We start from the raw sequence: 70,024 nt of genomic DNA, 5'->3' as shown, positions 1-70,024 counted from the left end.
AAAAATCTCAGATATCGCCAACATGTGACATCTAAGATGCTAAATGCAACTTATTTATGTCGACATGCAACTTATTTATGTTAAATATGCTGACATGCAACTCATTTATGTTAAATATGCTGACATGGAACTTATCTATGTCAATATGCAACTTTGTTATGTTCACGTGCAACTTATTTATGTTAACATGCGAGGTAAATGTATTGACATTCAGTTTAGTTATGTTCACATGCTACTTATTTATGTCAACATGCAACTCAATTATGTTCACATGCGAGATAAATATGTTGACATGCAACCCATAAGTTGCATGTCAACATAAATATGTTGCATGTCAACGTATTTATCTTCCATGTTACCATAATTTAGTTGCATGTCGACATAAATAAGTTGCATGTCGACATAAAGAAATTGCATGTTAACATAAATAAGTTGTATGTCAATATATTTGTATCGCATGTTAACATAAATGAGTTGCATGTCGACATAAATAAGTATAGCATCTAGCATCTTGAATGTTACATGTTGACGAGATTTTAGATTTTGTGAGATTTTATAAAAAATTATTAGATAGCAATATTTTTGCATGTCAACACGGATATGTTGCATGTTGACATAACTATCTTGCATGTCAACATATTTATCTTGCATGTCGACATATTTGATAGAAAAATAACTTGCACATTAGGGGCAGAGATAAGCCACCATACTCCGGTAATTCATTTAAAAATTATGATTTTCATAACTGAAGGATGAGATCCCTTCCCATATGATAATACACATGAGCAGCACTTTATGTGCAATTTGGGGTTGAACTGTTTGCATGTGATTTTTCAGTTAATCAATAATCTTAACATTTCATGTCATAGAAAGTATAATGGTCTATATAATTATTACAAACAAAATTAAAAATCAAATTATGCCCCCTCCACGTGGCGGTTTTCGGCTTTAGATTTGCTTATGTGTGCCTACATGTACATCATCGTGTGCACAGATTTAGAGAAGGGATGGGAGTGAGGGGTCAAGACCCTCCCCCCTCTCCATGAAAATTCATTTATATCAATGGTAAAATTACCAAAAAATACACCTCTGACCCCAATGCTACAGACATGTAAACGCTCTAACCCATTGCGCTTCAATGTTAGATAACATTATTTTGGTGGTAAATATTATATTTATACTTTATTGTTTATTTCAATATGAAGTATACATCACAACATGCAGGTGTCCTTCACCACCATAAAGCTGTTATTTACCTAATAAAATAGTGCAAGGGGTTTTGAAGAATAGGTCATAAAAATACATGCATGTTACAAATAACTGATCTTTGTCTGAAGTTACGTACAATACACAGGTCTGCAGGTCTCATTAGCGGGTACTAGGTTTACCCAGCTCTTCGATTAGATGGGTTTCACGTGGTGTATACATACATGTATGTGTTTTCCATATGCAGAAAAGGATTAGTTAACATGCATAAACATTTCTTTTGTGAAGATCAGCTAAAGGAATTCATTTTTGTGCTTTAATTGGATTATCATTATGATGTTGACCAATATAGGTTAGCATAATACATGTAGTAGCACAATATTATGAGACGCCAGCATACATAAGTATTACTTTCACTTCTTTCTAAATAAGTGATCTCCCTTTGACAGCATACTGTATCATTATCTTTTAATATTTAAATAAGCTTATCATCGTTATCTATCCTATCGCATTTATAAAGTTTCTGTCATTTTAATTTGCAAAAGTTATTTTTTTCATTTTTCAGTCTTACACAATTGATTTGACCCCATATTGACCCTGTATAAACAATTTCGTATTAAATTTGTGTATTACATATATAAGTAAGTGTAGAGACTTATCATTTTTATATGAGTTATAATAGGAAGGAATGAGTATTTCTTTTTTAATGTATTATAATGAATCAAATACAATGTAGGCCATGACCTTATGGGACTGTTCTGACCCCATGAAACAGGAAAATACAAAATATCTTCTAATGTCATTATGATGCATCAAATGGTGTAAAGTACATGACCTCAAGGTGTTGTCTTTAACCACCCTCCCCTTTTATGAAATAGGAAATGATGATACACTGTATATTTGTTAACTTCTGAGATCCTCATTCCTTAATCATATAATTTATTCTTGCTGTTTGTGTCATTGCGCATCAAATTGTAAATAGGATATATGACCCTTGGAGAATCCCTGACATTCTAGAACTAGAAATAATAAAGTATTTAACTTATTCATAATGTAGTATTTGATCCATGTGGGTAATTCCTAGCCTAATGATGACACTGTTTTGTTTAGGAGACTCTATAATGCCCCAAGTAGGCGAATACACATGCACATACCATTTTGTTTATAAATCTTAACTAGATGCTGTCATTAGACAGTAATACCCACACCAAGTGTTGCCCCTAAATAACACTGTACCAGTACCAGTACCAGTTTAATTAAAAATGAAGGCCACATGCAAGCTCCGGTAATTCATTTAAAAACTATAATTTGCATAACTGAAGGATGAGATCCCTTCCCATATGATTATGCACATGAGCAGCACTTTATGTACAATTTGGAGTTGAACTGTTTTCATGTGAATTTTAAGTTAATCAATAATCTTAACATTTCTTGTCATAGAAAGTATAATGGTTTATATAATTATTACACACAAAATTAAATTATGCCCCCTCTCCGCGGCGGTTGCCGGTGTAATGAAGAATAATGGCCCCTGTAGAATAATGACAGGGGGTCATTTTTCAAAGTATAATAACGACCCCCTTGCTGAAGAATACTTGTATTTTTCTGAAGAAAATAGACCCAGGGGTCATTTTTCTTCATGTTAAACGTGAAGAAAAATGACCCCCGTAAAAATGACCCCCGCTGTAAACAAGAATGAAAATTGGTTTCCTAGTATCCCGAAAAGGTATCTGACTTTGAAATTACTGGATTTTCACTCTGTTCAGTTGATTTTGAAGTTATAAACACCGAACTTGTAAAGAAATTTAATTGTTTACAGTTACATTTCTTCTCTTGTCGGCGGGAAATAACGCTGCACTTGTGTAGAAATCCCCCGAACTATACTTGATTCTTTACCGTTAATATTTCTTAACGATATATTATATAGCTATATATTATTTAAAGACGATATTTCATTTACAAAATGTATGCACAGCTTGCTTAGCTTTATATATCGCGATTTTACAATTGCATCGGCAACAAATTGCCAGGTCTGCATGGTGTGTATAGAAATCTGTGCAGGTGTGCAAATGTTGCAAAGCCATTCCGTAATTAAAAAAGAAAGTAAATGAAAAACAAATGTATATACATTGAGGAATTTTAAAATAGTCTTATCAGTCTTATCAGAGGGACATTCCACCATAAAAATCCCTTCCCCCAGCACGAATATATATATATATATATATATATATATATATATATATATATATATATATATATATATATATATATATATATATATATATATATATATATATATATATATATATATATATCATTCTTTGTTTGACATTTCATTGACAATCCATTCACCAATGAATATTGCTTATATTATCACAACAATTATTCTTTCAAGATTGTTGTTTATTAATTATCACACTATATTTTACGTTAGTTTTGTTTTCATCTACGAATATGTACATGTAATATGTAATAAATATAAACATCAATATTCTCAACAGTTGTTGTAATGTTGTATTTATGATCTTGAATATCCTTTTTTAGAGCACCTGACGATAGTAAATCTTAAGTAGATAATAAACACTGATCGAGTATAATAAGTGATTATTTCTAAAAGTGTTGATAAGGGGTAAAGGGCTCATTTGAAGGTTTATATCCCCCTTGATTTTAATCACACGAACTAAGAAACACATGCGTTAAGTAGAGGAAGTTTTTAAAAAATATTTATAACATTAGGGTCGGAGGGCTTCTATCATATCTAAAAGTGCCCATTTAGCTCACTAGAACTTTGTCATTTTTTAACTCTTCACAACGATATTGTGGTTAATGGTGGGCCGTTATCTTTATCTTTTATTTATAGTGTACATCAAACAAATTACAGGACAGTGCAGGAGACCTATAGAGCTATTTCCAGGTCCCAAATTTGGGCTGTACGGACACCATCAGGTAATTCTGAGGGATTTATATCTCCCTTGATATTGATCACACGATCTTTACTGCCTCCGAAGTTGTCAATGCTCCCACAAACTATTGATGTATTAATCATCTTGATGTTAATTAAAGTATGCCGATAATAAAGTTAAATATATTTTCTGTTTGAGTACTCTCAGTACTTTGACGATTTTGCTTATTGAATGGCTGCTGTAAGTGGCTGCTAACTTCACCATGGTTATAATGCCTCACAATGGAGTAAACTTAATTTTCATAATTTTGGTTTCATCATTAATTCTTGGTGATGCACTTGTATACCCAGTAGTTTGTAGTATGGGAAAATCGTCAATAAAAGTATAGTTCATAAACAATATCAAGTCTACTCTTTAATCGCCAATAAACAGAATTTTTTTTTATCGTGTCTTGTATCTCAAAATACTTTTAATGTAATGTCACTCGTTATAATGAGATGTATACATTTAAATGTAACTCGTTAAGATGACAACCATACCCCTATCAACGTCAGTATCTTGTTATAACGGAAGGATTTTTTTCTAAGATATACCCCTTCTTTCACTTCAAGTTTATTTGAACATGATTTATAATTTTTGTTACTTTCTGTAAACTGCAGTAAAAATTACAATATTGTAAAGACTATTTCACAAATAATAAACAATTATACTGAAAAACTTTAATCTCTAAGGGGGTCAATATTCTAAAGGGGTCACTTTTCTTCATGTAGAGTTCAAAAGGTTCAATTTTCTTCGTAGAATAATGACCGGGGGCGGGGGGGGGGGGGGTCATTATTTTACGTAGAAAAATTACTCCCGATCATTATTCTACGGGGGTCATTATTCTACGTTACACCGGCTTTAGATTTGCTTCGGTGTGCCTTATACATGTACATAATCTTGTGCACGGATTTAAAACAAGGGTGGGAGTGAGGGGTCCAGACCCCCCCCCCCCCCCCCCTCAATGAAAACTCATTTATATTAATAGTAATACTAGTAGTAAAATCACCAAATATACACCTCAGACTCCAATGTCCTTACAGACATGTACTAGTAATTGCTCTAACCCATTGCGCTTCAATGTAAGGTAACATTACTTTTGGGGGAAATATTATATTTATACTTTATTGTTTATTTCAATAGGAAGTATACATAACAATAAGCAGGCATCCTGCATCACCTTAAAACTGTTATTACATAATAAAATAGTGTAATGGGTTTTGAAGAATAGGTCATAAAAATACATGCATGTTATAAATAACTGATCTTTGCCTGAAGTTACGTACGCAACACAGGTCAACAGGTCTATTTATATTCTATATGTCTATTTATTATATACAGGGTACTATTTTTACCCAGCTCTTCGATTTGATGGGTTTCATTTCACGTAGTGTATACATACTTAAATGTGTTTTTCATATGCAGAAAAGGATTAGTTAACATGCATAAACGTTTCTTTTGTGATGATCAGCTAAAGGGATTTATATTGTGCTCTAATTGGATTATCATTATGATGTTGACCAATATAGGTAAGCATAATACACGTATAGTAGCACAATATTATGAGACACCGGTATGTACATATTAAGTATTACTTTCATTTTCTAAAGTGATCTGCCTTTGCTAGCATACCGTATCATCATTTTTTAATATTTAAATAAGCTTATCATCATTACCTATCCTATTGCATTTGTAAAGTTTCTGTCATTTTAATTGCAAAAGTTAATTTTTCATTTGTCAGACTTACACTATTGAGTTGACCCCATATTGACACTTTAACCATTTCGTATTAAATTTGTGTATTACATACACATGTATAAGTATGTGTAGAGACTTATCATTTTATATGAGTTATAATAGGAAGGAAGGGGTCTTTCTTTCTTAGTGTATTATAATGCATCAAATACAATGTAGGCCATGACCCTATGGGATTGTTCTGACCCCATGAAACAGGAAAATACAAAATATCTTCTAATGTCATTATGATGCATCAAATGGTGTAAAGTACATGACCTCAAGGATATCCTAAAACATATTCTAAGAGATTATTTGTCTACTGTTGAAAATGCAGGAGGAGTTCGAAGAGGAAGTTTTTTGTGAAAAAAAATGTCATTTTTTTTACCAATTATTTGACCCCCCAGAATTATAACAGAATTTTTGAAACCTTTTTACAAAACAACATGACACCCCAAATCACACTCCAAGAGTTCAGTTTGCTGGTTTATAAGATGTAAGAGCAGTTTGAGAAAGTAAAACGTGACAGACGGACGGACGGAACAGGGTAACAACAATATACCCGAACTTTCTTTTTTTTTTTTAGTAAAGTGCATTCATAGGAAAATGAACGTCGCAGATATCTAATACAAACATAAGGGGAAATATACACTGAATGTAAATATGAAAGGATGGAAAAATCCTTGGGTTTATTATTCATAATCAGTATCTATACATCCATATAGAAACTGGACATGCACACCTTCTTATTAGAAATCTTTTTTATGTGTCCTTTTTCTCAAAGTTTTTCTTCAGATGCACAGATTTTCTTTAGATATTCCAACCATGATCTTTTGTAAGTACATGTAGTTACCTTTATATGAACTGATGATTTAAGTGATTATGACAAATGTTTAAAAAGTTTAAATTGTAATATGTATTGAAGCATTTTGAAATGGTTTTGATACTAAACTGTTGAAACAATACAGCGACTTAAAAGAAGCAAAATAAGTTACATTGAATACAGTATGTGGACGAATTTCTAAACTAAAAAGAATTTAAAGAGGATAACCTCTACGAAACTGTCCAGATAGCTCTGTATTAAACTTCATGAAACTGCTTTGATCAGAGTTATGACCATTGTAACTCAGGTGATCTTTGCGATCTATGGGTGTACTGATCTGTATCAAAGCCATCATCATTGCAGAAACAGTCCTGTGCATTTACAGCAATTACAAGGATGGGTAAAATGGTGTACTACCCAGAGACACAAATGAATTATAATGAATTTCATACCATCCAAATGTATTTAGCCATGGGCCACATCGTTTACCTAAGCAACAATGGCCATAAAAAATCAGCTTTATGGATTCATACAATATATCTGGACAATAAAGTAGAATAGATCCTGTATAAAAAAGATCTTCAAAGTTTTCTTCAGATATTCTTGAGCCCCTCATTGTAACAGGATGACGTTATAGTCATATCACATATTGTCATCTAAAATCTAAAAACAATCTCTCTCTCTCTCTCTCTCTCTCTCTCTCTCTCTCTCTCTCTCTCTCTCTCTCTCTCTCTCTCTACCACTGAATAGAATAAACAACATTTAGCATCTTTATAAGGTGTCGGATCTAATATATATAGATACTAAGCCAGTAAACCGAATATATAAAGCACTGAAATGGCTAATAAATCCAGATGTTTTCTCCGACGGATGACCAATGACACTAAGTATTGGGTGTTCATGCATATCTTCCTTGTGGATTTTTGGAAACAGATAAAATTGACCCGGTCTACAGTTGGTTGGGCGTCAGTGACGAGAGCTGAAAACTCTTCGGTTGGATCAGAGTCCAGTTTCTTGTAAAATGATCGTCTGTCAGTTGTCTGTTGGCTTCACGCTTGTTTGTCTAGGACAGCTACTGTGGATCCTTTGTCCGCTTTTTATTAACTATGTCGTCCCTGTTTTTCAACCTTTGTAAAGCAAATTTTTCCTCTTTTGTAAGATTGCCAGTGATGTTGTTTGGTAAGGAACTTTTCAATGTTTGCTTCAACAGCATCAATGTAAGACTCAAATGCTCCACATTTGCCTGGTGCCGGTCCCAAGTAATTTTGTGTCTGTACAACTTATGTCCTCTAAGTTGTGCACGGCCGACGGAGGTTCATCTGCATGATGTTTGCTGGATTCTTTTCGCAGGAAGTGTTCCTGTAATCACAGCCTTCGGAAAAACGCTCTTGTGGTCTCTCTTACAATTTTGTCATCAACCTCATGCGGTGTTGGGCAGAGATTGAAACCTGAAGATGATGACAGTGACGCCTTAACGACTGTGATAGGAACCTTAGATGCATTGAGAACTTGGAATGTTTAGTATCGGTCAAAGGGGGATTCAAAAATTAAAACCAAAAAAGAAGTGTAAGGGAAAACAATTTACTTAATACAAAAAAAAAGTGAAAGGTAGTTTAATTTCTTTTACTATACCAATGTAGATTATTCTATTCTACCAAACAAAATACACGTGTATCTAAAATCAATCGCTATATATATGATCTTTCATTTTTTTTCTCCTTTTAATTAAAACAAAGAATACATATAATTTAACTCATACGCTTAAAAATAATATAGCAACAATAGAATGATTTGTATTAAATTAAATGATTCAAATAAAAAATACATTTTCCCGTTTCTGCAAGATATGGAACTAGTATTTTATAACTATATCTACTCCATTAATTTAACAGACTAGGATTCCTTTGATCTTGAATTTAAATTTTTGTGGAAATTAACAAATCTGTAATATAGTTTTTTTTTTATAATTTAAAGGTTGGTTTTACATGTATAGAAGCCACAATCATATTAGTTTTTACTTGGCGTTAAATAAACAAATTCTAATTGGATGACATAATTAGGATGCGCGAGTTGACAATTAAATAATTAACAGTTTTGTGTGGTTAAAACAATTTTGACAGGTCGTTTTTAGTTTTTGAATAAGACCCACTATGTCATTGGTCAGTTGTAAAATTTGGGGATGGGCATATTATTAGGTGACCAGCTATAAAAAGATACCATTTTACCATTTAGTACTACTGGTTTTCGCGTCTTTAATACACACGCGCCTGTGTTTAACGTTTTTTAATAGGTAATAAACTTTTTTTTATTTTTTTATTTTAATTTTTATATTTCCAGTGTATGTTGTTCGAGAAACGCAATTGCATTGCTGTTTGGTGTCAGATTTGACATTTTGGTAAAAGTAAAATAATTTAACTTTTGTAATTATTTGATTTTAATTTTTTAAAATCCAATTCAGCAATCAATTGCACAAGTATAGTATAACATGTACGGATACCTAACGGCGACAACCAAGTACATGTCTTTATTTTATTTTCACATGTATATACACTTCCTTTCATATCTGTGTCTGAGTTTCTTCGGGGGCTCCTGGGAGGAGATAATGCTGGACATCGGGGAAGACTGCAATATAACTGTATATGTTATATGAAGTCTTCACCCATTGCACGTCCTAACTCCCAGCCAGGTATTACAAAGAAAGGAGACTAACATGTTAGGGCCCCGGGGAGCTAACTTTTCATTGTATGATTTTTATTTTTTGAGCTTGTAAATTGTTTCAAGAGTCTGTAAGTCTAGATAAATGACAGAAATTTACTCGGTTATTAGGTCAGGTAAGTTTCCCGGCCTGGGTGGGTTACCACATGTGTTCAAAGCGTACAACCAAAGACAGATCACAATGCATCGATGTGCTTGATGTATAGAATATCCCCCTTAGAAACTGTTTGTAATAACTACATGTAATATAATATCTAGAGAGTGTACTACCCTGGAAAGACCCAACCTCGGGTGTCTGTGTGTTGCATACAGGCTGGTAGACGACTCTGTTAGGACATCTAGAGAAATGTGTACAACCCAAGACAGATCACATTTCTTAGATGACATGATGTATAGCTAGCGTAGGAATTCATGTGAGAATTATATAGATTTTCTCCGGTCTATATATTCATTTTTATTAAGAAAACAGGCCACGCCAACATAATTACTTGTTCGTCGGACCCCGTGCGCTCATATTTAAATAAAACTATATGAATAATTCATTATTAATTTCCCGCATCCCGGCAATTCTGTCATGTATTCTGTTCCTTTTCCGCTCTATTCTTGCATTTTTAATAGTTTTAATTTATAAATCAGAGAGAAGAAATTTTTAATACCAAAAATAACGTACCCTTTTTCACTGTCTGACGAACAAGAAACTATGTTGGTGTGGCCTGACAGGAGAATCTTCACACGGTTTTTTTCAAGAATGAAAGTGTACTAATAATTTTTATTTTTGTTATTTTTCAGGCATTGGTACAACACAGACAGGGTTTTCGTTAGATTTTTCTTCAAATAGTATATCTTAGTAGTATAAACGCATTTTAAAACAAACCGTTTCTTTCTCTCTTATTGCTACTTTTGTTTCCCCCCCTTATTTCCCAAATTAAAGATATAATTCAAAGCTTTTATAAAGTAGAAATATTTACCAGGCAATCCTCATTTTACTTGCTAAAACCTCAAGCAGTCAATAAAATAACTTGTAAACCTTTAGTTTCATAACATTTTTTTTTTCATTTTCTATTTTTCCCTCTTTTTTCCTCATATATTATTTTTTAATTGCATTGAATAACTGTTTGGTATAATATTTCATTACTTAGAGATTTTTAATAGTTCTAGAGATTTTTCATTTTTTAAAAATCAGTAACTTGTTTACATAGTTGTTTACTTGTAGCTGGTCAAGTTCAGTAGAAGCCATTCATAATAGTCGCTGCAATTTTTGTTTTGTTTTTCTCTTTTCATTATTTTTATAATCTCTTAATTTATATTAGCGTTTTTCTTATTCTTACTGAAATACATTAAATTAGTCAGTAAAACCAATAGTCGCTTTATAGTTTTACATAATTATTTTCTTACTAAATAAATTATTTCAATAGTTTTTTTCTGTTTTGCAAAGCATATTTTCTTAAATTTATTTGGATAATTTATTGTTTAAAACATGTAAACTATTTAAAAAGCCTCTTTTTTATTTTTGCTGTTACTTTCATCTGTTTGAATTATAACAAAATATATTTATTATTATATTCTCTATAATATATTCTTATATATTTTTTTGTCTTTTTGTTAATTAAACAAAAATATAAACCAGAACCACAATAAAATAATCAGTAAAACCAATTTTTGTTTCAAAACTATCATTATTTTCATAGTTTGTTTTATTCATTGTTTTCTTTTGTATAACAATTTAATTCTAAAATAATTATTATTAAAAACAAAACACACAGTGCATAATTTGTGGTCAAGCATGACATTCCGCAAAGGTTATTGGGAAACAAACCATTTTGTTCCTTTGCTAAAACCAGTACAAGACATACTGTTAATTGACATAAGTGATGAAACAGAATTTTCACCCCTGTCACCTATCACATCTCCTAGAAGACAGAGCATTGAATCAACACCAGCACCCCCTCTATCTCTCATACAGTTTTCCACAGTGGACCATTGCTATGCACAAAACATTGAGTACTGCAGCACATATGACTCCCTTATAAGTCTGAATAATACAGAGTCCCCAAGACAAAGTGCTACTGACAAAAACTTGTCCATCAATGAAGACAACTCTCTGCCAAGTATCAACAACTCCGAGTCCCCACAAAAAAGTTCAACACAATTAAATTGTCCCTATGATGAAAACCAAGATGCTTCCCTTGAAAGTCCCGAAGATACTGGGTCACAAATGCAAGACTTGTCCTTGACAGACATCAGCTCTCCTTCTACGGATAATGCCAATGATGAAAGTGACGGTGATATGGTATTGGAAGCCCCATTTAGCAACCCTGAGATCAATTTCTTGAATGGCAGATTTATGACAAATGAAGAGCACTTGGAAGTCATAAAGAATGAAACCAGGTTCCACCTGGTTTAAAGGAACAAGTTTTCTTTGTTTTAAATAAGTCTTTGGAAAAGGAAAGGAAGCGAAAGTTTGTAGATGACTGTGGATCATGGAGGGGAATCTCTATGAAGACAATTGAATACCTGGCAAATCAAGGACTTTTAGAAACATTGTACAAAAAGAAAGGAAATTATTGTCGAAGTGTTAAAAGGGCACAAGTTCCATTAGATCCACAACCAGAAACATCTGAAATCTACACAATGAAAAGATATTATACTAAATTTGTCACATCTCCAAACTACCAAAGAAGGATAACATGGTTTGAGCAAATGCCAGAAGAAGAAAACTCCACGGTGGTGGTTGTTGAGTGCCTCGGTGAGTGGCAAGGTTCAGCACCTCATGGGAATGCTAAAAGAACAACCCAACCTTACAAAAAAACACCACTGAACAACAATCAGTGATAAGTGATGGCGTGAAGCATGGCAAGCTCCCAATACAGATCCTGAAAAATGTCAATTCATTAGATCCTGAAAATCACATCAATATTAAAGTCGTTCAAAACGAAAAATACAGATATGAAAAAGAGCAGAAACCAAAATTTGCCAGTCAAAACAACACTGCAGATGATTTTCAAATTCTCATAAACCAACTTCAATCTCTAAATGTTATCAAGGCAATTCATGCAAACAACGATCAAAAACCCAATGTCATTTGTTTTTCGGATGAACAGCTTTTAGAAATGAGAGAATGTGCTACACATGGATCTGTGATAGGCATTGATAGAACGTTTAATTTGGGAGCTTGCTATGTGACAACAATGGTTTACACCAATTCAAATTTGTTGAGGAGAGGAAAAACAACCCCACCTGTAATGTTGGGTCCTGTTTTCCTGCATTGGGATGGGACATATTCCACATACTGTGATTTCTTAGCCAAAATCCGGTCAAGTTTATGATAAGATCTGCCGGACGAAAAACTCACATTTAGCACAGATGAGGAAATGGCATTGGTGAATGCAATTAAAACCACATTTCCTAAGGTAGGTCATATCCTTTGCACTCGTCATCTTCAGGTAAATGCTATCAGAAACCTAAACAAACACAACGACCCTGAAGCATCAAAAAACAAATTGATAAATTCAATTTTCTCCCCCTCTGGTCTCCTTTCTTCTAACAGCCTTGTGACATTCCTGGAAGGAGAACAAGAAATTTTAAAATCATTTGAAGACAGTCCTGCTTTCAAGTATTTGACAGAGAAACTCTTTCCAACAATAAAAGAAAAAGTTTTCACCCCCAGACTTCGAAATCAGAAAATCCCCTACTGTGGAAAATTAACTTTTTGAGGCTATGAATAGCAAAATCAAATTGATAGGCAGTTGGAAAGTATCTAAATTACCACAACTAATTGAACGCCTTCAAGAAATTCAAGAAAGTCAGTTGTTGGACACCAGAGGGGCACCCCATGGACGAGGAAATTATGAATTGGCGATTCAGGCAAAGCATTTATTTGTCCCACATGAGGCATGGGTAGGAATGAATGAGGAATAAAGGAAAAAATGGACTCTCAAGTTTTTCAAATTCCATCCTCAAAGTACCTTGCAAACTTCGACTGATGGTTTCCTCACTATTCCCTCAACATCAAGAATTGCCACAAAACCTGGGCCAAGTGAAAAGAGTCAGGAATGCAAAGACAACTTCACTGCCTAACAAAAAACCAAAAATTCCTATAGGATAATTTTGCCTGGCATACTTTTTCATGGAAACATCTTACCGGTACCTAAAATTATCCGTCACTTTTCTCACTGGTTTTGTCATACATGTATTTAATACATAATATGTTCATTGTAGTTCTTATTGTCTGGCATTCTTTCTATTCTGCTTGACGGAAATTATGAAACAATGCTAGGGTGAAAATTCATATGCTCTTTTATGAAATGTATATAGTTCTTATTGTCTGGCATACTTTCTATTCCGCTCGACGGAAATGAAGAAACAATGCTAGGGTGAAAATTCATTGGCTTTTTTTAATGAAATGTATGCTATAATACAACATACTTGTAGTTTATATAACATTTATTGTTTGTGTTACTGAACTTTAAATCATTTGGTACATATAATCATTTGGTTATGATATTCCGGTAGGAAATATGATGATATGAGGGAATATATGGAATTTAAGATGTTCATTGTTTCTAATCAGCTAAGCTTAGTGATAAAAAACTGAAATTTCAAACAAGCACTACTTACAATTTCTTTATATTTTAACCAAGGGCAATTATTTATTAATACTTTTTCTTTTCTTACTTTTTCAACTTTTATTCATTTCATTTTTCTTTTTTTCTTTTTTGGTTACAATTTTCTTTTTTTTCAAAATTAAAATTAACAATTTCATAAAATTAAGTTTGTTTTTTTTTTTAAATGATTTTTATTCAGTTTATTTTTCTTTTCTTATTTCTTTTATTCATCTGGCATACTTCTCATCCTGCACGACAGCTAAAGCTAAAGGTAGAATGTTGGTCTGGCAAAATTGATTTTAGAAATTTATAAATATTAAAAAAAAATAAGGACCCTGTTGTAAAACTACGTCCACGTCGTAGGGTCTGTACACTAAATGTGAGGAAGAGTTCAACAAAAGTGAAATATTTATTAAATCAAATATCTAAATGCAGGATAAAAAAATGATTTAGAGAAAAAACTTGTTATGGTATATTTAACACAAAATTATGAAATATTGCCTTTTCATATATAATGTTATAATAATGATAGTATAACGATTTTGAATTTATTTACATATAATTTAATTAACATTCAATAATAAAGTTAGAATCCATGGTATTTTTATTGCTTGTATTAATAATTAGTAAGTTGAAATTAGTTGTTACTAGCAATATATGTTATTTATTCCGAGGCATATCCGTTTTTCATTTTTAGGATTGCACTTTTAACTTCCTCTTCTCTTATCGGTGATGGATCAATTTCCATGTTAGCCTGGTCAGTACATCCTTCTGGGAGTTCTGCTGGCTCTGTTGGAACATTGATTACTTCCCTAAACTATTCTTGCCATTTCTCAATTATCTTTCCCTCCTCAATGAGTAGTTTGCCATCTTTCGATCTTATGCCACTTGTCCTGCTCCTTTTTCCGGCAAAACTGTTTAGTCAGCTGGTAAACTTTTCTGAGATGGTTTGACTTCGCTGCATTTTCAGCCTTGCAAGCTACCTCCTCCAAGTTTTTTTTTCTTTTATCAGTTCTTGCTCTCTTTTTATTTTTTGACTTCTTGGTCCTTTGCTCTATATCCCTCTCTCTTAATTTGTCTTATTCTTTTTTTAGTTTGATTTTCCAATTTCTTCTTTTAGTTTCCTTTTTTTATCCGTGGCTTTGTGTGTTTAAGGTATAAGTCAATCTTTAGGTTTCCTTGTCCTCAGGTTCAAGCGTTTTTCTGCTGTTTCGTAAATGTCTTTTTCACCCGTGTCCAGTTTTTGCCGATATCATTTTCTTCACCTGATAATTGCTGGAACCTGTTTCTGATTTCAAGTTGGAATCCTCTGCATACCTTGAGGTCTTTTAGTATGCTGACGTCATACATCTTCCTGATTTTTGCTCATGGTTTTGTATTTCTGCAGAGTTTCAGCTTTACGTTCGAAATCACTAGATTGTGGTCTGAGTTGACATCTGCGCCATGCATAACCCTGGCATCGCAAACTTATCTTCTGTATCTGCCATTTACCATTACATTGTCGTTTTGGTTTCTATCGATATCCCTACCATTAGGAGATTTCCATGTGAGTTTATGTATGTCAAGGTGTTTGAAGAGATTTCCACGTATGACAAGGTTGTTTAAAGCACACTACTCTGCTACGCTTAACCTATTTTCATTCATTCGCGTTGTGCCTATTCCTTCTTGTCCATGACCCTTTCCGATCCTTCATTTTCAATTTCAACTTTTGCATTTGCATCGCCCATTATTAATAGAATGTCATGTTTTGACTGGCAAGATTGGCAATATACAGCTTACATCAGTTTCACTTGTTACAGTCAAAACATTTGAAATGGGCGGGAAAAAAATGACACGGACGTCTGAGAAAACATTGGTATAGGAAATATATTTTCAATCCACCTCAGCATTTCTAACATGCATACTAATGTAAAGCGATCGAAAAACATTTTAATTAGTATCAGAAAAGCGGTTGAAAAACATTTTATTTCATCAATAAGTATATAATCAGCAAATGTGAAAAAATACCATTTCGGAGATATCATACGCAGGGCAAAGCATTGTCTGATGACTTCTTATATGAAACATTTTATATATTCTATTATTGGATATAATTTCTATCTTATTAATGGGAACTTTGATTGTTCTTCTCTGTGAATAAACCCCACTTGATATCAGACTTGTGACAACTGATTCTCTGAAGTCATCGGACAATGTCTTGCCTTGCGTATTATCTCTCCCGAATTGAGATCGTCTCATATTTGCTGATTATATACTTATTGGTAAAATAAATTTTTTTCAATTACTTTGCTGATACTAAATAAAATGTTTTTCGATCGCTTTAATTAACATGTATATAGCAAGTTAGAAATGCCGAGGTGGATTGAAAATACATTTCTTATAACTAAATGTACAGTTTCAATCCAATGTTTTCTCAGACGTCCGTGTCAATTTGTTCCCACCCATTTCAAATGTTTTGACTGCAACAAGTGAAATTGACGTACGCTGTATATTTCCAATCTTGCCAGTTAATGTTCCGCGGTCTAAAGACCTGAAGATGATAGTGACGTCTCAACGTCTGTGATAGGAACCTCAGATGCATTCAGAACTGGGAAAGTTGTAGGATCGGTCTAGGACTCGTCTTCATCTTTTGACTTTTTGCGCTTGAGGCGTCTAGAGTGCCAAGTTTTAGTGAGAGGACGAGGTTTTGGTAACAACACATTAAGGCTAGTTCTGTTTCTACTGGAAAACCATACCGAGGGACTTCCTTTTCTGAGTAGTTTTTAGGTAATTTGATAGGGTAGTATTGAATGTTTTTATGATTCTTTTTAATTTAACAAAATTTGCAAGGGATGCAGATTTATCAATTTGAATTTGATTTCCTATGCATGGTTTTGGTACATTTCTTATTTCGTTTCCCATAAGTTTGAAGGTATTGTTTCGTTTAAGAGCCATGGAAAATAAATTTAATTTAAAATAAAAGCTTAATAATGGCCAAACTATGTACAATCAAGAGGAAAGTAGTAAACCAAACATTAACCAGGTATGACTTAAAATTTGTCACAGAACAGTGATATGGGTGGATCGTACCAGGGGTGAAGATTTGTTATTAATAGAAAACGCAAACATAAAAAGGGAATTGAAAAAAAAAACTAAAATTAAAATGTAAGGAAAAGAACAATTAATACAAAAAAGTGAAGGGTAGTTTAATTTTTATATATATATTTTTTTAAATTTATCATTATATTTTTTTTATATCTTAGTCCGATTCATTTCAAACTAAATTCCTTTAATTGATTAAATAGTTCGAATCAAAACCAAAGCGCCGTATGAAATAACAACGGGGGGAGGGGGGTTAAATTTTCCTTTATAATCTCGGACGTCAATTTTGATTAGCTAATTAACTCAATCAGGCGTGAAGTTGTCAGTCGATTAAAAAAAAAGAAACTAGGATTTGATTTAAAACGAAACCACAAAAACATGTAAATAATAAGAAGACTTCTCCTTTTTTTTAATAACAAAGCCTGCATATCTCCAGAACTCGCTTGTAACTAGATATCAATCAAGTCAATAATTTACCCTGAAGACTGAAAATACGGAATAAATTTTATGATTTTAGCTCAAATCCTGTCCAGGTTTCATTTACTGAAATACATTACATGTAGTTTGCTTTCATATCAGTTTCACACATTTTAAAATAATTTTTTTTTTAGATAAGTTTGTGACATTATTGTAATCCATTCCTGATCTCAGTAGAAAAAAATGAAAATGTATAAACAAATAAATAAATAACAAGACCAATGTCGTAATTCAGCATAAAACAGTTCACATCATGAATTCATATATAACAAAATACAGCGTTTTAGATATTTTATTTCACAGTTACATGCATGATACTGGCAAGTTTTCGTATTAGCCCGAGGACACAGAGCTGGCAAAAGCTGCGGGAACAAGGAGTATCAGGGGAAGCGCAGCGGCTCCCAGCAACAAGTACAAGTTCCTTCTAGGCTTCATTGAGGTGGTTTTAACTGCAAAGTTAGGCAAATGGATGTCAAGCGATTATCTTTTATTATTATTTTTAAGTACACTGTATTTGAAATTTTATAGTTAGGCGGATATAACAAAAATATATCATTGGTTGTTAAATGATCTTTCCAATACTTATATAGAAAATATGCTGTTTTATTTTTTAATGGAAAGAAATTAGGTAAACTTTTAACATAAAAAAAATTACCATCGCAATATTTTCCTTCAAATTCCGAAAAACACACACATTTGCCACCCTCGCAGTTGCCATGAAAACCACATTGTAAACTGGATTCGCAATCACCTAAATAATTAAAATTAAGACACAAATATATCAGAATCTGGATTTCGACAACACGCGATAGATTATACTTTGCAAATACGTATTCTGTTTTACGTAACCACGACATTTTGGTGGTCCAAATGTATTCTCTGGGCATGTACATTCTCCGTACCCCTGTGGTGTGAGGATACACTGGGTGATTCCCTCGCATTGATTGGTCCTTCCCAATTCATCACAGTTGCCTGTAAGATTAATGATTATCTATTTCATAAATCGTTTGTCATGCCCCGAGCTCTAAGAAGGAATTAAACTTGTTTCACCGCTTCCTATCTAAGGTAATCGAGGTCCCATTTTTTTCCCTGCCTAATGTTTGTATTTTTCTATAAAGATGAATAACGCTAATCAATAATTAGTTATCAATCAGATGATGTAAATTAGTACCAATACCTTCTTTTTTAAAAAAAAACCCTCAAAATTAACAGATCACGTGTATGTTAATCATTACAATGGCATTATTGTATACATTGGTCAATCTCTCTCTCTTTCTCTCTCTCTCTCTCTCTCTCTCTCTCTCTGTTATGTTTGTCCTTCTGTCTATTGGTCCGTCCGTCTGTTTGTTGGTCTTTTTACTTGATATACTCACCCAGACATCCGTCGCTCAGAGCTGTAGTAAGAGGGTAAAAGTCGTAGAACCCGATCTCGCATTCACAATAGTCGTTATTATTACAAAAGGCATTAGCGCCACAGTCGGAATTTACGTAACATTCATGGCCACCTGATCTCGTTTCTCCAATTAAACTGAAACATATTGAAAAGAAAACCAAGGGACGGCTTAGACCTTTCATGATTAGCGCTTTCTGCTGTGTACCCGCATCATTACCTTTTGGGTTATTTATACATGTACGTGACGTGCGTTATGATAATTTGTCTGCACTGCATTGGTGTGTCATAGGACCGGCGGCATCCAGTGCTAGCAACCACTAACAGCAGCCACCAAGAACCGTAGAAGCTAGCAGCCAATAAGGAAATTAATCAAAGTACTGAGAGTACTGGAACTAAAAATTATATTTTACTTAATTATCGATATTATAGTCAAAAACGGCGAAAATCATCGGGTGAAATAGGGATTATTTTATCTAAGTCATGTTTTGACGTAAACCTTTGAAGAATACAACAATGACAATGAAAATGGTCGGTTTAGCTCACCCGGACTTTGCAGATTTTAGCATTTCACAATGATATAGGGGTAAAAAGTGGTTCATTATCTACCTTATCTTTAAAGTGTGCATCAAACGGATACCAGGGCAGTGTAGGGGACTTGTTATTAATACCTCTTGAGGTCCTCGACCTAATCCTAGTCTTACCAAGCTCTTGTGGTCAATCTCAAGTGAGATATAAACCCCTGAAATTGAGCCAGAACCCATGGGAGCCACTTGGTGGTACCCCTACAGCCCAAATTTGAGACCGAGAAACAATAGCCCCATAGGTCCCCTACACAGCCCTGGTATCCGTTTGATGCACACTTCATAGATAACAGAGATAATGACCCGCCTTTCACCCCTATATCATTGTGAAATGCTAAAATATGACAAAGTTCGGGTGAGCTAACCCGACCTTTTTCATTGTCATTGTTGTATTCTTCGAAGGTACGATGTCTTTTTAATTTTCGATCGATGTTGTTTCTGGGGGAGGGAAAAGGCCAGAGAATAAATTTTTAAATACGCACATGTTCAGCTTCGAAGTAAATAAATTATCTTGCCACACTGGATTGGCTTGGGTTTTTTTATTGTATTTGTATCGTTTTATGCCTTTTAATTTACTTTAATTTATCATGTCTTTTATATCATTATACGTTTGCATGTCACTTTATACAATGTATATAGTTTTTCTTTTTGTATCAATAAGACTACAATTAGACAGGATAGCATTATTTTCATAACTTATAACCCGTATAGACGTATTTGATTTCTATCCAACAAAGACGCATTTATAACTTTTATCCAGGCGAGCTTAACTGCTTCAGAAGTCGTCAATGCTCGTACAAATTATTGAGCATTAATCATTTTGATATTAATTAGAATATGTCGATAATTAAATTAATATAATTTTCTGTTCGAGTACTCGCAGTGCTGCTAGCTTCTATGGGCTTAGTGGCTGCTGTTAGTGGCTGCTAGCTTCAGCCTGGTCATCCAGTGCTAATATATTAATATTCATGTTTTTTGTAAGAAATATATGTATATCGTTGCTGTAAAGCCATCTTAGTCAGTGATATGAAACATACATGGAACAGGCATATTTACATGTTATTTAGTACGCTTTTGCAGCTAAAAATATGATGCCAGAAACCTTGTAGAGAAACTCTTTTTAATTAAGGAGTAGATATAATTTTATAACTAGATGCTGTCATTAGACAGTAATACCCTTACCAAGTGTTTGCCCCTAAATAACACTGTTTTGTACCAGTTTAATAAAAAATGAAGGCCACATGCCAGCTCCGGTATGGTGGTATATCTCGATCTGCCCCTTGTATGCAAGTTATTTTTCTATCAAATATGTTGACATGCAAGATAGTTGTGTCGACATGAAACATAACTATGTTGACATGCAAGAAATTTGCAATCAAATGAGAATTATAAAAAAAATCTCACATATCGCCAACATGTGACATCCAAGATGCTAAATGCAACTTATTTATGTCGACATGCAACTTATTTATGTTAACATGCAAGATAAATATGCTGACATGCAACTTGTTTATGTCAACATGCAACTTTGTTATGTTCACGTGCAACTTATTTATGTTAACATGCGAGGTAAATATAGTGACATTCAGTTTAGTTATGTTCACAAGCTACTTATTTATGTCAACATGCAACTCAATTATGTTCACATGCGAGATAAATATGTTGACATGCAACTCATAAGTTGCATGTCAACATAAATATGTTGTATGTCAACGTATTTATCTTCCGTGTTAACATAATTTAGTTGCATGTTGATATAAATAAGTTGCACGTCGACATAAAGAAATTGCATGTTAACATAAATAAGTTGTATGTCAATATATTTATCTTGCATGTTAACATAAATGAGTTGCATGTCGACATAGATAAGTAGCATCTAGCATCTTGAATGTTACATGTGGACGAGATTTTAGATTTTTTGAGATATTACAAAATTTTTATTTGATAGCAATTTTCTTGCATGTCAACACAAATATGTTGCATGTTGACATAACTATCTTGCATGTCAACATATTTATCTTGCATGTCGACATATTTGATAGAAAAATAACTTGCACATTAGGGGCAGTGATAAGCCACCATACTCCGGTAATACATTTAAAAATTATGATTTTCATAACTGAAGGATGAGATCCCTTCCCATATGATAATACACATGAGCAGCACTTTATGTGCAATTTGGGGTAGAACTGTTTGCATGTGATTTTTCAGTTAATCAATAATCTTAACATTTCATGTCATAGAAAGTATAATGGTCTATATAATTATTACAAACAAAATTAAAAATTAAATTATGCCCCCTCCACGTGGCGTTTGCCGGTGTAACGTAGAATAATGACCCCCGTAGAATAATGACCGCCCGGTCATTATTCTACGTAGAAAAATGACCCCTTTGCCTGAAGAATAATGGTTACATTGAAATTAATGTTAAAACGGGCTTGGCCCCTGTGACCTGTATACCAAATTTCATATCAATATGTTCATCCTTTGCAAAGAAAATGAGCGGAAACTGTTGGTGGACCGACCGACCGACCGACAGACAGCAGCAAAGCAATATGCCCTCCCTTCTTTAAAGGGGGGCATGAAAATAAAGGAGGTCCTAGAACAAACACAGCGCAATGATATATGTTATAAGCAAAAGGTGATGTTCAATAGAATCTGAATATAGAATGGTATTTACTTAGTAAATAAGGCATGATCCGCATTCATTGTTATTGGATTTGATGTTGAACAGTCATAATAAACAGCTGTATTATGCTATCTTACATTCATGTATTAAAAAACTCTATATATAAAGTCAAATTTATATGATTAAATTATATATTTGATTTCATCTACCTTGTACCCAATAGAGAAGGGTTAAATAGGCAATGCCTGCTGTCCAATCCAGTTATGTTTATTTTCATGAAAAAAATATGTTCAAACCAAACAGACAGTTTACAGAATAGATCTTAGTGTATAATCAGGCCTCACCGTCACCAACATTTTCAAATCACTCAACTCAGTCCCTAACTCAAATCCTTATATGAATAGCGCATTAATTTAAAGTCAAAACTCGAACTTGAGGATGAGTATTAACTAGAGGGAAATGGTAACGGTTGGGCCTGGCCTATGTAACTGGATGCGATCACTGCAAACATACATCGCCCGCGTCATATCAGCAATGTTGTACTCCTCGGTGACACTTGTGGGTTAGATGCTGTCATACTTTTCAACGTATGAATCCCGCCTCAAGGAAGCTTAATCACAAGCCGTATGCTGCATAATCTCTCAGTGTTATGAAATTTCTTATTGGTTGCTAGTTTCCTCAAACTAAGTGACTGCTAGGTGGTGGTTCATTATAACTAAATAATTCAGAATCGTGATAGTACTAAGGACACGAACGATCAGGTGAAACGTAAGTAGGCCGTAACCTTTGGGTGCGTAGACTTAACTTATAATAGTACCCAATGATATGATTATAAACATAAGCATACGACTGAATGTGTAATTAATTACTTAGTATACAACTTGGTGTGATATTGTTGTGCTTGGGCAAGCAACAAGTACAATCCATATTTTTTAATAAAACAATTTTTTACCATATTGACTTTTACAGCTTGTTCTATAAATTCAAAAAATTAGACAGATTTTTACATGTTTGTATGTGCATTAAATTTATATGATAAATATATTTGATGTGTTAAACTTTTGTAGCTAGGCTTTATATTAATAAACACCAACGATTAAAATATAACATATGTGCTGGTCAGACTCAGTCGCTTGAAACGAGATAGCATAGTCACTGTGGCAAGATAATATTCGGGGGGCACAGGCTTCAAACTGACCTGGATTGTTTCAGTATCATTGTACCATAACTAGGTGCATTTTTTATTGTAAAATTATGTGGTATATCCCTAAATACATGTTTAAGGTACATGGAGTTATGTTTCTGTTCTATTTAAATTGAAGCCATATAGATGCACCACGACTTAATAACTATGTCACACTGTAAAAATAACTGCAAGATGAAATCAATTTAAAATTTTATTTCAGTTCAATACAACTGTATTCAAGAAATGATCTTATTTAATTAAATTAAAAGTACAATTATAAAAGTACCACTCGGTAAAATACCATAAGAATTAAATACAGCAGAAAGCTAATTATGGTACAAGTGATTTACCAAATACAACTGCATTGGTTATGTTATTGGTTATTGGCTGCGCCCCTCGTGAATTATGCAATCGTCCAAAATATATCTCCAGGCACGTAGCATGTGGGGGGGGGGGGCAGCAGGGGGGGGGGGGGGGCTCCCCCCCCCTACTTTTAGGTGCAGCAAAGATTTTTCTTAGATTTACATACACAAAATTGAATTAAGATGGAGTTGCCCCCTCCCCCCCCCCCTCCCCACTTTTGTGTGACCATTGAAAAATTAAATTGAAAATAAACGGTGAACACTGTTTATTACTAGGAATATCAGGATTTTGAAAAGTAACCTTTTTCCTTTTTTTTTTTGCTTGTCAAGATTTTTTTTGGATGAGTCTGCCCCCCCCCCTTTTAAAAACGATGCTACGTGCCTGATCTCAACATAACCAATGCAATTGTATTGGGTAACTACTACTTATTCTACTTATTCACTACCTGATCCACATGTACATGCATATAATAACATACATTTTCTCAAAAGGCACAATAATATCCCAATTAAGAGTTTATAAACAAGTTGTCACATTTGACGATCCTGTGTCGGCATCGGTAGCCGTAGTACTCTATACTGCATGTCTGTTACTGCATGTTTTATATAACCTTTGTAACATTTTAAACCATGTACTCATGTATACCTCTATATCTGACCTTTTAATATTATACGTAAGCAATATATCATACTCAGGCGGGAGACTCAAAACCTGCATCCCAATACTCCAAGTCCTAAATGAGGTTATGTAATCAGGTTCCGAATTCGGGCACAGTAAATTCCAAATTAAAAATATTCTATAGATTCCTATTTAAACGCGAGGAATTAATATCCGCGCAAAATCGCGAGAAGCACCCTTCGCGGATTTTAAAATCTCGCCATTATTGTCTAAGAGTTAAGAACCATACAAACCTGCGGAATCGCAGATCGCGGAATTAAGTACTCGCGTAATATAAGGAATTTACAGTATAAACAAGTTATCAACAAATTGTCATATTTGACGATTCTGTGTCCTATACGATAGCCTTGATACTGCAAGCTAGTCATGTAAAGCCTGTTCTATCTGTTTTACCTTTGTAACCTTGAAGCCATGTATAAAATAATGTCTGTAGCTATGAATTTTTAATATTGTACGCATGCGATGCATCATACTATTAAGGGAGACTTGGAGACTCAAAACCTACATCCTAATACTCTTTGAATGACAGATCTGACAATTTTGCTGCTGTTGTTGCAGAGAAAGAAACATAACTCTGGAATTCAAGCAATAAAAGTTCACTCGTGATCATCGTAGATGGGCCGAACTAGTCGGAACTGTCAATCATAAGTAAAATGTTAAATAATCCCCTGTAAAATGATGTTAAGGCAGATCTTTGATTTTTGGGCTTTTAATTTTGATTTTGATTCAGCTTAAAACTTGGACTGTTATATTTGATTTTGTAACTTTGACAAACCTATAGGATCTGCTTGTGAATCTACTATTGGAGTTAGTGGTTCCTAAGTTTGCACCTCAAGGTGATTAAGAAGACGGACGTCTAACAAGAATCATTGTTATTTGTTTGAGATATGGTTTTTCTTTATATATTTACACTTGCAAATGTTTTCCTTACATAACACTCTTTGCGCAATCCGCTGTTATTTCTGTATAACAGTCATTTTTCATCAATGACAACGGCTATTGGGTGAGTAAAATTTATCTCAACAACCACTGTACGGATCCCATTTTCTCAGATCTTCTATTAAAAGAATCTGTTGCTTGTTAGGATGTTTTATCCCAGTGTTTCTTATTTCATAAATCGTTCAACTGTATCTGGAATCTGTGTTTGAAAAAAAAAACCCTAAAGATGTTTGCTCTCTTGTCCGATTCGTCTTAAATAAAATTCAATTCAACCAAAGAAATATGATGCAGTTTTGTGACATTATAATTGAATGAAAGGCACATTTTTCTCGTAAACTTCTCTGTGGGAAAAAATAAACTATTTTACTTTTTATCTAAGTCACAATGTACAAGTTTTGGCTAAATATTATTTAATCTAAATGAATATCAAATTGTATCGGATATTCTGGGACACCCTGTACTTGAACCTCTTGTTGAATGGGTTGAGTGCGGTTTGAAAACTGAAATATCTATTCCTGACAGTGTCAACAGATTTTACAACCAATTTGCTATTGTACAAGATTTAACTGCTCTGTGTGGTTGTATTAACTTACAAACAAATGTTTCTCTTCTGTCCTAATAATTTTGGTTTTTTCTACATATTCTATTGTACAAGATACGATACCTTATTATGGTGTTCTTCATATTTTGGAAACTTGACAGAAATTGGGCTTTGTCCCACTCTCCTCGACTTTGTTAAATCTTTCAAAGTAAATATAATTTCATCATCTGTGATGTTCATGTTTTCAATATCAAATTTGTGAATTTCAGATAACCTGCTTGCTGGGGCAAATACCAAAAATAAATAGAGCTTAACTGAAATTTCAGTTTCAGTTTCAAATCTTTGTTATTTTCCATGAATATGAATATGATATGTGAGAGTACTTTATTTACATCCCACATTTGCATGTATCTTAGGCTTGTTGCCTTTCTGTTGAAATTCCTGTCATAAGTAAACAAATAAGGTCATGTTTACCAATTTATTGCCTTCAATTCCTACATGGAATGCAGGTATTGCAGATCTGTTACTGTTAATTGTTCTATACTCATAGCCTTTTGAATATAACACATCTAGAAAACCAGCTTCATGTTTCACAGAGGTTTGAAATGGATCAATTTGTTTTGATTGACACCAGTTATGCCACTCTCTCCCTTTGTTGTAAGCTCTCCGAGTCCCTTGTCCTCCATCCTGCAGCCAAGAGCTCAGACGTTTGCTCTATAACTCCTGCTGCTTGTTTTTGTCTCCTGAAACCTTCCAAGCCACTAGCTTTAAGGTTTGACTGTTGACAAGTGGGTGCACTACTCCCTCTGCTGACAGTAGCAGGTTTTTCATGGGAGGTAAAAGAATCGGCTCCTTTGCATAACCCTATATACCTGTCTAAAATTTCTAATGTTCAACGATATCCCATCAATATTAAGGATTTTGTTTAACTCATAGCTATTTTATTTTCATTAAATACCAGTGATTGTTATAAGTGCTGAGAGATTGTACTTTGACATTCTAACCCCCTATAGGTTAAATATCAAGTTCTCAAACTATCTATTGCAATATTCCGCATCAATCCTTAAGTGGTTTTCATTATGCCCTTTAAATCCACCACAATTGGCGCACGAGCAGATGCGACGTAAAATTAAGATTTGGATCGTAGACTGTTGCCAAAATATTCGCACATGAAAATTCGTACTAAATTCGCACGATCTAAAGCGACCTTTGTGCGATGCAAACGCATTAAATCTTGCGATATATTTTGCGTCTATATGCTACTGTTTTACAATAAAAAACGAGTGTTGTATGATAATTAATGCAAGTGATCAGGTGGACGTGCGGCGCTCGTGCGTTCATGCGTTCCATGGTACGAATGCTTGTGCGAGTCAGAGGGGGTAAGATGCGCCTCTTAATCCATGACCTAACCCACCAAGGTCTTCTTTGTTTTTTATATCGTTGTCGACAACGAATAAGTAACGCCAGCACGCCCATATGTCTTTTCTGGAGTTGTGCTCGGAGATTCAGTAAACCCAGCAGACGGCGAGGAGGTATTGACGCAGCAGCATCCATGGTCAACTGTGGTCTGAAACAGAGATGCTTATACAGGGTATATTTGCTAGTGGCAAATCATGGCAAATTGAAACTGATAAATCGTGCAATGAAAGTAAAAACGTTGCAAGATTACATGAGACACGTTGAGCAACAGTCTCATGGTCGCAAAACACACGCATAGACGGCTGGTATTCATCTTTAAAAATCGTGCATCACTTTTGCGAGTATGCAAAACGTTGTATGACGTTCGTACTAAAGTTCATGCGTTGCATTGCAATAATTTATGATCGCATTTGGTCGCGTCCGAATAGTGTGCATGTCCATTATTTTAAGGAGACTTGATGCGACCACCTAAACGCATTCTATGATTGCGGGACAACGTGCAACGTATGCGAGACCTCGTGCGAAGCTAAAACATTCCGATTGCAAAGTGTTGTAAATTGCTCGTGCGTCAACTGTGAAAGGGCTTTTAGATGTTAATTTCCATTTTATATATGAAAAATTCAAATAGATTTCTAATGTAATTTTCTTTCTGACCGCGTCAATTGTGATACTCAAAACATTGTTTGGCGCTTATAGACTAATTAACGAACTACTGTATGGTGGCATCGATTTACGAATGCCTAGCACAACGAGGGACTAGCAAAAATGAAAGAAGTCGGGTTGCATGGATCGATATAGGATGTGGAATTCTCGGGCTTAATGAATCACCCATACCAAGAAAGCCTTCTTGAGCAACAGCTTATAAGAGAAATGCCGATGCTTCGGAATTCGGAGGACTCTGATCAGAAGGAAGGAAGCTGTACAGGTAATATGATCTTATGAAATATCTTCCTTCATTTTGTGTTCGATATTTTATGTGTCATTTAGTGCAAATGCACTCGGATAAATTTTCTAGGAAAATCAAGTTACGATTCAGGTATTCTGTAAAACTTGGATAGATTTTACACCAATTAATTATAGACGTTGCAAAATAAATTCTGTTTTCGTCACAGACTCTAGAGGAATACTTTAAAATAAATGGTGTGTTCATAATAAATAATAACGAAAGTGTGTTAAAATTCAATAACCTAATAAAACATTTATGTCAAGTTGGAGGATCATATGTAATTACTGTTTAATTACATGTATGTCAGAGAAGATTATTTTAACAATCATATCAAAGCAAATCATATCAAGTAACAACACCGGTGCTGTTTTGTTTACAAACTCTGTGTATTTTTAAAATAAAAGGTTGAAATCGAGCAGCCAGGCTATGTGTTTGTGGCTTTTGGAGCTTTCTAGTAGCGATATGTGATTACCAATGTCATATATTAAATACTTTTAGCTTGCTTAGTGGAATTATTAGTTGTGATTTCAACAGAGCGATTTTCAATTCCAAATAAAGTCCTACAAGTAACCGGGTGAATAATGATGTCTAATTCATATGGATGGCTTCCCTGTAATATTTTTTAAAATTGTTTGTTTTTCCAAAACGTATTGAAAATGAAGTATTCGCGGGTTTTCAGACATAATACAGCAAATGATTTTAATGTTAGAGAGATTTCGAAAGGAGTGGCTTTGATTTAATTATTCATCATTAGAGTTTTCAAAGGAATAACGATGACTAATTCATCACTAAAAAAATAATTCCCGTAATTTCGTTATTTTCCTAACGCAGGAATGTAGCAACAGGGCTTTAAACTTTCTTTTCTTATATAAATGTATTGAAAAATAAACAAACAAGCTGTTTGATCCATCAAAGTTTTCAATTTGTAGGAAAAAATGATGTTGGAAGTTGATAACGAAACATTATAATCGATCGTACCCCCATTCACGGATGAGTAATTTGGTGTTAGACGCTTAGGTGTTTGAAGAAATTTGGTGCCAGAAATTTTGGCTTCTCGACTTTACGTGCCCCCCCCCCCCCCTCCCCCCTCGAAACACAAACCAAACTTCATAGGCACAAAAAAAACCTGCTTCATAATATTCTCTGAAATAAATTAAAACAGTTTAAATTGCATTTTAACGATGAACATGTATTTATTCAAATAAATCGTTTTTTGTTAAAATTGTGTTTTCTGTTCTATAGAAATCGACATACGATCATATCAAAACGCATTGTAAAATATTTCGTCACATGTAGTACGAGTGTGCTTATCAAGGGAAAAATTAACTTTGGTTGACGATTGTCTGTGCAAAGTTTGACTGTTGAAAACATTTATGGAGCATTAATGCAATACATCATTTTTCCCACAGTCGGTTGCAACAGTCACAAACCTACTAGCTATCGCGGGACAATATAGCAATTACAGAGTATTGGGTTACATCTTCATTAAATATTGGTGTTGGATTTCATTATGAGATCGATATGGAATACACAACACGCGGATGAGTCATCGGCTTCTGTTGGAATTTGTCAGATCAATATTCTCCGATATGGGTTGCGTGAGAAAATCAGATTTCCTATACATATCAGCAACACATAATAATGCTTCTCTCTCTCTCTCTCTCTCTCTCTCTCTCTCTCTCTCATTATTTAACCCTCGATGACCCCCCCCCCCCCTCCACCCACTGTCCAGCTTCGACCTTTTTTCTCATCATTTTCACTTTAGGCATTTTAGATTTTGACAAATATATTGGAAACAAATGCATCAATTCTGCATAATTCTTAGTTGTCATTTTAAATTATGACGGCACTGTATTGTATGGCATATCCCAAGTTTATTCGAAACGAAAATGTTTTACCAATTCATAGTAAAACATATTTGGTAACGGAATAAAAGGCCCACTGTTCGAAAAATCTTCTACCTTATGTAGCTACAATTAAAGGCATATTAATTATGCATCGATTATGTGTAATTAAATCGTGATTTCGTCCGAGACCGGACTATGACAACTTATGTGTTTATTCAGCGCGGTACTCTTGAAAGTGAATCAGAGGTATAATTGCTATTAAGTTACCCCAAACAGCTGAGTTAATAAAAAAAGAATAAGGATTATGACATCTGTTTATCTGGTACAAAGGGACACAGAAAACATATAACTACGCAAAGTAGAACGTGTCAATTGAACACGTTAATCCGATAATTCTGGGATATCCATTTGTCAGAGTTTTAGGGATGCCCATATTGTAAAACAGCTTAAGGTAGGTTTCATGATGGAAAATATTACATTTTTTTTTTACTTTTATTTTATATAGTTAAACAACTTTTCATTCACTTTGAATTGATGTCAGGTTGGAGAAACCGATTCATTTTATGTATGCAGATTTAAATATACATTATAAGCATTAATGATTTAGCGTTATAAAGTGAACTAGGTGACAAAACTTTTCCTGATTAAATATATACAGATTTAATAAAGTATTGTAGAGTTGCAATTCTTTGGGGTTGCTCATGCGGATATGATGGTAGCGAGCATTGTAGAGAAAGAATGCTCCCGCAATTCACGTCTAAATTTCTCTCAGAATCTCTCTTCATTTATCCATATATTGTTAGTCAAAGTGGGTAAATAATTGTTATTGTCAATCAGTAGGTTTTATTGATGGAACAGACAATTCTTCCATTTATGCCGAGTGCAAACATTTGGAGCATAACATCGGTCAGTGACGCCCGACGTCCGTCTTCTTATTGTAGCTTAAGTCGATCGATCCAATCTATACGTATATTCAACCTTAAAACTTCAAGACAAGCGCGGGGCATTTTTGGGGAGACTGGTGCATGCCTCCGCTATTTTTGTCAGCCAGCATGTTTCATATATTTATGAATAGGAAAAGAAATTCTAGACAGGTGGATTGTCCATAATTTTAAGACGGTGTAAAATGAACCTGAATGTTGGTATTTCCAACAGACTGGGTCTTCTAAGACCTCACTGGTCAAGAATACCATACCGAAGTGTCTTGATAGGAAACTAATTAAAATTGTTCCCTTTTAGACGAAAATATGCTACATTAATGAAAAACTTTGACAATAATTTCTCATTCTAGGTCAAGAACTATGAAGATTCGACAGCTTCTTCCCAGCAACTTCTTTCAAAAATCCAAAAGTAAAAAGAAGAAACATTTTGGCAAATGCAAGGACAATTTAAAAGAAACAAATACTGTCACTGAACATTTCGACCATGCCGAAGTTTTAGTCCACTCTCGTGAGAACAGTATATCAAATTTGGTGGATCTTCATTCAGACTTGGACACTTTGTTTGAAACCCTCCGATCAAGAGCAAACCGAACGCACGCGACTCAGCAAACTTCGGAGACAGAGTTACAAACCCTAGAACAGAGCGTTGTGACTTATGAAAATATAGGACAATTCAACAGCTTGAAACCAAGAACAAGGATTCGAACCAACTAGTGCTGAAACGAATACCATAAATCAGTATTCGAATATTCGTGAGTGCTATTCGATTCGTATTCAAATATTCGTAGACGTCATAGACAATGTATTAAGCATATATGATAGTTTGTATTACTAAGTGGGTGTATGTGTAGACTGCTTAAACATGTCAGTTCGACGTTGACACTTAATGCAAGAGTATCCATTGAATTGGGTGCGCATTTAATTTTTAAGCAAATAATAATATACTGATTTTTTAAAAATCTCCATCAACTACAATCAAAAGATTTATTACTTCTTTAATAATATACTGCAGTCCTGACTCCTGGATGAGACCGATACGTTACTTCGTAAGTCAGTCCAAATATTTCCGCCATGTTTGATTTAGTATTAAACAGAAAACTGATAACGCTCATAACTCCGGAAATCTTCTGTTTATTTAAAAAAACAAAACAAATTATATCGAGGTATCTTTTAAAAAAACTTTCGATGTACCTTTCGATATTAATTCTCAGTAGCTCACACTCGTTCAAACAGTTAAGCAATTTTTTTCTTCAGCGTCTGACATGAATTGAAAAATCCAGAATGTTTGTCTCCGTTCGATGTAAACCCTGCTTTTACTTTCAAGGTAAACAAGCATGGCGGAAGAGGAATGGAAGAGTCTATTACTGGGTTAAGTAATAGACTCTACCAAGCATGGCAGTCATGGATGGCTTTATATTTACTTTCGTTCCGAGTAAAATGAAATAACACGATGCTGCATAGTTTACAGTGCTTGATATGGGTGTTTAACATGTGATCGAATATTCGAATGCTAAATATACATTCGAATATTAGAAATTTACTATTCATTCGCGAATATTCGAACATTCGTTTCAGCACTAGAACCAACCCTTGGATTCAGGTTCCAGCCACTGAGCTGTGCATTTATCAGTCGGATTCGGACAATAAATACGCTGAAATTCAGAATTTGGGGAGTCGAAAGGAAAGCGAAGTTGTTGAAAGACTTGTAGTATGTAATATTCCCGAGAAAGACGACATACTTGAAGCGCAAGAGAATCTTTTCATTTCGAAACGCCAGAGACGGTCTGCAGAAAAGAACATTGAGACCCATTATCGCTGGTCTATAATATCCGAGGGTGACGTGTCTATTGACTGGGAGTGCCACACATTTGATGAAGACTGGGACAATAGCAACCTAACATACACTTATAATGCACCGTATGAAAATGACCTTGACTTGATCCTAGAGCAGGGGATGTCCGAGGCCGACTACACACGAGTTTCTATTGAGGACCTTTTACAGGAAATCGTGTATGACACCGATTATCACAAAAATACCACAGACGATGACACAGAAATGGCAAACAATGAAGACCGTTCAGATAATTCTAGCATAATTTCGTATCCAATGACGAATGCTAATGACGTCACAGGGGAGGGTTTAATGCAAGAATCTCTGGACGCAGGCTACGCAAGTCTGACTAGAGACGGGACTCTAAGCTCGGACGACGATGAAAGAATCGACATGGATAATATGAACTCTAATTTGCCATGCCGAGAATTTTCGCCATTGGAGGAAGATGACAAACCTCAAGAAATGGATTTCGCCGTAGGACAGGAAGCGGAATCTGGTGAACGTACGTTACCGGAAGTGAAACAAAGTCTTCAAGAGAAGATAAACCAGCTACGTCTTGAGAAATTAGTCGTGCAGAATAAGATTAAGGAGGCTCAAGAGGAAGAAAAAGCCCGAATAGAGCAGAGGAGGCTTCTGCAGGGTAAATTTCCAGCGGAAAGAAAATTATCATTATTCAAAACCCTGATTGATCTAAAAGAAAGACTGGAAAACCAAACTATGCGAATACAGAGAAGCTACTCAGCAGTTTTAACCATGAAGAGGAACTTCTCTCGCCAGAAAACCCCAGTAATTTGTGTGTCCACCAAAATTACGTTATAGGGAGTGAATCGGAAATTTGAAGGACTTTTTTTTTTAATTTTGAACTTATTTAAAATGTTTTAAGAACAATAAATTATCTTTTCCTTACTACCGAAGACCGCTTATATTACGTACGGTGAAACCGTAGATTGATTGCAGGTGAATGTTTATTTTGTAAAGACAGATCTTTTACTTTTAGTGCTTGAGTTTAGAAACTTCGTTGTAACAATGTTGTAATTGCAGTTTCTTCATTAGTTTTAAAATAAATATATTATTATACTTTTTTGGTTTCGTTCTATCTCGAGGACCCTAAGGAAGCTATACACATTTCCCCCAGGGTGAAAACGTAAATTAGTACACAATTGCAACTGAAAGGTATGCATGAGCCATAACCTCAAAGTGGAAAAAATAAGGACACAAATGAAAAAATCTGGAAAATTAATTCAAGGTGTATTGACAGCAACACAATCCCAAATTTACTTATAAAGTTTCATTTAGATTGAGTTAATTCAAATACCATATTCACACTACAAAGTGTAAGTATTCTCATTACTATAGTCATTAGATGGCCAGACCTCAATGTTGAAAAGGGCCAAATATCCCAGAAAAATACTGGATTCGGATTCTTGGTAATTTGCCCATCTACACATGGTGTTCTTATAACCTATAGAGTTTCATCAATTGAAAGTTTGTACGGCAGTTTAAGAGGAGTTGTCTTGACAAACGGTTCATTAGGTAGAACATTCTACATGTATATACAGGTATGGCCAAAATTCTAATTTCAAAAGAGCCTAAATTCCCCCAAAAATAAAAGGAATCGGAATTTCTCGGTAATATGCACACCTACACATTGTCCTTGGGTTACATTACCTTCAAAGTTTAATAAAATTCTGTGTGCAGCGGTTTGGGAGGAGAACTTGCGCTAACACACTGTCCATTACTGTATTCAACAAATGTCCAAGTTTAAAAGTGCAGAAATTCCCAGAAAAATAACCGGAATTCCTGGTAATATGTACAACTACGCATTATATTCGTAGTTTTTACAAAATTCTAAGCTGTGGTTTAAGTGAAGTTCCGCAGAAAAAAAGAACAGACCTAAGACTGTTAGACCGACCGACTGACATGGGTCTAAAACATTATACATTATACCACCACCAACTTGTTGCATTGGGTTTAATAAATTTAAATTAGGAAAATGTTAAACCATTGAAAAGTTTGAATTGATCAATGGGTATATACTGCTTCCCTATATCTTCTATCATTGCTGTAACTTATCCAGTATACCTGGATTTGTTTATCTAAAACAATGTTTGCCATTCATTGATTCAGCCATCTTTTATTGTACAGTCCATCCCACCTACAACAGTCAATCCGACACTAAAACAATGTTTGCCATTCATTGATTCAGCCATCAACTGAACAATACGTGCTTGTACTTGATGATGGCCTGTGTAAGAAAAACATTACAATATATACTGGTACATAAAAGATTTATTCTTTCATATTACTCTACTTGAGATCTTTTAAGAACATTAATTAAATGCAAGTACCTCTTGCATGCCATAAATTTTACAAATATTTAAAGAAAAACACTACCCAAACCCATGATTATTTTCAATTGTTTGTCAGCATAGAGAATTTGTTTAAGTTACTGACTCAGAGTAAACAATCGTTTGTCAGCATAGAGAATTTGTTTAAGTTACTGACTCAGAGTAACCAATTGTTTGTCAGCATACAGAATTTGTTTAAGTTACTGACTCGAGTAACCATTTGTTTGTCAGTATAGAGAATTTGTTTAAGTTACTGAATCAGAGTAAGCAATCGTTTGTAAGCATTGAGAATTGTTTAAGTTAAAATTGACTCAGAGTAACCAATTGTTTGATTGTTTGATTGTATCATATATTACAGGAATAACCAGTTATTGCATTTGGAAAAAACCTTGACAACTGAGCCGCTTCAGTGATTACTGACTTCAACAGTACTTTACAGGGGATTAATCTTGGTCCTCATTTTTCTACAGTATTTGTCTATCAAATGGCAAATCTGACTGAACACATCCAGTGAACTTATCACTTCCTTTTGTTTTCTTCCAATCTTCAGACAGGGGAATTTCTCTCACTCAAGCAATACCAAATTTTATATTCACACCGCCCCTGCTCCTCTGAGTACATTGTGCTCTGAATACTGTAAATAAGTCACCACCGCAGATTTTGCGGAAAAGGATCCTAGCAGTTCAGGGGATGAAATTCCATCTGAGCTGTAACATAAATAACACTCAAGTTATCATCTCGTATCATTATTTCAAAACAATGTTATAATTAGATGACAAATTGCTTGAGTTAATATCTGTTAATAGTGTAACTGAGTTGAATGAACTCACTGGGAACTGCTACTGGCCACGCCTTTCCTGATGTCCCAGACTTTTATTGTACAGTCCATCCCACCTTCAAAAGTCAATCAAATGCTCAAAACATTAAAATGTACAGGAAAAAATGGATACAATGTACAGTAAAACTTTTTCCTTCTATAGTTTCTGCTGATGTTGTTCCATACTAAAAAACCCCAAACAAAAGGATGGACAGGGAATTATATACAGTCATGTACATGCATAAAGTGGGCTTTTTTATATCATAGTTTTAGTTTCAGGTCGGCAAAAGTCATGTACAGCCAAATCTCAGTATCTTTAACTTCATGGCAGATAGACAAAACTTTATTTTACAAATATTCAAGATTCTTAATAAAACTGTAGTTGGGACTTCCAACTCAATCATATGTTACACGGGATATCAAAGTTTAACTGTATTTGCGGAAGACCTCACAATTATCTACATGCAAGTACCAATACATATACTTGTGATCTAAATTTTGAGGGTGGACAGTCATCAGTGTTGTGTGGGTGGTTACCTGAGGCCAGCAGGGTGCTGTCTCCACTAAAGGACAGGGAGTGTATGGTGTCGGTGTGACCCTTCAGTTCCTTGTACAGCTGTCCAGAGCTCAGGTCCCACACTCTTATTCTCTTATCTTCACCTTATTATTTGTAATCAAAACCATAATTTACTGGAGTTGTAAAAGATGATGTGTCATATTTTAGTAAAATAGATATATATACTTGTATTTCAATTAAAAAATACTAAAGAATTGAATTGAAAACACTTGAATATAAATCATTTTTCAGACGTAAAAAAAAAAGGAATGGCATTCAGTACTCATTGAAAATGGTGATTTTCAATTTGACAAGAATTATATATTTTAGGCAGCCACATATATATATTCTAATTAAAAGTAATTGTTTGAAGATCTATACTTGCTGCAATTTTGTACCAGTCCCTACTTTTGCAGTATCTCATACATTATTACAATTAATCTTTTCAAACAAGTATACACTACTTTAAAATCCTCATAGCCAGCTATTTATATATTAGTACAGTAAAACACGGTTATAGCGAACACGCTTATAATGAATTGACGCTTACAGCGAAGTGATTTTCATTCCCCGTGACTATATAAGATGTTGTAAACTTGACGGATATAACGAATTACGCCTATAACGAAGTAAAATCGCCAGTCCTTGGCGCTTCGTTATAACCGTGTTTTACTGTACATGTACCTGCAGATGCTAGGTAGTTTCCGTTGGGTGAGAATGTCAGTGTCATGATGGTTCCTCTGTGGCCGTGCATCAGTCGCACAGACTTCCCGTCCTGTAGCGTCCAGAGGCGGACTGAGCGGTCAGAGGAACCGGTGGCCAGATAATTACAGTTAGGATGGAACTTGACACACTACAAGGAATCAAATTCAGGTCTCCTGTCATTATGCTTAAGTTTAAACTTGAGGCAGATATAAAATGAATCCAGAAAAAAATTGAAATTTTATGGTCTGAGGGCTGTAGAGAATTAAAAGGCCTGAAAACTTAAGATCACATAGTTCAGAGGCTTAAATTGCACCATTACTAGGCAAGGAGATGGCTTAACTACTGAATGAATAAAAAACTCACATCTACATCCAGGTTGTGCCCAGCAAATGTGCGTACTGGATAAATCCTGTCACTGACCCACAGTTTGGCTGTGCGGTCTTGTGAACTGCTGGCAAAGTACCCGCCAATGCTTCTGTAAACAGAAGGAACTCAAATCACTCAATGGTGGTTAATCTCAGAGAAAAAATAAATGTTACACAGAATTTTGTTGTTTCTATTTCATGTAAATTCAATATACATTGTAGGAATATTTACCCAACATCTAGATCCCAAATTGGAGCATTATGACCTTTATAACACACTTTGTTGGTATGTGTGCTCATATCCCACAACCGAACTAAAAGGGTTACAAAAATTATATTGATGCAATGATTCAGGAAATCAAATCATTACAAAAATGTCTAGCTAATATTTCTTCATCAGATTGAATAATTTTCTATACATGTAACCTGCTCTGTCATAAGGATGATACAGTTCGAGCACTGTATTTTTCTAAAATTTTCATACATAAAAAAGAAAATTAAATTATTTTGTTGAATTTGTGTGAGGTTAAACCTGTAGCATCCTCTGATGCAGACAGCAGGTGCTTGGAGTCCGTGGAGAAGCAGGTCTTGTAGACAGAGCCGCTGTGGGCCCTCAGGGTCACCGTCTCTGTGTAGCGGGGCTTACTGGAACATATGGCAAACATTGAAACTCAGGTGTCATAAAGCACTGTTAATCATGTTAAGTCAGAGATTCATTAAATAATTCAAAATAAAAAATGATTACAAAATTTATTCAGAAAGGTTACTACTTTGCGTACACATCATAAAAATCCAGGTCACACACTTTCCCTCAATTTGTAATATTGTCTTCCAAATTTAGCATTTGTTCATATATAGTCAATGAATTATTGAATAAAGAGAATTCAAAGATCCTACTCTTTATTCAATCTTTATTTTCTTTTATATTTTTCATATTTATGGTACTATCAATATCTAACAATCAAAGCTTTCATCACGCATGCATGCACATGTCTTTTAATCTCAAAGACATTATTCGACACTTTGTAAATCCTATTACAGTAATATGTGTTAGTGACTTACAAATATATATGCAATAGGACTACATTTCTTGTACCATAAATATGGTACATGTAATGGCAAAGTTTACTATGGCATAGAAGTTCACCTTCATGATACATTTCAAATGCAATTTCATCCCTGTTGCATGAACCTTGTAGGTTGAAGTAATTTGCTCAGTATTTCAATGACAGTAAAATCACAGTTGAAAGCATCTTCACATCTACTTAATTAAGGCAGTAGCTCTCTCATTCCTGTACACGATATTGCCTACCGTACCTTTCTTCTAAAACGTCCACGTTCCAGTAATCGGCTGCTATGTACAGTTTACAAGGGTCCACTGTTTGGGGGGTGGACTGCAAGAGACTAGGGGTGGTGCTCCAAAGCTTGATAGAAGCATCCTCAAACCCAGCACTAATGAGGGTTTTATCAGGTGAGATATCAACAGTGCACAGCCTGAATTAAAAGATATGTTTATGTCAATTATAAAGTGTTCTTTCCTTTTACCAGGCAAAAACTGAATTCAAATTTAAAAACACACAACATTTAAATAAAAATGTTTCCCTAATTTGTTATGTGTATACAAATATGTGTATGCTTTCAAATAATTTATGGCTTAATCGTATACATGTTCTCATGCACAGATCAAGAATTTTTCCATTTGGGTTCTGAGGGATAATTTTGTTTGCCAGGAACATCCGAGGCCTATTTTTAGTAACTTTACAAGTTTGAATTTTTCAAGAGGGGTGAGCCCAGACCTCCCCATTCCCCTTAAAATTTTTGCATTTGTATATGTATTGCAAGGAAGACAACTGTGACTGAAGGAATGAACTAACCCTTGGTATGCATTGATGAATGTGTAGAAACAAATGGAGGGTAGACATGGAGGCCCCTCCCTCACTTGTCTGATTGACAGTTGTAATGCTGACATAGCCTCCAAGTGCTCTGGATCTTCCTTTATCTCAAAAGACTCCTCCTTTGTTGTACTCAAGCCCTCGGTTAAATCCAGCTTTCCTTTGGCTTCATTGTCAACTAATTTACAAAACACACATTATCTATGAATTAAAAATCCATTAATTTATTTCTTCACATTAAATGCATCCAGGTGATACATGTATATCACATCTTATTGCATTAAAATATCATTTTAAAATAACCTTATAAAATAATGGAAATTTCAAGAGTTACCACTAAAAGAAATGGGTAGACCAAAAAATACCTGTATTTTCTAACTTGATATGTTGATTAAAAATTTGATATATTGTGCTGTTGTCTTCATGCTGAAATATAACCAAAAGGGAGATTATAACATGTCATATATAAAATAATATATTATTACATTTGTAAATATCAATAATTCAAAATTTTTTGCTGCATTTCAGCAACAAGTATGTCCTGTATTCCATCATATTTGCAATAAAATTCTGACATTTTCTTTTACAAGCTTCTTACCTTTAAATGTCTAAGTAAATATTCCAAAGCCTCCTCTGATAACTTTATTTTGAATTTATTCTCCCTAGAAAACCAAAGCAAGGACAGAGTGTCATTTGAGAGCCTAAAAGTGTCAACGGTTTGTCTATCAAGTTATTATAAAAATTGATAATTTGTTGCTACAGCCCAAAAACAAGTATTTTCTCCAATCTGATTAAAACCAGATTCTTGATCCGCTCCTTGTTTTTCTATTGTTGCTACACAAGGATCTGAAGAAACCCCACTTGAGGTCACCTCCTGGCGAACTTTGATTTAAGAATATTCATGAGTTATTTAAGCCAATCAGAGCAATTTTAAGAAATGGTATTTTCGGGTTACAAATTGAAATGGATTCATTGACAAAGCGTTGAAGGGGCATTAGCACATGTTCTCCAATCTTTTGGTATCAACGAGCTAGAGACGAAGCAGAAGTTGATATTCGATGCCCTCATGGAATCCAAAGATTGTATTGGCATAACTTCCAAAACACGTAACCGATGATTTCATTGGTCAAGACAAAGTTTAACAGGAGGTGACCTCAAGCGGGGTTTCTTCAGATCCTTGTGTCACGACAATAGAAAAACAAGGAGCGAATTGAAAGTTTTAATAAGATTGGTACATAATTATAATAATAATTGCAAGTTTTTATATAGCGCTTTTAAAATTGGCGAACCATTTCTCAAAGCGCTTTACAATTATTACCCCAGCAGACCTTGAAGCATTCCAGAGCCTTCTCAGTGCGGCAGCCGTTAAGGCGCTCAAACACTCACATTCCGACAATATCTTTCACTGTCTATAGCCAGGTTCCCATTTTACACTTGGGTGGAGTGAGGAAATACATGTAAAGTGTCTTTCCCAAGGACACAACGTCGACTTGCCGCGGCTAGGATTCGAACCCACAACCTTTCGGTCATGAGTCCTGCACCTTAACCACTCGGGTACCGACGCCACATTATTTTACATGTATTTTCTCTGAACAATATCCATGAATTCCATTATATTAATACGAATTCAAATCAGGTATACAATAAATATTAATTTGTATGTAAATACAGATTGTCTCTTGAGACAGAATCGTTGAAAATGACAAATAATGAGGTAAAAATAAATCTTATGAAAAAAAACCTCTGTATACAATATACAGGATTGCCTTTGATTTAAACTTTCACCTGAAATCTGTTGCCTCTAGACAACCTGACACATCAGATTGGTTGTACAACTTGTGTATAGATTCAAGTGTGTGGGTGAAGGACTTCTCATTCTCAAACAACTTCAAATGTTTACTGTAGAATCGATGAGCTGTAAGATGTAAAGAACATTAATATTTTAACTACCAGGTAAAATGCTTTAACCCTTTAACAGTGTGCTTTATACATTTGAGACCTTTGTTCCTCTTTTTATTGCTATTTTATATGTGATTTGAAATATCAATTTGACAAAAAAATTAACATACAGGGGATATTGTGTGTCCCTTTTTTAACACCTACCACAGTTTGACAATATATTGGTACTTTACCTGGTGTTTTGTGTCCATTGCACAACTGATCAAGGTACAGGTGAACAAACAACGGGTACAACAGGGGCTGAAGCTGGCTCCTGTATGGTTCACTTCCTTTGTTTATGTATGCTTTTAACCTGAAGAAAAATGTACTGGTCTTACTCATTTTCATTAATTATAAGTACCAGTATTCGGTGTTCTATGATGAAAAAGAAGATAATACAAATACTGATTTTTGTAATAGGAACTTATACTTGAATTAAGCTATATATGATATCAAATTAATTTGAAATTGAATTCATTTGACATGTTTGATAAATAAATGTTTATCCTGGACTTAAGTATTACCTGGAGAATTGTTCATCACATGAACTGGCATCCCCACTGATGCTACTGTAGGTCAGAAGATTGTCAACAGTTATCTCACCATTGCTGGCATTGTTCACTGCCATATCACTAATAGTTTGGGCCCATCGCGAATCCTTCTTTTGAGAACTTTCATGGTCCTGAAAAAAGTTGTTACTTTGAAAAGACGAGATGAATAATGTTGTTCATTAAAGGTCTTGTGGTATTCAGCATTCATAATTTGTACAGTTGTATAATGTAAAGTTGATTTTCACTTCTCTAATGGAAACCAACTTTTTCGTGGTTTTTTTTATTATTATTTAACCAGTTCTGATTACTTTAATGACTTACTAGAAACTGTCTCCGTTTCAAGTAATGGTGAACAGATAAATTTATCTGCTCATGGCGTACCCTCTTCATCACTCTCGATGCATGATCTAAAATTTTCGCCGAAAATTCGAGGAAAATCGAGCTAATGAATGGATATCGAACCCGATGTTATTTACAGATATAAAGGTACTTCGATTTACCAAAAGGGGCTCAAATAGAGACTAGAATTATTAATTGCATTATACAGAATATGGATAATATTTTTTTCTCACTCATATTGATGCATTCATACACGTAGATGCACTAGTATAGCTTAATGTCTTTACAAGAGCTTACTTAAAACATTTTGAACCGGCATTACACGAATGTTGCAGTATAATTTCCAGTTACTGTACATATAAAATATTTTTAGATATCTATTATATTATTATTACCCATTGAAATTTACGTGTTAGAGGATATTCTCATTAAATGAAATTTCATAATTACCGTTATAAGATTTGGGAGTTTTTGTGTACTATCATATGCATACTTCATTTCGATGAAACATAATTTTGCCTTTTTTTCTTCCACTGTTGGTTTAACTTTAAAATCTTTGGGTTTTTCATGTAAAAAGTTGAGAAAAAAATCCTAGATATTCTTTGTTATTTTATACATGTACAACAATTCTGCGGACAAAACTTACACAACCATATACATATCCGACTAAAACTCACGCAATTTTTACTTAAATTTCATATTATTATCAATATGAATTGGGTGTCGGAAATTGCATGAAATAATGTACTGCTATTACAACCAAGGAAGCTTTACTAAGCATTTATTTGCCCTTCTCTTGAATCCACAACTTAATCCTGTCATGATGATGCAGTCGGCTTAATATTGATTTTTATAGATTTTTTAACGAACACTAAAGGAGGGATCTGCGCGGAGTGTCGAGGCGTATAGTTCCTTTCTTGTTTTATTGCAATTTCAATAACATAACTTAATTTTACGCTTCCTTTATTATACATGTATTTTATAACTGACATGTTATACAAATAATAAATGGAAACAAATACAATTTTTCTTATTTCTTTATTAAAAAATACAAAATATTGCACAGTGCACAGATTGTAAATAATCTAAAATATTTGTATATATTGACGAAATCTCTCTCTCTCTCTCTCTCTCTCTCTCTCTCTCTCTCTCTCTCTCTCATCATACATGACACGATTCTCCACTACACATTTCCATATGTTCTATTAAGTTCAAATAAACTTTCTTTTTGTCTTCTGGCAAAGTGACGGCCAGATTCTTAAATTCATATGGATCCATATCTAAATTGTACATTTCTTGAAAATTCTATGAAAAAAGAAAAAAAAAACAAATTCAACTGTGGTTTTAAGTCCTGTATAAAGTCGTTTTCATCTTTACAAAAAAAAATCTGTGAAATAATTTTTTTTTTACACAATGAATTTTTTTTGCATAGTAGACAAATTTGCGTTTTTAGCATGCGATGTCATGGTTACCTGGTTGTCTTTGAATAGGCAATATTTGACACGGCGGCCCGGCTGACTTGGTGAGACTGCAGACTCTCGCTTAATCACACAGGAGTACGTATTATTCCAAGAATCTTCGCATACACAATGATTATTACAGTTCTGTATGAAGTAAAATGTTAAAAACAAATGTTTATATTATATATATTTAATAGTAAATGAAGACTTTATGTATCTGCTTAAATTTTCAATCAGATGATCATTTGGAAGAACACTTTTCCCGATTTCAACCATACCGCCATATTTTGTCGTCTGAATTGCGGACATCCGGGTGTATTCTCGTGGTATTCTCCCTGATGTTCAACAAGAATGGTTGACCGGCCCCAGGTTTGATTGGAGGCAGAGGAAAAGAATGGGGCCAAAGACAGTCCGTCCATCTGCCCCGGGGTTGAAGGAAGACCAGCCATCTCTAAGAATGTCGGTGCTAAATCTATGTTCATAACCTGCTCCTGTTATTTAATAAACATCGTTATTAATACTCATGTTGTAAACAGTTTTTTTTCCCTATATCAATTATCCCATAAACAGAAAGTTGGGTGGTCTGCCCTTTAGAGGACGTGAGTAATGTAATCGATTTGATTGATTTCTCTCTATATTAACCAAGTATTGTATCTGCATCAAGCATGCATGAATTAATCGATTTGATTGATTTCCCTCTATAACAATGCATTGTCCGAATGAACAAAGCTCTCTTCCTTTCAAGTTCTTTTAGTGATCTTTAGCTTTAAAAATTTTGAGAAATGATAATGGATAATTTTTTCAACATTCATGTACACGTAACACAGTCCTTTCATACGTGATAGAAAAAAAATCAATCAACTTAAAAAAAACCCAACTTAAAACCCCTAAAATGGAAGTTGACAGAGGCTTCATTGACTACATGGGGAGTGGTCATAGTTGAGTTAAGAATGAACCGGCAGTACAGTAATACCTTCACCACCCGGCCGGCTGTGACGTTTGGTCCTCGGATCATTAGTGGCACACGGACGTCGAACTCGTATAGCTGACGCTTGTCGGAGGGCATAGAAAACTGGCCTGTGTAGAGAGATATCGCTGTCAAATGTCACGTATTTCAACGTAACGAAGGAGCCTCATGCAGACAACAGTTAATGCTCACCTAAATGGAACCCATTGTCGGAAGAAAATACAATGTATGTGTTTTCCAAGAGGTTTTTCGTTTGGAGAATATTGACGATGTTCTCCATCATATCGTCAACAGAGAGCAGCGTTCTCCACCTTTAATAGTTATTAACACAAGCATTAAATAATTAAGACCATTTCAGAGCGTCCAAATACACACAGCTTTTAAAGTCCAACGGATGGGGTAATTTGAAAAAAAAAATGCAACAAAACATTGGGAAAAGTGGGCCGACTGGATGGAGGGATTTCATGCCACAACAACGCAACAATTGATGCGCACGTTACATACATGTATTATGTATGCTGTGAAACAGCACTATATCGTTTTATGTTGCAGTGTGATGGCGTTTTGTTTGATAGTGTTATATATATGTCGATTTTCCCGATGGACGTATTCGTATAACAACATACCTTAACACTACCCAACACATCTGAAAATCTAGTTTGACTTCACACTTCGGTCATACATAAAATGCTACATGTATGTACTTTGTTCCAATGCAAATATATGATTTTTTTTTTTAATTCATGTCATCAAAAGACGTCCCTACCTGTTTCTAAACACTTGGTCTTCCGACTTGACCGTGTCGTTGGGTAGCGGTGTTATTGCTTGTTGTATTAACCAGTGCTTGTCCTAAAAACATATGCATTTTAATAAGTTTATAAGTAATAAAAAACGTCTAGAACGCATCGTCTGAGCTCATAATATCCAAGTTAGGACACATTATATGGATCGTGAGTTTTAATAAATCCTAAAGCTCTGGCCTACATGACCGTGTTTATTATAACTCCCGTCCCGTGGGGCTGTCTTGTTGGGGAAGTTGTTCTGGTATTTGGGGGCGGGGGTGAACGGACCGTGACAAGCAGGGGTGGACAACATCATGAAGAAAGGGGCGGAGTCCGAGTTCTGTAGACTCAGAAATGATGTGGCCCGTCTATTCTATAGAAGAAAAAATCATAGACAAATTTTATTTATTAAAGATAATTTTTTTATCATAACATTCAAACCCAGTACAATCAATCAAAATGCATACATGTAAACTGAAACTGCAGTATTCCCCCATTATAGAATATGACATATAATTCAATGCACAATACGGTTATCATATACATACACAAATTACGGAATCAAGTACACATTAAGCAAACTTTGATATCAAGATACAATGTATATCACGGTAGGATAGAGTAATTGTTCTACTATCTGAGACAAATAAGAGATTTGTTGATGGTACATGTATAGACTTTTATTAGTACAATTATATCACGGTAGTCACAGATTACCGCGCGTTTCTGTGGCGTCACCTCCTCTTATAACAGCAAATAAGTATATATATGTTATAAAGTAAATTAAGAAATCCATATATCGATTTTAAATGTGTTTTTCTGATAGCCAGGTATAGGTATTTTTTTTCTATAAAATTCATCAAATTAAATGAAATAAAAGGTAAACTGGGACGGAGTGTAGGAGTGGCGGGGGTGACTGACTTACTATGACGTCGGTGAGTGGCGGGGGTGACTGACTTACTATGACGTCGGTGAGGTAGTCGGTCTTGGGGTCGTCCTTATGGACCTCCAGGGTACCGTTCACAGACAGGTGATAGTTGTAGTATTTAGAGTTCCCAACCTCATGAAACATTTAGTAAAGGAATGTAAATCATAGCAATGCATACATACATGTATATACACAGATAGAATGCAGTAGTTAAATATTATTGTTGGAAAACTCATTCAGTTGTGTAAACAATGATCTGCAATTTTTTGTAAGTTGTAAATATAACCAGACATTACAAACAAATTACAGACCAACAACTGATATAAATTACTACAGGAATGATTGACAGCTTTGTGTATACTCACCAGACCGATCCACCAATCCCAGCCCGGGGGTACGTGCTGCACCCCTCCCGCCATCGGTGTCCCATACTTAAACACATTGAATAAATTATTTCAGTCTGTACGTAACTTTACATGAATTATAAGTTATACAGTTAGTCTGTTCAACTAATTGGTTGCAAGCGTCTTATTTTAGATCAAAATTAACCCGTATACGTTCTTGTACTAGATTTTGAAGAAGTGCAAAATAAATTCATTTAGTTTATCTATATCGTTTAATTGTAGGCATAACATTCTGATTAGAAGTTGAGACTGAAAAAAATAGCAATGTGTACGGTGCATTGGCACCATTTCCTATGTTGGATCATTCTGAATCAGCGGCGAACTATTTCCCACCTGGTTTAGATATTTCCCGGCAAAAAAGGTGGAGTAGCCCTGGCCTTTGAGGTAGGTGGGGAATGCCTTGACTTCCTGTGTCCGTTGCCAATACGGACTGCTACAGTTTCCCGTCAGAGAATTGTTCACGGCGCCATTACTGTGGACATATTTCCCGGTCAAGATGCTTGACCGACTGGGACAGCAAAGGGGTGCACTAACGTACTGGGGGATTATAAAAACGTCAGTTAACATAAAATTCAGGATTTGTAATTATTAATTTGACGTCTCTCTTTAAAAATCTTGATAAATGTTTACCATATTTTCGAAGATTATCCCTTTGTCACCAACAAGATTCTTTGTTTTGGTCATTGGTGTCTAAATAAAAAGCATAAACTTAAAAAAAGCATAAACTTTCTCATTGAATAGTACCGTTAATTCATACCATACTTTTTTGTAGCGTATTTTTTTTTAATTGAACCATATATAACCGTACTTTTAAATAATTTATATATCTACTTCATTTCTTAACGGAGACTACAACCTTTTTTGTACAACGATTAGCTTTTATATGAAATTTCAAACATCTTATGGGCAAAAATATTTAAAACATACATGTAACTTATACATTAAAACTAATGTTAACAAAACAAGCTTCACTTCCATGTATCACTGAAGATGATATTTAGTAAGTTTGATGTATTTTTTCTAGATCCATAGATTTTCTCTACTTTGAACGATAAATATGATGCAAATTTTATAAATAAATCGTAATCCTATAATAACGTCATCTGTTCTTCTTACAATAAATTCAACTTGCAAATGTTACAAACATTTACTGCGAAAGAGAATAATTACATGTATAAACGTTTGATGGTGAAAGTCAATAATGTGTTTACTTTTTTATGTTATCTAGCTATAGTATACTGTATAGTGAAAGTTTTCATTGCAAAACAATATGATATGCATACATTATACAGCTGTAGATCGATATAGATGTTAACAAGAAATGGTCATGGTTTTTTCTTGTTTTCGGTCTATGTAAACAGGTAAAATGCATAAATTAATTAACATTGAACATTTAACGTTATATCTTTAGTCATGACATGTACATATTGTTGCATACATGTACATTGCAATCTTAGATAAAATAGAATGAAACACTGGTAAGGTTTTTTTTTTCTTAGATATTAATAATTTGACTATGTGATGTGTGTGCTTTATGAAAATCATTTACTGCATATACATGTATGGAAACGATAATAGATGTACTGTAACGAACCTGTCCCCCAAGCTTAACATCTTGGTCATCAGTCAACAGAAACACAATGTTTGGTTTTCTGTACTTTGTTGAAACTACAGGAATAAATAAAGTTAGAACTGTAATCCAAAGGATTCTGATTCTGAACACGTAAGGGGCCATTTTGTCCAGTCACATGATCAACTTGTTTGAGTTGAACTGAATTGGGAACTATCTCAAAGGTGTTTAAAAATGCCATCTTATTTTTTATCATATGTATTGTTGTTTTGTTTTTTATTTTTAACCCCAGTATTAATAAAATAAATTTCAAAGGTTTAAGTGATATACAAGCAATTTACTCAACATGTCATTTCTTCTTGCACGTTTCATTTTATTTTTAATTTTTATATTTTGAGATGATCAACTATAATCGTTGCATAAAAAGGTAGTTTGTACCTTTTGTATATAGGAGGGGAACTGAAGAAATAGACGATAAACAGTGACAAAAATGAATAATTATTAACAATTATTTTTATTCATTTTATTCAAGTTTTTTTCAAAATATTTGTAACCCCCCGTTTAGTGAAATCGATGACGAAATTACAATATGAATAAAATACGTACAACTTACTTAATAATCCAACGTCTGGTCATATGACAAGAAGGTGGTGTTGTGATTTCAGTGCAAAAATAGAAACTTGGCCTGCAGTGATATCACCATACTTAAAAATTCGTCAACGAGGTGAATACATACAAGGATACGTGAAACTTAAAAATTATGTCTTTTATTTTTTTAAATGTTAAAACCTGTTGAATCCCCCAAAGAGTTTGGTTTTATCCGCTGGTTAACGGTGGTTAACGCCGTTAATGTTTACTTTTCTTTATTTTATTTCAAGGATACTGTTAAAATATGAAATAAAGGACAAGATGGGGACGAATAAACCAGTTAATGGAATAACCTGAAAACTTCTGGTCAAAGAAGTCGATATGGATACTGAAACAGGAGCATCCAGCATCTGAAGGAATGACAGACTATCTCCTTGTGGAGCCATCCTCCTTGGAGGATTTAAAGGCTCCCTTACGGGGATCTGCTAGGCTAAAGGTAATGCCAAAGCTGTAAGAAGTTACATATTCTCTATAATTATTATATGAATGATATGTTGATGTTTTATTTTGTTTGGACGTACACAAATTACTAAAAAAGCTAATGATAATCAAACTGTGTCTAATCCTAAAAACTATATCATTTTTACTAGGGATAGAATGCTTTCTATTTATGTAATGATTAGTGCATTAGATTTATTTTTGCTGTAGAATCTAAAATGTTAACTTTCCATTTTTCTCCTCATCCTTGGAAGTAGGTGAACACATGGTATGCTCACAAAATAAAAAAAATTTAATCTTCCTTGTACTTTTAATTAAACAATTTTTGCTAGTGTTTTCAAGTATGTGTATCAGTTCACAGGCCAAATTAGTAAAATTAAACGAATATTTATGACCTTTGAATTTCCTTCTCAAGATTTATTTCCTCTGCATTTTTGCCAGAAAGATATACAACTCCTTAAATAGTTTAAGATAATGCATTTATAGGAATGGTACAAAAGCAAAACAACTTTGCTTATCAATTATCAAAATTGCTTTGATTTTCAATTTTACTACCCAAACCAGTTTTATTAAACATGGACCTAGCTCAGATCCAGACTGAGAGGTTATCTAAAGATTAATTGTAATACATGTACATGTAGTAGCACATGAAGTCTACATTTTTTAATTAAAGTAAACTTTTTAATATAGATTGATATTAAGTACCGGTACATTTGTAAAAAAAAAAAAAAAAAGACAATTTCATGTTGCCAGTTTTTACTTGTGATAATAACCAACAGTAAAGAGTTCTTTTTGCTGCATTTTGATTTCAGTCAATGAGTTGAGAGGTATATATTTTTATCTCTATTTCCAGTACACCTGCTTTGATGTGTCCAGTCGCTACATCGCTGTGGGGAGTAATACTGGCTCTGTTTACATCTTTGACAAGAACAGCCTGCGACATCTCCAGGTTGTCTTCACCGAAGAGGTAAAAGTCAAGCACCTGTTGTCTGACTGGCTAAACTTGTACAGTAATTCAGTCATCTTTCAGAATGATTGTTTCTTGTCAACATGACTTTACATGCACTCAAAGTGGCATGGATTTTGTTCTTGAATATACATGTAAAAAGTCATTTAACATGATATAGACATGGAACAAATCTAAAAATGATAAAATGAAATGTTCTGAACCCCTACCGCTTATCAGAGGATAATTCAGACAGTGACACACAGTAGCAGAATTAGAGCATCTAATAATCAAGACTATTAAAGATAAGTACGGAGTGTTTAAAGTAGCTGTAGTTTTATTGCAGCACATAGTCTAGAGTATATGAGGAAGTTTTGCAACTACAGTGAACAGTGTAGTACTGTATAGCAGGTTATTTTCATGGGTTTAGAATTTCACCATTTTAAGAGTTTATGATAAACATGTACATTATATTTTGGTGGATATAATTTTAAGAATTTCAAAATGCATGTATATTACTATACAATTACACAATTACATTTACTGTCACATCTGGATTACTTCAAATTTGGCTTGGAATTTACCAGAAAATTAGCATCAAGCTAAATAATGTACATACAGCATGTACATTATAACAAAGCATTTGTCATGTTCATTATGAATAATAGACTTAATTGTGTAAATTGTTCTCTCTTATCTGCAGGAACCTTCTTCAGTTAATAATGTGAAACTGTGTGCATCAAACAAAACAGTGGCCTTCTCCATGATGTATGTATTGATATTAGATTTGACATCCTTGTTGATACAGAGGCTGCATGGCCTTGTTTACGTTCTCAATATACTACATATGTAAATATTTGTGTTCAAATTACTTATAGATGTTTTATTTTCTACGGGTCAGCCAAAGTAAAATTCAATCTTCAAAATAATAATTATGCTCCATGATTTTATACCAGAAATGGCCTTGTCCAAGTGATGGAGCTGAATATTGACAAGAGACAGAAACCTGAGAGGCTGCGGTCAGTGAGCAACCACCTACACCGGACAGTCAGCTGTATTCACTGGGACCCATCAGGGCAGAAGCTGTATACTGCAGATAATATAGGCAATGTTGTAGTCGCCAACATCCCGTCCTCAAAGGTAACCACTGGAAATGCGATCAGATTGAATAACTGATTCAGCAATAACTTTGTGAAATGTGTAAAATTCTGAAGCATTTTTCTAATAATTTCAACTTAATAACCACTCTGATTAAAGATAGAATCAATGGTAGCTAAGACACAGTGTCGATCAGACCCAGCCTAACAGAATGTAGACCCCTACTAAACCCTGGGTACTTTTGGGGTCTGCTTGGGATTTTACTTCGGGTTTACTAGAGCAGACACTAACTAGCCTAAGTTAACCCCAAGTATACCCAGAGTGGATATGAGAGTAAACCCTGATCAGAAGTAGACCACTAAAAGCAGACTCTTCATATGTATTTGGAATATACAAGGGGTAGGAATTACAGGGAGTAAGGTGGTAAGATAAAAGATGGGTCTAGTTCACACTTTAGTGCGTATATTGGACTCACGAAGCAAACCCCAAGTAAATCTAAAATAAATTCCGAGTGGACCCAAAGTTTACCCCATGTGGACGCGAATTTTCAAAAAGCAGACCCAGAGTAAACCCAAAGTAAACCCTTATGTAAACCCAGGATTTGATTGGAGTCTGCTCTGCTGTTATGTTGGGTCTGGTCGGTACTGTAATTTATGCTGGTCTCTGCATTTTTGTATGTATAAAGATCATAAGCAGTTTTCCCTATCATTTAACATTTTGGACACTTTTAATTAATTCAAAATTGAATCATTGTAGCCAATATATTTAATCTGGTCAGCCTGTGCATGTGTATAAAATTGCCACGCCAATAGGACTCAATATAGAATCACTGGTAACCTATAAATCTCAATAGTCTCTGAATATTTTTATTGTAGTAGAGAGTTATCTCCCTTGTACTGCTCTTTTATCATAGATGAAGAACTTGGTGCAGGTTCCTGTAGAAGTCATCCTGAATCTGTCCGTGCCTGTATTATTGTAGTAGAGAGTTATCTCCCTTGTACTGCTCTTTTATCGTAGATGAAGAACTTGGTGCAGGTTCCAGTTGAAGTTATCCTGAATTTGTCTGTGCCTGTCATACAGCTAGACTTCTACCAAGACAAGCTCCTTGTGTCCACTCGCACTGAGTGCTTCCTCTGTAACACAGCCAAGTAAGTCAGAATTCCTTTGTTTACTATAGCATTGAATCATGATTTTTTGAAGTATACACTCTCATAACTGCCGCGGTGTGTGCATACAAATTGAGTAACGCGCGTTAGCGCGTTATGAAAATTTGTATGCACACACCGCGGCAGTTATGAGAGTGTATACTTCAAAAAATCATGATTTAATGCTTATATTTACATTTTTTAACTTCTTGCCTTGTCTGCAAATGTGAACTATACCTTAAAATTCCAATCTTATCCTAAGGGTAAGTTAATATTAATGGAAGAGCCACAGTAACAGCCACGAGCGTGCACTTTGATTTTCGCTTGTGACGTTGCAGTTTACAGCGTTCAACGTTTGTGACGTTATAATAAAACTCGTCAATTTGACCTTTGACTACTTGTTGCATTTAGAGGCATTTGAAGATCACAGAATTTAATGGAAAAACACAGTAGAATGTAAATATATATAGTTACACTCTGATATGCAGGAAATACAAGCTTCCTGTTCTAAGAGTCCAGAAAAATGATAATTTGATATTTTTTTCTATATGGTCTTGAATGTCTGACCTTAATACTTTCATGCATACTCAAAATAAAAATTAACATGATTTCAAAAGTTTTAAACTTATATGCATAAATTTATTAGTTGACCATGAAATGCATAGATGGCAGTCATATATGAAAAATTTACAAGTATATTTATTGGCATACTAATTTACATTGCAGACATAACTATCTACAGATTGGAACAAAACCAAGGTAAATTTTTATACCTTTGAATTATTTTCACTCATATTGATAAGACTGCAATATCCCTATTATATTTTTTTTTACGTGATGATGTAATTATTTTATAGAGATGGTGTTTACGGAGCCTGTTTTCTACAAAGTGATAATACAGTGCCCATTTTGTACTGTGCCAGACCTGGATCTCGGCTATGGGAGGTATGTATTAAATAAATCAGATATTGTTAATCATTTTTTATATGCTTGAACATTCTAAACACCCAACTTTGGTAGACTTTTATTTTGCCCCAAATTAAGTCCTTATTAATACATGTAATGTTTTGGTGTACTAATCAGTTTCGTAAGTTCAGGAATTAGTAGAAATTATTATTTTCAGACTGAATAAATACATAGTTGTAAATATAAATAAATAAGACATCATCTGGCAAAATAAAAGTGAAGCTATGAAAGATGTTATAAGATCTTAAACTTTTTTTTACAAGACTAAGGAAAGAATTTGCTTGCACTCATGTAGAATTTTTGTCTGCTATCTTTGTATGGTAAACAGTCATTCCTGGGTACTGGTATTTAATTTCTTGTAATGACTTCATTTGTTGTGCGAAAATAGTTTAATCTCTAGATTATTTGAATTATAGAATTCGAAAAGCATACATGTACTTGTCAATGTTGGTCAAATAAGGAGACAGTTAAGTTATTTCCTTTTGTAAGGAAGAATTTTACGACAAGGTTCATTTTTTTTAGTTAATCATTTCCTGATGTTTTTCGTTTTTGTAAAGAAAACTATTAATGGCAAGAAATTTACATTATTTTGAATTGTTCAAGGTATGAAAATGGGCTGATTAGGATTTTGAGATTAATTTGCAGAAGTATTTAGGAAAAGATGAGAAAATCTTGGCCACTGCTCATTAATTAGCAGTACAAAATTGTTGCATGTGTTATATATATCCTTCAGCTAGAGAACTTGTGTACGGTATTATATACCACCCCCTCTCTTGTTTTTGGTTTCCTTGTACTGTATTAATGGCCTGATTTGATGTTTGTTTCAGGTAGATATTGAGGGCAATGTCCAACACACTCACCAGTTCAAACAACTGCTGGCCATTCCACCAGTTCATGTGCTGTCTATCAGGTATTTACAAATCAAAAGAAAAAAACTGTCAAAATTATTTTTTTCTGTACTTTTAATCAATCCGATTAACATTTTGTGGTCCTCATTAAAACTGGTGATCATGGTAAACAAGGTCTCGCAATTTTCTCAGGTTTTAAGTTTCCTGGTGCTGTGACAGTTTAAGAGTGTTAAGAGCTATTGCAATGAAAGAGGGTAAAGGAAGTATAATTGGTTAACCTTTGCAGTTTTATTTCATATAGAGATAACACATGGAGATTAGAAAAGAAGGAATTTCCTCCTCTGGGCATCAATTTTCCTGTTTTGAAATGTTTAAGGTAAGTAAGTTTATATAATGGGTGAATTATAGTGATGTTGGCATTTCTTGTCGTTGTGCAGATTTATATTTGTACAAACATTTTGTCAATATGAATTATATCCATAGTTATGTTAAATGTGCTGAATTAAAGAATGATGTTATTTAAATTACACTGAATCTTCTTTTAAAATGCAACTGTTGAAATAAAAGTCACTTTGATAAATCTCATTATCATCAGTGTTATCTTTGTGGTTTTGTTTGTTTGCAGTAATAAGTTTATATTGACATGGAACAAAACCAAATTAATCCTGCTCGACCCCCTACAAGAACAGCCAAAGGTCATACTATGGACGGAATTCCAAACAGGTGATACTTGGACTTCAGTATTCTCACTAAAGATGATATTCATTCTTACATTTCTTTATCAAATGTGTGAAAATAATTTTTTTTAACAAATAGATATATTGGAAGCTGGAATTCATGGAACAGAGATATACGTTTTCTTGACATCAGGAGAAATCCACAAATTGATATTGATGTCAGCCTCTCAGACAGTTTCTGTTTTGGTCAGTCGTAAATTGTGGGAGCTGGCGGCCCAGGTGTGTGGGACGTACAGCCAGTCAATCATGGCCAACCACGGTGGAAGACATTTGTCTCGGAAAATGTTAAAAGACCTTGTACAAAACATTCACAATGGCTGCCAATCAGAACACGAAGGAAAAGTGATGGAAATATTTGAAAAGATTTCTGCAGAAGCTGCTTCAAGCTCAGAGACTGAGGGGTCGGAATATAGTCGGAGTCGATCAAGTTCTGGAGCTTCCATAGTACGTCTGGATTCTGGAATCTATCAGATCAAAAATTCTAAGAGTTCTGCTTCTCTGGATTCCTGGAATGAGACGGGGTCTCAAGATGAAGTTGATTCCGGGACATCTTCTCCAGTAAAGTTACCATCTCGTACAAATGAAGTCATTGTGAACATTGTAGATGAGGATGAATTGGAGAAAGACTTAAATTCTAATGATAAATCAAAACAAGACCAAGAAAGATGTTTTGTGGATACTGAGAGTTCAGAACAGATGGAGAAAAATCAGGATATGCCAGTATGTACTATCAATGGTGGCCATGTAGAGGTTGAATCATCTGAAGTGGAGAATCATACTGAACTGAACAAAGAAAGCCTGAACCGCTTAATTAATTCGGATGACATATTTGCTGATGATGAAATTCTTATACCAAGGGGGTCTATTAAATTGGCAACAAAGAAACCCAAATTAAATGGTGATTTGAATGAGGACTCATTTGAACAAGCAAATTCTTCCCAGAATGGACTAGTTAAGGATGAGATTATTGACATAGTATCTGTTCAGGACCAAGGTAATAAAGTATTACATTTCATTAGACTGTCAAACTGTAGATTAACTTCATTTCCTTAAGGTTAGGAGTATGGGATTTAAAGCATTTGATCAAACTAAGTCTGAAGATCAGTAAATGTACAGAGCACGAGTTAATTACTCTAAGTGTTGATAATGTATGGTTTTGTTTGACATAAAAAATGAATTCCTTTGATATATTGTGTTTGACATTGAGGTATTTATTAGTGCACATATTATTTGAAACTAATGTATTTATATTTGTATTTGACAAAAATGAACATATTATCAGCTAGATTTGAGGTAACAGAAAATTTGTCTTTTAATTCAAAAGTTTGTTTAAAGCAAGAGAGAGGTCTCTGTCTTACTAGAGGGTCAAAGTCATTGAACCAGAAATTTGGTACTTACAGATATCATACCGCTCATTGTGAAAAATTCTGAATCAGACGGGCAGAAAAAGTCAAGCACTCGCAAAAAAGCAGTTACTGTGGACATTGATGGAAGAAAACCAAAGGATGAGAAACACAGACGAAGAAATTCAAGTAAAACATTAATTTTATTAACTTTATTAATTTTCTCTTATATTTGCAAATAATTCTAGAAAGTAATGTCTTTCTTTTCGCTTGCATTTTTATTTAAAATCAGTTCAATATAAAATCATCTACCGGTACAGGTATTAATTTTCTTATTAAAAAGAAAATTTTTTTTTTTTTCAAATATTGCTATATGATTATAGAATAGTATCACTTTTTAAATGATGCCATTACACCATTTTTAATATAAGACATGAATGATTGATTTTTAAAAAAGAAATTTTAATATCAATTAATACATGTATATCTATAACAATTAATAATTTCACAACTCAAAGAAAATTTTTAAGCATGTGACAGATTGATGTATTAGACTCAGAATTATATTATTTTCAGAAGGCATCACAAAAAATAAAATATACTGAAAAATTTAAGCATTTCCTTTAAATTTTCAGGGAGTAAATTAAAGGAGACAGATAGAGGTAATTGTGATTTCTTTCTTCAAAATATGACATGTAAATAGTGTTTATATAGTTTAATACTATCTTACCTGAATTTCAATTTACAAATTAGGCATAGATATCAACATATTGTACCTGTAACGTAACATGAATGTAATTTGAATTAGTGTCTGATTTACAGAGCACAAGAAGCAAGAATCTTCCCATTCCTCCAAAGAAATGATCTCAAATTCAGCACCCAATGAATATTTGAATAGCATTCCAGTCACCCAATCAAATTCTTTCCCTCTTAAAAGAACAGAGAGTTGCCCTGCGATGACAGAGAAACCCAGTCTGATCCAGCCTAATGCAGCAGAATTACCTTCACCTTCAGCGTCTCCTCTCAGTCAATCGTGGGAAGAACCCACCAAAATGACCTTGACCTCTGTCAAGGGCAGGTCAGTCAGTCATACCATGCTCAATTGTTGAACCTAATGTGAAAACTTGTTGTCTATTCATCTGATATTGCCCTACTCCAGTAAAAGTTACTTTATGTACATTTTATAAAAACACCCACAAATGAAGAGATTCTTTGTCATGCTAACCAGTAAATATGGCCAATGTGCTTTTTATTTCAGTTTACAGTCTAAGTTTGCTAACACTAAGAAGAAGTTCTTGGATACAATCAAAGAAAAGAAAAGAATTTCATCTTCCCCCAAAGATTCTAAAGAATCACGAGTTCAAATACAGGTAAGTTTGAGGTTTAAGTTTCGTCAGCATCTTGGATGTTATTTATCTATGGATCATTTTTTTCTATATTACATGTACATAAACAGACTATTGTGCCCCTACAGTGTGTAAATGGGTATGATCCACAGATCACAGGTCCAAATAATTCTGCTGACTGAGGTTTGTCTGTATGCCTTTCATTGACAGGGACATCATTCAGTTCCAGTTTCTCTCTGACTTTTAAAGCTCCCCAACATAGATAAAAAAACATGTTGTTTGTCAGTCAGTCAAAAAGGGCCTTTTAAGCTCACCGAGACGAAGTCGGGGGGAGCTTATGCTATACCCTTGGCGTCGGCGCCGGCGTCGGCGTCGGCGTCCGGACCTGGTTAAAGTTTTTGTTGCAGGTCCTGTATCTAACTTATTACTTGTCCTATCTTCACCAAACTTGCATGAATGATGCATCTGGACCTACTAATGGACTTGAGAGACTTGGATGCTGAATCTGGGCCATGAATTTCAGATGCTGGAGGAGGTTAAGGTGTTTGGAGCAGGTTAAAGTTTTTGTTGCAGGTGCCCTTTGATAGCCATTTCTAAGTTACTACTGGTCCAAACTTCACCAAACTTGCATAGATGGTGTGTCTTATGATACTGATGCACCTGACAGGCTTGAATGCTGAATCTGAGCCATAGGTTTCGGATGCTGGATGAGGTTAAGGTTTTTAGAGCTGGTTAAAGTTTTTGGAGCAGGTGCCCTCTGATGATTATATCTTACTTACTACTGGTCCTTACTTCACCAAACTTGCATGGATGGTGTGTCTTATGATACTTTTGCACCTGACAGGCTTGAATGCTGAATCTGAGCTGAAGGTTTCGGATGCTAGATGAAGTTAGGTTTTTCGAGCAGGTTAAAGTTTTTGTTGCAGGTGCCCTTTGATAGCCATTTCTAAGTTACTACGGGTCCCAACTTCACCAAACTTGCATAGATGGTGCGTCTTATGATACTGATGCACCTGACAGGCTTGAATGCTGAATCTGAGCCATAGGTTTCGGATGCTGGATGAGGTTAAGGTTTTAAGAGCTGGTTAAAGTTTTTAGAGCAGGTGCCCTCTGATGATCATATCTTAGTTATTACTGGTCCTAACTTTACCAAACTTACATGGATGGTGTGTCTTATGATACTGATGCACCTGACAGGCTTGAATGCTGAATCTGAGCCATAGGTTTCGGATGCTGGATGAGGTTTAGTTTTTTTGGAACAGGTCACATGTTTAATATATGTAGGTAATAGCACTATTTCAAACTTGCATATATGATCTAACTATAATATAAATGAATGGCAGAGGTAGCTTCAGATGCAGAGCCTGATCTCCATTATCAAGGATGCTAAAAAATATATCTTAGTTATTTCTGGTCCTAACTTCACCAAACTTGCAAGGATGGTGCGTCTTACGATACTGATGCACCTGACAGGCATGAATGCTGAATCTGAGCCATAGGTTTCGGATGCTGGATGAGGTTAAGGTTTTAAGAGCTGGTTAAAGTTTTTAGAGCAGGTGCCCTCTGATGATTATATCTTAGTTATTACTGGTCCTTACATCACCAAACTTGCAAGGATGATGCATCTCATGATACTGATGCATCTGACAGGCTTGAATGCTGAATCTGAGCCATAGGTTTCGGATGCTGGATGAGGTTTAGTTTTTTGGAACAGGTTACATGTTTTATAGATAATAGCTTGCATAATTGATTTAACTATAATATAAATGAATTGCAGAGGTAGCTTCAGATGCAGAGCCTGATCTCCATTATCAAGGATGCTAAAAATTCTCCTACCTCACTCAAACCTGCTTGATAGATGTGTTTGTTGTTAAATGATTTAACATGATTCCTATGATATAGTATTCTATGATATGATACACTATTGTTTTATATGATACAATGTAATATCATACATTATATTGTAAAAATTTATATGATATGATATGATATCAATTTTTTTGTACATTATTATATGATATTGTATTATGATATTGTTATGTATAGTATTGTATATTATTATACAATATTGTAGAATATGATATTGTATAATATATTATTTTATCGAATGATATTGTTTCATATTATATTGCAATATATGATATTGTATCATATGATACGATATTGTATATTATAATTATAGCATATCGTATGATACAATATTGTATAATATGATATTGGTTTATATAATATATTGTTATATAATACATGAAATTGTATTATATGATATTATAAGATATCATTTAATATGATATTGTATAATATGATATTGTATCATATGATATGATATTGTATAAAATGATATTGTATTATATAATATCGTACTGTATCAGATGATATTGTATCATATGATATGAAACAATGTTTTATCAAATTATATTGTATCATATGATACAATATTGTGTATTAAATATGATACAATATCATACAATACAAAATTATACTATATTATACAATATAATATCATATGTTACAATATTGTGATGTATTATGTGATATGATATAGTATCAAATAATGCTATATTGTATTTATATTAGATATTATGATATTGTATTATGTGATTAAATACAATAATGTATAACACGATACAATGTCATATTATATGTTACAAAATCATATTGCATCAATATTTATTACAGTATTATATTGTATTAAATGATATATATTGTAAGTATCATTGGATGCAATATCATATTTTATATTATTGTATTGATAAACATTGTATCTTATAATAATGTATGAAATGAACATAGGATTATCATACAATTTTGTTACATATGATATACGATATTGTGTCAAAACAGTATCCATGAATATCCAAGATCAATAACTATGATTTTCATATCATATGATAAAGGTGGTTTTAAAGGTGATGCCTCATAAAGTTGATGCCTCGTCTCGGTGAGCTTTGTAATCTGTGATTACCTATGTTTATACCTATCAGAAGTCAAGGTTGTGATATATTTGATTCAACATTACCATCTGACTCTATACCTGCCCATTTAACTTTCATGTCTGATCCATAACTTTTGAAAGAATTCAGAACACCAATGGCTCATGCTTCCACAAATGTTGTTTGTGACCTGAGGGTGTAAAATAATCTTCAACTGAGGTCATTTGAACAAAATCAATGTTACATCATCATCAACATTTACCAAAAGATGACCCAAATAATGTAATCATAAAATCCATCTTGAACAGCTTTAACTTATATTTGCACTGACAGAGCAAGGAGTAGGGAAATCTTATGTTAATTTTCCTTCCTTGCTTTTTAAAGTGACTTTGGATGAAATTCCATTTCAAATAGAGCCCAAGGTTTGTGATAAGGGTATTAATTTTCACTGCATAAAGGGTATTTGATACTTGATGCATATATATGCTAATAACTGAACTAGCCTATTATAAAGTAGCTATTTTTATTTTCACAGAAAACAAAATCAATTTGACATTGTCTTCTTAGTATGTTCATATAGGGAAATTTTTTTTGTCATTTATCATATTATGTTTTTTCTGTTTGATTAAGGTAACTTCCTGTATACCTGAAGAACAAGAATTGAAACAAGACATTCCTCTTTCTGATCCAGTGCAAGAATCACCCATATTGGGCCTCAATGAGTTTATCCAGAAATCTGTCAAAACTAGGGCAAAGCTGCAGGACTTTTCTGTCATGCTTAATCCTGATGCATTGTGGGAGACACTTGCTGATTGGATGATTTCTCTGAATACTGTGATGAAGAATTTAAATACTCAGAAATATTTGAAGGTGCTACAAAGTAAACATTCAGAGAGATGTAGGCTAAGGCTGGTTACCGAGTCTTCAAAAGAGGAGAATAAAAGTGATGTTATGGAAGATGTTCAGACAGCTCTGGATGATACAGAGAAAGACAAGGAAGTAATGGATACAGAATGTGAACAACCATCAAGTCCTATGTTAGAGCTCAGTGATTTTGAGAAGCTTAGTGTTCAAGATTTCTGTAATGTAGAAGATCCTCTCCAGCTATCTAGTGAAATGTTTACTCTTGTGAAAGATTTGACTAGACAGTGTTTTAACTCCCGATGTTTCAATAATATAGTTGGTTCTATTGAACCTGATCTTGGTGCTATTTCTTTCTGTGATATCTGTCCAAACTGTTACCAGACAAATGAAACAAACAATGCTTCTGTGTTTAATACCTCTGTGAGATTAAGTGGAGAACATACGAAAACAGATGTGTTTGGTAACCCTGGTGACAAAGGAGAAGGCATTAGCGGCTCAAGTGTTCTTGAGTCTGTAGTCAATACTCAGGGACCCTGCAAAAGTACTGTAAATGAAAACTTAAGTGTTTGTGATACTGAAGAAAATAATTTCTTAGATAGTTCACATTGTGAAATTTTAGAACATGGCATATCAAACATAAGGTCTTTAGGAATGAATGGAGTGATGGCACTCAATACTAGTGATATAGCAGCATTTGTCAGGTGCTATTTCTTCTTACTGGACAAAATTGATTTGATACAAATCGTATACTCAAGAGGGAGTACTATGTCACAAGACGATAAGTTCCAAGTGTGGACAGCTTGGATGCAGAGTCTGCAAGGTTAATATTGTATGCTAATGTTTAATCCTTATGCAATTCAAGATGTATTGCATTTATTGCAATGCATATCAACTTATCTAGAAAGGTATTATGATTTATTTATTTTTCAGTCAAGAATGAAGCGGACAGTTCCTTGTTAGCACTAGATAAGAAGAGTAAAGATGAAGCCATTAGCATGTTGGAGTTGAGTAGACATGACCAACAGAGGGCGTTGTTTTCTGTTTACAAGTAGGTTTTAATGAAATCACTTAAATCAAGAAATGAGGTTAGAAAGAGTTACTGATAAATTGGACACTGCACTTAGTTATAGATATATGGAAGGTTTTACTGTTGAACATGTTGAATGTCACAGATGATAAATTTTATTTAAAAAACACTGTGAAATAAAAATGTGCCCATTTCTGGTATTCACCTTTGGCCTTTTGACAGATGTGGTGCATGTAGAAGAAATTGAGTTTAAATGTTTTCAATATGGCAGTATTTTGATATGAGCTCATAATTTCACTGATTTTAATATTTTAGATTGTTCAAGAGGTTTCCAGTGGAGACTGTCTCCTTCTGTGTAAAATGTGACCATCTCCAGCCAGTAGATATCATATTTTTATGTCAACACTACCAACAAGATGAGACCGTCCTTCTGGATCAGTACATGTGTGGGAGATTTGTAGAGCTTCAGTCATCTAGAAGGTCATTAGTCATTCATTAACTATATGTAACATACATGTATCAGTGTACCTTTTTGTAGACAAAATTTTAAGACTAGTTATTCAGCAAAAGGGCTTAAAACTAACTTGTTTAAGATCATTAAAAACAGTAAAATCATGATGGTTATTGTCTTTAAACTTGTCATTTTAGTCATGCATTGTGAAAAAGTTATTGATACAAAAAATCTTTTCAGTTTCATATTGTAATGAAATTTAAAAGTACAGTGCAGTTAGTGACAATATTGTTTTTCCATTTTGCAGGTTGCTCAAAAGTAACTTGATAATGGAGGAGAGAGTGGCACTGACCTGGCTTCGTACATTACTGGGGAAGACTGTGATATCTAAGCAGCTCAAGGATGAAGATGGCAACCCCTGGTATGACAGGCAATTTGTTGTTCATGCCATCAATTGGGTATTTTTGGTCCCAAAACAAGGGTTTAAAAAGTATTTGTTTCTCAGTTATTTTATCTTATATATTTTGATATGATATATATTTGAAAGGATTAATTTTGAATTACTGAGTATTAAAAGTTTAACAATTTTAGCCAAAGCTGATATTTAGATGTATTACATTAATCCTTCTCTAACACAGGCTGTCTAGCCATTGTGTGCCTTGGGAAGACAGGGATAAAGTAGACTTTATTCTACTCAACATCAGTGAGGATCACAGAGAAAAATGTTTTAGCATGTGTACAGAGTCAGGGTAGGTAACTCTTGGTGTTTTCTATTTCGTACACCAGGGTTTTAGTAAGAGCAACTCTAGTTTTGTGTTCTCTATGTAAATTTCATAAATGTTGCAGAGTTTGACTACTTAAAGTGCATGATATTAGAACCTTATTTCACAAATTCTATTAAAGATGGAGAAATTTGATTGAATTGGAAATGAAATGTATGAATTTTTAGTAACAGTAATGATATTTATTTACTGGTAGTAAAATAGATGTGTTGTAGTATGAATGTAATTAGTTGCTGTTTTTAATGCATGTAAAAATCATTTATCAAAATGGATGAATAATACATTATGTATTAGGATTTTTAAAAAAAAATGCCTCTAAATACAATGATTAGACAAATATACCATTTGTAGAATGTGATTGTTTTCAAGGGGAATAACTCTTGTTATTCTTCTCTCAATCGCAACTTCTCGGGCCTTTCCGGCAAGCTCGGAAAAACACCTCGAATGTATTACATAGGCGTCCATGACAACCCCCCTTTTTATGGCGTCGAGCGAAGCTCGAAAGCCATCTAGGGATCGTACGTCCGGAAGTTACATTTTTAGGAGCCAAACAACTCAAATGAGTGCAAAGTTTTCGTATGTATTTCAAGAAAAATAGATGACATACTTCAATTTCGAGCAGAACTGTACGTCAACAAAACAAGTTTGCAGATTCGAAATGGTTGCCGTCTTTAAAAATGTTCACATTTTATTGAAAACAATATGTCTCGGTTTCAGCGGATGAATACACTAGCACCGAGACACATGCGATAGCTGGGCTTACATACTCAATTTGGTTATGAAATGTACTAGCCTGCAAAATAGATGATTTTGTATCCATATCGAAAATTGACAATGCACAAATGTTTGATCTTATTGAAACAAAACTTCCTAATCGAGCGATAAGTACATCTACATAAACCAACTAATGAACTACTTTCACTTTGTAAACAACGTGAATGGGTGCTTTCTTTTATCTACCCCCGATCTTTTCGGCCCGTGTCATTTGGATCCTTGTGAATTTTAGATGAAATTGATAATAAGAGACAGAGTGGTTATCAGCAGTATACAATATATAGAATTAAACACAATAATAATTTAAATATTTATTTCCATATAAATAGAGAAAAAAAATCTAAAAAATTTTTAACTCCTAAGATATTACTGTGGTTTCATCAATATTCGTTGAATACCAATTTTGGTGGATTTCGTTGTTAAGATAATCCACGAAATTAAATGTTCATTGAAGTTCAATTTCAACTAATAATTTGTATTATTTGGATCATTGGCCACGAAATTAAGTATCCTTGAAACTGTGGTTTTCAGAAAATCCACGAAAATTGATACCCACGAAAATTAATAAAACCACAGTACTATAAACTTAAATTTTCAATTGAAATTCAAAACTTTTTAAGAATTAGGTGAGCAAATTTGTAATGAATTGTAATTTTATTAGTTATGTGATAAATAACATTTTCTATTTTTTTTGAAAAAATTTTTTTTTGATAATTTATGGAAAACAAAATACCAGCTTTTGAACTTGGTCATTTTTTGGCAAAATATTGCATATAGGGTACCATCATTGTATGGATAAGTCCTCCTACAGTTTTCAAAATAGGAAGTTGTTCTTTTGCAGATCAATTAAACATATATCAGAGGTATGCATATTGCTAGGATTTTGATTTTCGATAATTTATGAAAATAATACCAGCTTTTGAACTTGGTCATTTTTTGGCAAAATATTGCATATAGGGTACCCTCATTGTACGGATAAGTCCTCCTACAGTTTTCAAAATAGGAAGTTGTTCTTTTGCAGATCAGTTATACATATATCAGAGGTATGCATATTGCTAGGATTTTGATTTTCGATAATTTATGAAAAAAATACCAGCTTTTGAACTTAGTCATTTTTTGACAAAATATTGCATATAGGGTACCCTCATTGTACGGATAAGTCCTCATACAGTTTTCAAAACAGGAAGTTGTTCTTTTGCAGATCAATTACACATATATCAGAGGTATGCATATTGTTAGGATTTTGATTTTCAATAATTTATGAAAAAAATACCAGCTTTTGAACTTAGTCATTTTTGGCAAAATATTGCATATAGGGTACCCTCATTGTACGGATAACTCCTCCTACAGTTCTCAAGATAGGAAATTTTTCTTTTGCAGATCAGTTATACATATATCAGAGGTGTGCTTATTGCTAGGAGTTTGGTTACTGATAATTTATGAAAAAAAATTGCTTGTATTTTGGTTACTGATAATTTATGAAAAAAATACCAGCTTTTGAAGTTAGTCAATTTTTAGCAAAATATTGCATATAGGGTTACCTCATTGTACGGATAACTATTCCTACAGTTTTATAGATAAAAAGTTGTTCTTTTGCAGATTAATTGTACATGTATCAGAGGTGTGAATATTTTTAGAATTTTTATTTCTGATTATTTATGAAAAAAATACCAGCTTTTGAACTTAGTCTTTTTTTAGCAAAATATTGCATATGAGGTACTTTATTTCACTGGATATGGGTTGACATGGATTATGGATACAGTTCAAATATAAAAAGAAAACCCAGTTAGCTGTCTCATTGACAGCTTTTCACTTGTTTAAAAAATTATTTAGGTTTTTACTCTTCAAATTAACTTTAACTCGACGCCATTGTGGCCCTTCAGGCCTTTGATTTTAAAACTTGAAATAAATAGAACACATTTTACAATCTGTTGAGATGTGAGCTATACTTCATTAAAGTAAACGATATACACTAAAATATAACACAGAAGCGACATACAAGACTGTCTAGCCGATACTTATTTTAATGGGAAGCGACTCCATTTTGTATAAAATTCTAACATCCGGTGATGTTAATACATTCAAGGTGTTTTTCCGAGCTTGCCGGAAAGGCCCGAGAAGTTGCGATTGATTCTTCTCTATTCCTTAAACAGTTATTGGAGAGGTTGTCTCATCTTATTGAAAAAGCAGCAAAAATGGAGAGAAATGGCCACCATGATATTCTGTCTTGGAGATCTTCAACTTTTCAGTGAAATGGGTAAAAATCTGAACCTTATCTTTTAATTGTGACAAGAACAGTACCAACAAATTAAATTTTTTTTTATAGATATACATGTACTGTGTAAATATTTTCATTATTGTAATTTCTTTGAAAATGTTCCAACAGATCTTCCAGAGACAATAAGTGACTGGAAATCCTTCGTAGAACAGTTTCAGTTGTATTCTGACAATCATCAAAAGAAGTATCATTCTAATGTTGAAAACAATAGCTATAGAAATCCAACAGCCCATGATAGTTCATTGATTCACAAAGAGGCGTCAGATAACCAATCAAGCTTCGAAAAGATGTCTGAATTGTTTGATTTGCATTCCCAGGTAAAAAATAGTGATATAAGTGTTCCAAATAAAGAAAGTTCCTGCGGAGAACTTGAGAATATAACTTTTCATGAAAGAAAATCCAAATCACCAGAATCTTGTGGCCTAGAAACTGAAAGCTTAACACATAAGGAGACAACGGAGTTTTCAGATGGACCAGTGTGTGGTGGGGGGTGCATCTCCTTGAGTGAGGTGGCGTCTCTGATGCTCCATCACTTGGACGAGTCGGTCTGTGTGGGGATTTGGACAGAGATGGAGGTCGCAGAGGGCTGCATTGACCAGTCAGTCTACCAGTCCAGTATTACTACAGCATTAAACCACAGACATCAAAGGTTAGACAGGGTCACTTCAGACACATATATAATTATTTATCAATATTTCTATTTTCTAATCGTTAAAGAGAGGTAGAGTCTAAAAATTCAAATTTACACCAGATTTTGGATTTTTTTTTTTATAAAACACGTTAATAACTGCATTTTGGAGTTGCAGAAAAACTGTAAAAATTATTATATATGCATGCATGCATTTTAAATTAGTATGTATTGAATTTTTTAATTGTTGAAGAAAAACATGACTGTTATGATACAGATTAACTTTTTGCCTTTGTAGAAATGTGATGCACAATCTTCTAGAAAAAATTGACTCATATTTGTGGGCCAAGAAACCGAACACACTTATGCCTGAGGTTGGTACATGCATACATCTACAAGATTTGATTAAATTCATTAAAATAGGTTTCAAATCATATGATGTTTAACTGGATACATTTGGTTTGTAGTTACAGTATGCTGTGTCTGTAGAAAGGAAAACCAGAGGTTCATGCAAAGAAAGAACCAACGAGCAATTGGTAAGTTTTGAAAATTCATTCTTTAAAGATATAACAAGGAATTCTAGACAGGGCATTGTAAGTTAAAATGATGGATGTTGAAAATGACTAGATTTTGTAATGCGAGGTGCTCAACTTCATGTTTATTTAATGTTGAATAGGCAACTGCAAATCTTTTGCATTTTGTGTTTCACATTTAAACTGAAATATCAAGGCATAGACTGTGATTTCTTTTGGTGGTTCTTGAATTATCACTCCTTTATTTGGCAGATGACGCTGTTGTCAGAGAAGCCTGCTGATGGGAGAAGATACATGGAAGACTCGGAATGTCACTGGGGCATTACTACTAACATTCTCAAGTATGTGTCTCTCATGCAGGGTTTCTAAGGTATCAACCCAAAGCTCTGCAACTGTAGCCTCCTATAGTAATAATGTCTGATAATCAAATGATTTACCTATTTTATTTCAAATCAGATGAAACTCGAATATTGAAAGACCAATCTTGGACCAAGATTTTCAATTAAATGTCAATTTCAGATGATCTGCTAAAAGCTCCTTTTCATTCTTACATGTACATTGTATGTCTTTTTCTAAAAGCAGAGCCTTTTGATGTGGTGTCCATGTCTAGCTTAAGTAATCAATTTCCATAGTGTAGCATACGTGCTATTTATGGTTAAAATTCAGATAAACATTGATAACTTTATTTAGAAACTAAATTAGATTAGCCCCGCAGAAACCTGCACACTGACTGTAAATTGTTCCATAAACTACTGAAAACATTGTGTATTTTCAGATGTTGTCGAATGTGCAATATTTCCTTGTCGGAGAGTATTTCTCATGTAGAACCAGGAATTCTTGTGTTTGACTGTGGTAAGGAAATTCTGTATCTCATATATCTGTATTGTTACATTAGCACTATTTTAGTAAATATTACTGAGTTGCAAGAATATCCAGAAAATGTATAATATAGAACCAATGAGTACACTGTAAGAATCTATCAGTAAACTGTTAAAAAACAAAAAACAACAGAACTTTATTTGACAACGATTGATAAGCAAGTTCTACAACTTATTTTAATATCTCTCGTTGGCACGGATGTTAGCGCGTGGGGGTCATTGGTGTAGTAAGAAGCCTGAGTACTCTGAGAGAACCCACGTATCCAAGTGGGGACCGCCATACCCTATCATATACAACCACTGTAATCCCAAGTTGTTGCTTTAATAACATACCATTTTTATTTTTAGGTCATGGATTTCACAAGTACTGTTGCCAGGGCAGAGTATGTCAACTGTGTTCATAAACTTCCAGAAATTAAATTTTTGTATTCCCTCATGTATGAATAGCAAAATGAAATGTACACTTATAATTTATTTTGATCATTTACATGTCATTCCAATTATTAAATAAATTGCAAAACAGCAAACATGTTTATGATATTAGATATGAATTTAAAAAAACTTTTTTTTTCTAGGTATGTCACTTAAACGTTTATAATACCATTGGGGAATTATATGAATGAAATTCACCTTATATTTAAAAGGAAAAAAAATCATGGGTTCTTGAGTACAGGGCCGACCCCCCCAACCCCCAAACCCCTATTACATGTACACAGTAGACCCATTGGTCTTCTTTCATTAAATAATCCTTGTATGACTTATTTTTATATGATTTATACCTAATTAGGGCCCCGCAAGGATTTGCAGGTGCCCTATAGAAATCACTCTGTCTGTCCGTCTGTCATGCTGCCGTCCACAAA

The 70,024-nt window shown here is 34.1% G+C and overlaps 5 protein-coding genes and 2 long non-coding RNA genes across 8 annotated transcripts; 4 read left to right on the top strand and 3 right to left on the bottom strand.

Moving 5' to 3' along the window:
* Nucleotides 1–17,864: 17,864 nt before the first annotated feature.
* On the bottom strand, nt 17,865–19,385 carry LOC136269510 (uncharacterized). The gene is made up of 4 exons (XR_010714350.1): nt 18,956–19,385; nt 18,432–18,554; nt 18,238–18,333; nt 17,865–18,031 (listed from the first exon to the last, which is right to left on the bottom strand). It is a non-coding gene; the product is annotated as an uncharacterized lncRNA (long non-coding RNA).
* A 7,826-nt stretch (nt 19,386–27,211) lies between these two features.
* Nucleotides 27,212–31,679, top strand: LOC105333382 (uncharacterized). Its single transcript, XR_010714347.1, has 2 exons — nt 27,212–28,236; nt 31,396–31,679. It is a non-coding gene; the product is annotated as an uncharacterized lncRNA (long non-coding RNA).
* Nucleotides 31,680–32,466: 787 nt separating this feature from the next.
* On the top strand, nt 32,467–33,959 carry LOC136269556 (uncharacterized). The gene has a single exon (XM_066085953.1). It carries the CDS (start codon nt 32,553–32,555, stop codon nt 33,696–33,698), a length of 1,146 nt encoding a protein of 381 aa, XP_065942025.1. The 5' UTR covers nt 32,467–32,552; the 3' UTR covers nt 33,699–33,959.
* A 1,191-nt stretch (nt 33,960–35,150) lies between these two features.
* Nucleotides 35,151–42,530, bottom strand: LOC105333380 (TAF5-like RNA polymerase II p300/CBP-associated factor-associated factor 65 kDa subunit 5L). Its single transcript, XM_011436312.3, has 15 exons — nt 42,373–42,530; nt 42,025–42,182; nt 41,695–41,813; nt 41,348–41,477; nt 40,161–40,224; nt 39,928–39,988; nt 39,545–39,740; nt 38,988–39,164; nt 38,203–38,315; nt 37,903–37,984; nt 37,669–37,780; nt 37,285–37,453; nt 36,582–36,704; nt 36,058–36,121; nt 35,151–35,934 (listed from the first exon to the last, which is right to left on the bottom strand). Exons 1-15 carry the CDS (start codon nt 42,439–42,441, stop codon nt 35,820–35,822), a joined length of 1,752 nt encoding a protein of 583 aa, XP_011434614.3. The 5' UTR covers nt 42,442–42,530; the 3' UTR covers nt 35,151–35,819.
* An 879-nt stretch (nt 42,531–43,409) lies between these two features.
* On the bottom strand, nt 43,410–48,674 carry LOC105333379 (N-acetylglucosamine-6-sulfatase). 2 transcript variants are annotated; one of them, XM_034451495.2, is made up of 12 exons: nt 48,526–48,674; nt 47,562–47,621; nt 47,265–47,468; nt 46,893–46,958; nt 46,525–46,659; nt 45,802–45,972; nt 45,584–45,666; nt 45,010–45,128; nt 44,824–44,927; nt 44,129–44,341; nt 43,863–43,994; nt 43,410–43,695 (listed from the first exon to the last, which is right to left on the bottom strand). In XM_034451495.2, exons 1-12 carry the CDS (start codon nt 48,664–48,666, stop codon nt 43,552–43,554), a joined length of 1,572 nt encoding a protein of 523 aa, XP_034307386.2. In that variant the 5' UTR covers nt 48,667–48,674; the 3' UTR covers nt 43,410–43,551. The 2 variants fall into 2 exon arrangements, with proteins under 2 accessions (XP_034307386.2, XP_011434613.3); XM_011436311.4 differs by having other exon boundaries at nt 46,561–46,659.
* A 448-nt stretch (nt 48,675–49,122) lies between these two features.
* LOC105333378 (uncharacterized) lies at nt 49,123–67,155 on the top strand. Its single transcript, XM_066085950.1, has 22 exons — nt 49,123–49,225; nt 49,380–49,585; nt 50,441–50,554; nt 51,237–51,301; nt 51,490–51,673; nt 52,649–52,779; nt 53,503–53,535; nt 53,634–53,721; nt 54,570–54,652; nt 54,892–54,966; nt 55,216–55,313; nt 55,407–56,321; nt 56,728–56,859; nt 57,306–57,332; nt 57,493–57,748; nt 57,929–58,040; nt 61,580–62,633; nt 62,744–62,861; nt 63,156–63,320; nt 63,599–63,712; nt 63,930–64,040; nt 67,001–67,155. Exons 2-22 carry the CDS (start codon nt 49,508–49,510, stop codon nt 67,128–67,130), a joined length of 4,083 nt encoding a protein of 1,360 aa, XP_065942022.1. The 5' UTR covers nt 49,123–49,225; nt 49,380–49,507; the 3' UTR covers nt 67,131–67,155.
* A 47-nt stretch (nt 67,156–67,202) lies between these two features.
* On the top strand, nt 67,203–69,726 carry LOC136275850 (uncharacterized). The gene is made up of 6 exons (XM_066085951.1): nt 67,203–67,774; nt 68,052–68,127; nt 68,221–68,289; nt 68,539–68,627; nt 69,062–69,138; nt 69,513–69,726. Exons 1-6 carry the CDS (start codon nt 67,413–67,415, stop codon nt 69,566–69,568), a joined length of 729 nt encoding a protein of 242 aa, XP_065942023.1. The 5' UTR covers nt 67,203–67,412; the 3' UTR covers nt 69,569–69,726.
* The last annotated feature ends 298 nt before the right edge of the window (nt 69,727–70,024 follow it).

This window comes from Magallana gigas, chromosome 5 (genome assembly GCF_963853765.1).
Source record: "Magallana gigas chromosome 5, xbMagGiga1.1, whole genome shotgun sequence".
NCBI lineage: Eukaryota > Metazoa > Mollusca > Bivalvia > Ostreida > Ostreidae > Magallana > Magallana gigas.
Note: the sequence above shows the minus strand (reverse complement) of the source record. Positions and strands in the feature narration are given on the sequence as shown.

Excerpts from the sequence above, each read along its gene's own strand:
- LOC136269556 (XM_066085953.1), top strand. The coding sequence starts at position 32,553 with ATGCTAAATATACATTCGAATATTAGAAATTTACTATTCATTCGCGAA.
- LOC105333380 (XM_011436312.3), bottom strand. The coding sequence starts at position 42,441 with ATGAAGAGGGTACGCCATGAGCAGATAAATTTATCTGTTCACCATTAC. Across the intron at positions 39,165-39,544 it reads TTCATCAATGCATACCAAGG|GCTGTGCACTGTTGATATCT; the intron begins GTTAGTTCATTC and ends CTTTTAATTCAG. Across the intron at positions 37,454-37,668 it reads GGCACAACCTGGATGTAGAT|TGTGTCAAGTTCCATCCTAA; the intron begins GTGAGTTTTTTA and ends GATTCCTTGTAG.
- LOC105333379 (XM_034451495.2), bottom strand. The coding sequence starts at position 48,666 with ATGGCCCCTTACGTGTTCAGAATCAGAATCCTTTGGATTACAGTTCTA. Across the intron at positions 47,469-47,561 it reads GGATAATCTTCGAAAATATG|TACGTTAGTGCACCCCTTTG; the intron begins GTAAACATTTAT and ends ATAATCCCCCAG. Across the intron at positions 45,973-46,524 it reads CGCCACTCACCGACGTCATA|AATAGACGGGCCACATCATT; the intron begins GTAAGTCAGTCA and ends TTTCTTCTATAG.
- LOC105333378 (XM_066085950.1), top strand. The coding sequence starts at position 49,508 with ATGACAGACTATCTCCTTGTGGAGCCATCCTCCTTGGAGGATTTAAAG. Across the intron at positions 54,967-55,215 it reads CCTGTTTTGAAATGTTTAAG|TAATAAGTTTATATTGACAT; the intron begins GTAAGTAAGTTT and ends GTTTGTTTGCAG. Across the intron at positions 56,860-57,305 it reads ACACAGACGAAGAAATTCAA|GGAGTAAATTAAAGGAGACA; the intron begins GTAAAACATTAA and ends TTAAATTTTCAG.
- LOC136275850 (XM_066085951.1), top strand. The coding sequence starts at position 67,413 with ATGTCTGAATTGTTTGATTTGCATTCCCAGGTAAAAAATAGTGATATA. Across the intron at positions 67,775-68,051 it reads TTAAACCACAGACATCAAAG|AAATGTGATGCACAATCTTC; the intron begins GTTAGACAGGGT and ends TTGCCTTTGTAG. Across the intron at positions 68,290-68,538 it reads AAAGAACCAACGAGCAATTG|ATGACGCTGTTGTCAGAGAA; the intron begins GTAAGTTTTGAA and ends TTTATTTGGCAG.